Source organism: Somniosus microcephalus, unplaced genomic scaffold (assembly GCF_052327205.1).
Source record: "Somniosus microcephalus isolate GS21.2 unplaced genomic scaffold, FLI_Smic_1.0 unresolved_chr1, whole genome shotgun sequence".
NCBI classification, from domain to species: Eukaryota; Metazoa; Chordata; class Chondrichthyes; order Squaliformes; family Somniosidae; genus Somniosus; species Somniosus microcephalus.
Window position 1 is genome coordinate 8,710,131 of NW_028225179.1, and position 72,089 is coordinate 8,782,219.

Genomic DNA, 72,089 nt, shown 5'->3' on the forward strand with positions numbered 1-72,089 from the left:
GGAGAAGCTTAATCGATTTCAAAAACATATTATTGTATTCCATATACAATATCCGCTGCCCTCCTATCCCACTTCGTTTTAAAAAATGCTCAAAACAACTCTTCCAAAAACTTGTATTTGACTTCTGAAGAAATCTCTTCACCCATTTGATTCTAAAGGATTTTTTCTTCAAATCAGTATCTGGGAAGTTGAGTCCCCCCTGATTTCTCCGTCCAATGATGGTATTGTAAGCCACCAAGGCTGGTTTCCCTTCCCATAAAAACCTCACACAAGCCTCTCGGATGGACTTTTCTGCCCACTCGGGAATATCCTCCACCGTTAGTAAGTACCATAGCTTAGACAGCAGGAGGGCAGACACCACTGTCGCTCTTCCTTGCACTTTCAACCATCTTCTTTCTCATCTTCGCAAAATCTTTTTAATTTTCATAACCTTCAGTTCCCAATTTAATCGATCCACTTCTTCCCTGTCTTTCTTGCACCCCATATGCACCCCCCGAACTTCCAAAACCTCCACCACCTTAAAGGGACATTCCCCCAACCATTCCCCCCTACCCCTCCCTGCAACCAGGCATTGGGACTTACTATAATTCACTCTGGCACCTGAAGCTCTACAATATTCCTCCACTACCTCCATAGCTTTCCTCACTGACTCCCCATTTCTCAATGTTAAGGTTGTGTCATCTGCATATTGGTGTATCACCGACACCAGCCCGGAACTGGGTACCACAATTCCAACTACACCTTGTTTCTTTCACATCATGTAACCTAATGGTTCTGCTACCAATGTGTACAACAATGGGGACAGTGGACAACCCTGTCTCACTGATCTCTGTATCGGAAAATACTTGGATAAAAAACCATTACATTTAACACAGCTAAATATGTTTGAATAAAAAATCCTTATCCACTGAATTAAATTTTCCTTGAAACCAAATGCTTCCAAAACCTTCAATAAAAACTCATGAGAGACCCTATCAAAGGCTTTCTCTTGATCTATCTTTAATACATAAGCCTCCCTCCCACTCTCTTCCATGAGCTCTATCGCATCTCGGATTGAGACCACAGAGTCTGCGATGTCCCGGCCAATGGCTCCATAGGACTGAGAGGGCCAAACTATCTCCGGTAACACCTCCTTCAAACGATTTGCCATAACCCTCGCCAAGATCTTATAATCCACATTTAATAGTGTGATGGGCCTCCAATTCTTCAGATCCCGTCTATCCCCTTTATTTTTATAAGCTAAGCTTATGATACCTCTCCTCATAGATGGGGCCAGGCTTCCCTCAATTCTAATTCCTTAAAAACTTCTAAGAGCAATGGACTTAAAATCTCGAAAAATTCCTTATAAAATTCTGCACTTAGTCCATCGGACCCTGGGCTTTTCCCCCCCTTCATTCCACTTATTGCTATTTTTATTTCCGCTAATCCTACTTCTTTATCACATATGCTTCTCTCATCCTCCTTTAAACCCTTTTCAATAAAAGCAGTAACCTTCTCCATCTCCAAATTGGAAATGTCTTCTTTCGTATATAGCTCTTGATAAAAGCTGCTAGCCGCGTCCAAAATCTCCTCACTTTCATGAATGATCTTCTTCCCAACCTTCAACTCCTCAATTAACGATAATCTCTGTCGCAGCTTCTCTTGCTTTAGAAAATATCTAGTGCATCTTTCGCCCTCCAATGCATCTCTAGCCTTTGCACGGAGAATGGCCCCCTTGCATTTTTCAGCTTGCAATAATTCCCACTCTTCCTTTAGCACCCGAAACTTAGTCTCAGCTCCCTTATCCCCTCCGTCAACTGCTTTACAGACATCCGTAAACCTTTTATTTATATTCTCTTCTCGATGCCGGTTAGCTGCCGCCCTCTTTTTCCCATAACATACCGAAAAAACTTTTACCTCATATTTGAAATTGTCCCACCAAACTCTTCTTTCTTTCAAGAACAAAGGTTCCTTCTAAGCATTCTTTATTATATTTATAATCCCTTCTTTATAAGCACTTTCCTTCAGGTATTGATTGTTTAAAATCCACACCCCTGAACCGATCTTAACTCTGCTGTTCCTAATTCTAAGAACCAAAGCCATGTGATCACTAAAAAATACTTTTTATAATAAATCTCCATCACCTCCGAACTTAACCCTTCCCGCATTAATACAAAATCTATTCAGCTCTGTTTTAAAACATCACCCACCCAACCTGCTCTGGAGAACTCCCTTTTTATGGGGTTCCGGTCCCTCCATAAGTCTCTCAAATTTAAATTTGCCATCATTTTTATAATCATCCCTCTGGAGTTATCCTCTTTAAAGGTCATCTGGGCTGAAATGTCCATCCAAGATAAAAATACATTAAAATCCCCCACTATACAAGGATTTTCCACCTCTGCCACTTCAGTGAATAACCCCCGAAAAAACTCGCGATGCTTGCAATGGTCGTTCGATGCATAGATATTAAAAAGATTGCAATTAAATCCCTCCAGTTTTACCCTTAGCCGTAAAAATCTCCCCTCAGTGTCCTTGTCCACCAAGGCAACGTTCTCTTCTATGGACGGACTCACCAAAACAGCCACCCCTCTATGGTTATTGTTTGCACAACTTGCAAACACCTCTCCCTTCCAAACCTTCTGAACTCTTTCTAGAATATCCTCATCCCAAAAGGTTTCTTGCAGACACAACAAGTCTGTGCCTTTAAAACCCTGCAACAACTGCTGCAATTTCTTCTCACCCCTCAGTCCGTTCACATTGATCGAGACCAATGCAATCATGGCTCCAAAGAAGGGAAATATGCCCAATAATCTCCCCATCATTTAATCTCTGGCTCCTCCCTCCTCTCATGCTCCTTCTCAACTTTTCGGGCAGCTGTTGCTTTTTCCTACAGCCTCCGGCTCTTTTTCCCCTCCTGTTTGACCCCTCCCTGCTGTTTTAGCCTCTTCCTTGCCTTAACTTTGGACCCAGGAGCTGCCCTTTCTCCCTCCTTCTGCCCCTCACTAACCTTTCCCTTTCCACATGATGCCACCCCACCCCCGACTTCCATGTCTCTGTCCCCCTCTAATTCCTCACACTCAAGCTCTTCTGCAACCCCCTGTGCCTGCTCCCCGTCAGATACACAATCCTGCTCCCCGTCAGATACTTCATCTCCCACAGAGAGTCTTCCTGCTATCGCAGTTTCTCCCACTGTGCCACCCCCTTCGACTACGTCTCTACCGCTGACCCTTGCACCTTGTTCCCTCACTCCATGGGACAATGGCGCACCTAAATTGTTCCCTTCTGACGTCTCTATCTCGCCGATCCCATTTTGCTGTCCCTTTAAGGCTCCTGCCTCTTGCACCCTCTCCCCGCCCTGCCCCCCCAGCTCACCAAAATATCCGACTCCCCGCCTCTCCCTGGAGCACTCATTTCCACCACACACCCCGCTCCTGCCTCCTCTCCCCCCGCAGACACCAGACTCCCCAGGGGGAGCCGAACTGCACTAAGGCTCGAGTCTGCACTCCACCCTTGCTGCCCGCTGCTGTCTTTGTTCCCCTCCATAGCACTCGCCGTGTTTTCCGCCATCTCCATCTCGATCTCCACTCTGCCAACCTCTGCCTCTTCCTGTGCTCCTTTTTCCTTCATTTTACCGGCTGTGTCCTCCGACTGCACCGCACCTCCGGCCGTTCCACACTCCTCTCCTGCTCCTTCTCCCATCTCCTCATCACTCATTTCGCTCCCTTCTGCCACACACTCACAGCGGGCGGGGCCTTTACGACACACCCCACAGCTCTCCGCCTTGCAGCGCCGTGCGATATGTCCCGACTCACCGCAATAGTAACAATACAAATCAGGACAGTTTCTTACGAGATGGTCATGTCCCAGACAATAGTAACACACCTTTACTTGGTTATCGTGCAGCACACGAAAGTACTGTACTCCTTCCAGTGTCTCGAACTTCATACTGTAAGGCAAAGACTTCACCCCCTCTGGGAACCGCACCTTTACATACCGGGTTCCGTCTGCTACCTGTGTTCCCGGATAGTACCTCCTCTTTATTTCGGAACAGATTTTAATGTCCTACAACTCCAACTTTTTGCTCAACACTTCGTCCTCGATGTACACAGGCAAGTTCAAAAATGAAACCACCACCTCCTCTGAATATAGCAGAGTCACCTCCAAAAATTCCTCCCCAACTTTCAGACTGAGCAGCAGTTTTTCCACCTCCTCACAGCCACTGACCGTCACCTCAAATCCCACATTTGGTTTTGGTTGGCAGGCAAATCAGCTTCCATCACCACAGTCCTCATGAACTGCCTGGATTATATCCCAGGCTCGAATCTTCTTATCTTCACATTGCACCACCACCGTATTTTCTTTACCAAACCTCCTGAGGTCCCGGCCCAAATCTTTGGACCATTTTTTTCCCCTTCCCACCACAGTTTCTTCCCGAATAAAATTCCTCTCGGGAATATTGTCCTCTGAGGGGCTCGGCACTCCGGACCCCTCAGCAGCCATCTGGCTGTTTTTTGTGGGCCAAAAAGGCCCTAAAACCTGAAAACAACACCCCAAAACCCTCCACCAACTTTTTACAAAACTTCCTCCAACACCCAGCTGCAATTAGGCAACCAGCCACACCTGGCTCACTCCTAGCCCCTCCCACCTAGAGAGTGCTACCAACTGAGCCACAGCTGACACAAGGGAGAGAGTACAAAAAAAAGATTAGTGGGTAATGTAAAAGGGAACTGAAAAATCTTTTATAAACATATGAAAAGTAAAAGGATAGTTAAAGGAATGGTGGGGCCGATTAGGGACCAAATAGGAGCTCATCATACGGAGGCAGAGGGCGTGGCTGAGGTACTGAATGAGTACTTAGCATCTGTCTTCACAAAAGAGGATGAAGTTAATGTCGCAGTAGAGATGGGGGGAGTAGAGAAATTGGATAAAAATGGATAGAAAGGAGGTGCTAAATAGGTTGTCATCACTCAAAGTTAACAAGTCACCCAGTCCAGGTGGATGCATCCTAGATTGCAGAGGGAAGCTAGGGTGGAGATAGCAGAAGCTCCAACCACAATCTTTCAATCTCCCTCAGATATATGGGAGTGGTGCCAGATGACTGGAGAATTGCAAATGTTACACCCTGTTTAAAAAAAGGGAAGAGGGATAAACCTGGTAACTACAGGCCAATCAGTCTAATGTCAGTGGTGTAGGTGGGCATCCTTTACCTGGTTTACGGTAATTTACCTGGTCAGGCAGCCTTTGCCACTGCACTGTGACCAATTCCAATCAGCGGTTTTGAATCGCTAACCCCCCCCCCCCCTCCAGTTCTGACTTGAGGAACTTATAATTAATGATATATTAAAAACAGACAAATGGTCTGGATGCAAGAAAGTCAAATTTTATTAAAACTAAAGAAACTACACCACATGATCAAAGTAATCATGGTAAAATTGCTTAACAGGGGAAGGCAGACGGCAAAAACGAGGGATAAATGGCTACAATGTTAACCGTACAATCTTAGCAACATTTCCCTTAAATTACCACCCCTTTACTTCTCACTAGATTGTCTTGCTAGTGGGTCAATACCTTGCTCACCTGCAGTCCAAAGAGTAAGAGACAAAAAAGGGGGCAGAGGACTTCCTGGGCTTAATCTTTATACCCTGGGAGTCCCTGCTGTTTTCGCGCCGAAAAGGTCCGTGCGCAATTTCGTGCCGAAAAGTCCGAATACACAAGAGAAGGGCTTTTAACTTCCTCCATTCATACATGGAGACATCACGTAGTAGAGTCAATTTCAGTGAATGGATGTGTGTAAACAACCCATTGTGCTTGCTGTCCAATGATTGGCTGATTCAAACGGGCTACTCCCCAGTGTGAACAAGCAGCTTGCAGGTTACCAGACCCGCCCAATACCACAGGGTGACTGACAGCTCGGGCTCCATTCAAACTTACTACAGGGCAGTGCTGAGCTCTTCATATGCTAACAGCCTGTCTGTCCTTTTCTGCTGCCTTTTAAAATTCTGTTTCCATGAGGTCTGTTCAGCCATTTTTATGCCCTGGGCAATTTAAACAGTCCAAAACTCAAGAGTACATCTTTTAATAAAATGTACAATCTTAAAGTGTGCGATTTTCACAAAGTTCTTTGATTCCAGTGTCCAAGTGCTGCCTAGCTTACGAGCTTTTTAACGCAGCCTTTTGCGGTTCTGGGTATGTTTTAAAACATTGTCCAACCCAGAGACAATTTAAAACACACAAGTCTTCATCCACGATGTAGATTAATATTTCCCAATCTTTGGGGGCTGAGGGGATTTTGCGGCCCCTACATTTCCCCCCTTGGATACTTCCAACTTGCTTGTAGTATCCTCTTGAAGAAGTGAGCAAAATTTTCTGACCCCCCACAAACAATCATCCCCTGTATTTACCTATAGCTACCTATCACTGATTCCCCGACCCATCTATTCCCCTCAAATCCGAGAAAAACCATGGTACGGTAGGCATCTACAGATACATCAATTACAAAATGTTACAATAAGGGGTCTCATACCCTGCGCCACTTGTTACATTATAACATATTACAAAATGTTGCAATCTTGGTTATACAATGTAATCAAAATGATCCCAAGCACGGAGAGGGTCCTACGCCTCTGCACCGCTTGGAACTCTAAAACAAAATACAAAAATCTTCATTTAACATTTGAAACAAAATGCTGAAATAAACCCCATCACGTGCGAATGACGGGTCGCGAAATTCGAGTGGGTATTGCTCCTTCCACCCGGGCAGTAAATGTTCCTTCCACCCCCCTTTAATGGTCTTAAAACTTTTAAAACATACAGAATGGATTTTACAGAAGTCTGATCCGCCAGCCCCGAGCCGTTCCCTTGTCCCTTTGTGGAGGCGGGGTACCCCTCATGTTTCACAGACCAAGACCGGGGAGTATGGGATTGTGACTCCCAGTCCCTCCCCCTCCCGTCTTCCCTCGACTGGCTGCAGAAAATGACGGGTGCCTGTGTGGCGGCTCTCACTGGCCCCACACTCAAACTTGGATCCCAGATCCGGCCACCCACTCATCCTTCCCAGCCACACTTACACTCTAACTTTACCCGTGGGCCCCGGGTGAGTTCCTCCCTTCCCCAAACGCACCCACGCGACTCTTGGGTCTCCCCCTCCCCTTTACAATCTTTCCCGGGCCACCACCACCCAATCCCGGGGAACGCATCCCTATCCAACAAGGCGCCCTCACTTCCCCACCATGACTCCTCAATAGCGAGGTCTCCCGCAAGTGAAATTCGGTCAAGATAGTGCTGGGTTGGGGCCGTGCCCCACCCAGCTGGGGCCATCTCTTCCACGTAGGATGAATAGGCAGGTTCCTCCGGACCCTGTCCGGTTTCTCCCGAAGGTCGATGCGGGGTCTCCTCCTGGATTCGTCCAGTGGCGAGGTGATCCCCAACATTCTGTATAACCATATCTTCATTCGATACCCAGCTCGGGCTGGGCGAACAGGGCTGCTCCTTTGTCCACTCTCCTGCAAAAGAACTTAAAAGCCATGCAGCCAGGTCTCTCACTGACCTGCTGTCTTAGGTGGAGACATGGTCGGGTCCCTCGACCTCGGACCAAAATACAAGCATTTGGCACACTTATAAACTTAAACCTTGAACTTAAACTCAAAACTACTAGTTACATTCTAAACTTAAAATTTAAACACCTTAAAAGCAAGCTATAAACATTGGTAACTTAGCACAAAGCTATAATACAAATGCCGCCCATCTCCGGACGGCCAGGTTAATCTCTGGTGTCACTGTCGCAGATTACTGCTGCTTGCAGCAAAGCTGGAATGCCTCCTGCTTCTGGTCACTGGCAGCTTATGGCTGCTAGTTGGGGACCTCTGTGATCTGTTTCCTCCCGGGCTCAGGAGATTGCTCTTTGTGGCGGGTACTCTGGTGACCATCTTATCTTGGGCTTGTGGACCTGCTGAGACCTTCTGAGGGGCGTCTCTCTGGGGGAAACTTTGGCTGACGGACCCTGAGCCTGGGTCACAGCCCTAGCTGGCTGGGAACCTTCTCCCCCTGATGCAAACAGCCCGCACTGTTTAATATACCTGGCAGCCTGCCAGTAATCCGGGTTTGTCTCCTTTTCCCTACCCACTCCTGTACTGGGGGCAGGTATCCCCTCACCACCCGCTGCTGGTGGCTGAAAATCTTCCTCTCCAGGTCCAAAACCTGGTACCAGCTCCTTCCATATGTCCCCTGCAAGAGGAATTGCTATCCCTTCCTCCCAGAGTCCCACTCCATAGGAGGAACCAGTCTAGAAGCGGGCTGGGAAACTTGTCCCTTTAAACAGGCGACTGCGCCTGTGCGAGAAAACTGAAGAGGAGCCGCTGTGGTCACGGGTTGGGAAACTGCACCTGCGCGAACAGGCCGTTCAAAAGACTGGGGAATTCCTGTCTCCAGACCGGCGACTACGCGTGAGCAGGCAGTCTCTTCAAAAGGCGGCTCCTCCCTGGAGCCCCCCCAAGCGATTTTCTGTGAATGAACTCGCAGCAGCCTGCAGATTTCTACTCTCAGGCTGCGGTTTCTCTGTTTCTGAGCTAAATAACTGGTTCAAATTTAAACTTTGGCCAAAACTTAGGTCCCACTGGGGCGGGGAAGTGTCCGAATTGGTGGGCCAGACAACTTTTCCCTTGAAACAAGCCACAGCGCCTGTCTTTACAGCCTGTGAACTTGAACTTGTATGGTCAGATTTATACAATTTACATTGGTTGGCGTGGAACCACTTTGTGCACCAGGGTAGTTTTACTGCATAGACCATGGGCTGGCCCTATCAACTATACTATAGGGTCCCATGTAGAGTGGCTCTAAACTTCCCACCTGGGCATAGTTTCTTACCATCACTAGGTATCCTATCTCCCACTGGTGGCTCTTGCTAGGCTTGAGCAGCAGTCGGTTATTCCGATGCTGCTTCCCCATGCTGTCTGCTGCCTGCCCATAAATTACCCCACCTGCTCCTGACCGGTGAATCCCGATAGTTTGTATGGAACCCCGTTAGACAGAGGTGAGGTGGTGGGATTATCCGTATGGATCACGGTGCATGATGCCCCGTATCCAATAGATAAGTCCCTGTAACCTTCTCTACCTCCATCTGTACGAGCAGTCTCTTCCATTCATCGTACCGGAGATTACACAGACGGACAGGCTGCGCGGGCTCCAGTCATTGTGGGGAGGCAGAGGTGGGCGAGGGGGCTGCAGCACCACTGATTGCTGCTACCTTTCCCTGTTTGGCCCTGAGGAAAGATTTTATCGTCTCCATGACAGACTCGACTGTATCGGGAGGAGTTTCTGTCTCTGCCTTCTGAGTTGGGCCTCGGGGGTCCTGGCTTTATCATCTCTCCCAGGCTTTTCACAATCCCTGCGCCAGTGGCCATCCTCCCCGCACCTGTAACAAGTGACCTTGTTCTGGGAGGGACGGCTCCCCTCCTGGCGCTACTCTTTCTTGTTTTGAGCCCCAGGTTTAACCTCGTGGACCGTACGCTTTTGCTGGGGGGTCCCACTATTCCTACCGTTCCTATATGCTACCGTGAGCTGCCGGATTACAGTCTCTTCGGTTGCTAGGGGGTCTCGGTGGTCAAACCAAGTATCAGCCTTTGCTTTTATCTGGGGCAGGCAATTGGACCAGGCAACGAAGCCATTGGGTCCGCTGCCACTGGTTCAGGTGTGCCCTATCTTGTCCCCCTGTACACGCGCTGTTGTAGACTGGCCACAGCCTGTCTGCAAATGCCTGTGGGGTCTCCCCTTCCTTCTGCAGTTTTCCCTATGCGATCGAACGGACTGCCATCGTTCGCACCCATGGCTTCCAGTGTTTCCTCCTTTAGGTCCTCAAAACCCTTCTGCCCTCTCCTAGCCTCATCTGAAAGGGTCTGATAGAGCTTACTATCTACAGAGAAAAGCAACATTTTGGCTTTCCCTTCGTCATCACAGCCGTTAACACAGGCTGCCTGTTCTAGCTCTTGGAAGTGCACTGAGGGGTCTCCCTTTTCAGAGAGCAGGGGAATATGTTTCACCAGGCCTCTGAGCTGTTGGGTATCATAGGGTACCAGATAGGTATGCTGAAGAGCCCCATGGTCATTATCGTTCACGGTCGGACCGTACCTCCGTTGTCGGAGGGGGTACACTGGTCCTGGTCCCCGCCTGCCTAGTGGGACTTGCTGGCGTTCTCCTACCACCCCATTGTCCACCCCTTCTTGCTGCCAGAGCTCCGCAAAACTCAGAGCTGTGGGCTGCAGTCTTGGGATCTCTAATTCCCTAGCCAGCTCTGTTCTGGGTGCTGCCTGTGGAGCGGTTTGATTTGGGCTGCTGGTACTGTCCGACGGACTTCCCTTCAGACTTATGAGACATACCATCCCTTTAGTCCTTAATAACTCCATACCCAAACTCTCTATCTGTCTGTTACATGGGGTATGATCTGCTCCACTAAATCTTTGGTCGCAGGCCAGCTTATAAGCTGCCTTTACCTCCCTAACCTTTTCCTCCTGCTCTGTTACTTCTGAGGTGAGGCGGGCATTCTCTTCCTGCAGTTTCATCTCGTTACTCTTTGCTTCTGTAATTTGGCACTTTAGGAACTCTATCTTGTGCCTCGTGTGGCTTTTGCCCTCGCTAGCTTCTTGGGTGAGATGTGCGTTTTCCTCCTGTAGCCTCATCTCACTGTCCCTAGCCTCTGTGACTTCCTGCACAAGGCGCTCTATCTCTGCCTGGCATTTTGTGACCTCTAGTGTGAGGCGTGCATTTTCTTCCCACACCCTCATCCCACTATCTCTGGCCTCCTTCACCTCTCTTATGAGGCGTTCTACCTCCGCCTGGCATTTTTCAAACTCTGACTCCCGATTCTTGGCCTCTGTAACCTCCTCACGCACCCTCATCTCACCCTTCTTAACCCAGCCACCTATACTATAATAGGTCAGCTTACATGCTGCCACTAACTTCTGCAGGGCTACCCACAGACTGAAAGCAAGAAAAGCAAGAGCTGTTGCTTTCTCCAGATCCAGACCACTTATCCTATCAAAAACTGCCTCCAGTCATGCTGCGGTCGCCAATTTGTAGGTGGGCATCCTTTACCTGGTTTACGGTAATTTACCTGGTCAAGCAGCCTTTGCCACTGCACTGTGACCAATTTCAATTAGCGGTTTCGAATCGCTAAAAACCCCCCCTCCGGTTCTGACTGGAGGACTTATTAATTAATGATATATTAAAAACGGACAAATGGTCTGGATGCAAGAAAGTCAAATTTTATTAAAACTAAAGAAACTACACCACACGATCAAAGTAATCACGGTAAAATTGCGTAACGGGGAAGGCAGACGGCAAAAACAAGGGATAAATGGCTACAATGTTAACCGTACAATCTTAGCAACATTTCCCTTAAATTACCACCCCTTTACTTCTCACTAGATTGTCTTGCTAGTGGGTCAAAACCTTGCTCACCTGCAGTCCAAAGAGTAAGAGACAAAAAAGGGGGCAGAGGACTTCCTGGGCTTAATCTTTATACCCTGGGAGTCCCTGCTGTTTTCGCGCCGAAAAGGTCCGTGCGCAATTTCGTGCCGAAAAGTCCGAATACACAAGAGAAGGGCTTTTAACTTCCTCCATTCATACATGGAGACATCACGTAGTAGAGTCAATTTCAGTGAATGGATGTGTGTAAACAACCCATTGTGCTTGCTGTCCGATGATTGGCTGATTCAAACGGGCTACTCCCCAGTGTAAACAAGCAGCTTGCAGGTTACCGGACCCACCCAATACCACAGGGTGACTGACAGCTCAGGCTCCATTCAAACTTACTACAGGGCAGCGCTGAGCTTTTCATATGCTAACAGCCTGTCTGTCCTTTTCTGCTGCCTTTTAAAATTCTGTTTCCATGAGGTCTGTTCAGCCATTTTTATGCCCTGGGCAATTTAAACAGTCCAAAACTCAAGAGTACATCTTTTAATAAAATGTATGTACATTTAATAAAGTGTGCGATTTTCACAAAGTTCTTTGATTCCAGTGTCCAAGTGCTGCCTAGCTTACGAGCTTTTTAACACAGCCTTTTGCGGTTCTGGGTATGTTTAAAAACATTGTCCAACCCAGAGACAATTTAAATCACACAAGTCTTCGTCCACGATGTGGATTAATATTTCCTGATCTTCGGGGGCTGAGGGGATTTTGCGACCCCTACAGTGGTGGGTGAACGACTAGAGACCATCGTCAAGGACAAAATTAATTCTCACTTGGAGAAGCATGGCTTAATAAGGGGCAGCCAGTATGGATTTGTTAAAGGTAAATCGTGTCTGATTAACCTGATTGAGTTCTCTGATGAAGTAACAGAGGGCTGATGAAGGCAGTGCAGCAGATGTTGTATATATGGACTTTCAAAAGGCATTTGATAAAATACCACGCAAGAGACTTACTCTGAAAATAGAAGCACAGGGAATTAAAGGGCTGATGGTAATTTGTGTATATAATTGGCTAAGGGAGAGGAGGCAGTGAGCAGTGCTGAGGGATGTTTTTCTGACTGGAGGGAAGTATCCAGTGGGCTCCCCCAGGGGTCGGAATTAGGACCATTGCTTTTCTTGTTATATATAAATGACCTGGACTTGGGTATAGGTGTACAATTTCAAAGTTTACGGATGATACAAAACTTGGCAACGTAGTAAATAGTGAGCATAGTAGTAGCAGACTTCAGGAGGACAGAGACAGACTGTGAAATGAGCAGACACAAGGCAGATGAAATTAAATGAGGATAAGTGTGAAGTGATGCACTTTGGGAGAAACAACAGGGAGAGGCCGTATAATCTAAATGGGACTATTTTGAGGGGGTGCAAGAGCAGAGGGACCTGCGGGTCCATATTCACAAGTCTTTGAAAGTGCCACAGCAAGTTGGTGAGGCGGTTCAGAAAGCGTATGGGATACTTGGCTTTTTAAATAGGCCATTGAGTACAAATGTAAGAAGTCACACAACACCAGGTTATAGTCCAACAGTTTTATTTGAAATCACAAGCTTTCGGAGCGCTGCTCCTTCGTCAGGTGAAGTGGAGAGATGCATAAAGACACAGCTTATATAGTCAGAGAATAATGCCAGATGATTACAGGTAATCTTTCTAACTGCCATTTATCACACCTCAGCAGGGAGATAATCACAGCGATCAAAGGTGTGAATGGTGTCCAAACAGGTTGGTCAGGAAAACATTACATCAAAGAACAATGAGGTGGGGTCACAAGGGGTCAAATGTTGCAGATGCTGGGGTCTGTATGAAAAACAAAAAACATTTTTTTTTGCTGGAAATCACAGCAGGTCCGGCTGCATCTGTGTCGAGAGAACAAGCCAATGACGACTCGACTCTGGGTGACCCTACGTCAGGTGGGGTTACATGTTGCGTGACAAGAACCCAAGATCGCGGTTGAGGCCGTCCTCATGAGTGCGGAACTTGGCTATCAGTTTCTGCTCGACGATTTTGCGTTGTCGTGTGTCTCGAAGGCCGCCTTGGAGAATGCTTACCCGAAGATCGGAGGCTGAATGTCCTTGACTGCTGAAGTGTTCCCCGACTGGGAGGGAACACTCCTGCCTGGCGATTGTTGTGCAGTGTCCGTTCATCTGTTGTCGCAGTGTCTGCATGGTCTCGCCGATGTACCATCCTCATATGTTGCAGGAAAGGATGCCCCGGACATGGTATATCGGCGAGACCATGCAGACACTGCGACAACGGATGAACGGACACCGCGCAACAATCGCCAGGCAGGAGCGTTCCCTCCCAGTTGGGGAACACTTCAGCAGTCAAGGGCATTCAGCCTCCGATCTTCGGGTAAGCATTCTCCAAGGCGGCCTTCGAGACACACGACAACGCAAAATCGTCGAGCAGAAACTGATAGCCAAGTTCCGCACTCATGAGGTCGGCCTCAACTGCGATCTTGGGTTCATGTCACGCTACATGTAACCCCACCTGACGTAGGGTCACCCAGAGTCGAGTCGTCGTTGGCTTGTTCTCTCTACACAGATGCAGCCGGACCTGCTGTGATTTCTAGCAAAAAAAAATGTTTTTTTGTTTTTCATACAGACCCCAGCATCTGCAACATTTGACCCCTTGTGACCCCACCTCATTGTTCTTTGATGTAATGTTTTCCTGACTAACCTGTTTGGACACCATTCACACCTTTGATCGCTGTGATTATCTCTCTGCCGAGGTGTGATAAATGGCAGTTAGAAAGATTACCTGTAATCATCTGGCATTATTCTCTGACTATATAAGCTGTGTCTTTATGCATCTCTCCACTTCACCTGACGAAGGAGCAGCGCTCTGAAAGCTTGTGATTTCAAATAAAACTGTTGGACTATAACCTGGTGTTGTGTGACTTCTTACATTTGCCCACCCCAGTCCAACTCCGGCATCTCCACACCATTGAATACAAAAACAAGGAAGTTACACTAAACCTTTACAAATCACTAGTTAGGAACATAAGACAGGAGGAGCCCATTCAGCTCCTCAAGCCTGTTCCGCCATTCAACTAGATCATGGCTGATCTGTGACCTAACTCCATACACCCGCCTTTGGCCCATATCCCTTAATACCTTTGGTTAACAAAAACCTATCAATCTCAGATTTAAAATTAACAATTGATCTCGCATCAATTGCTGTTTGCGGAAGAGAGTTCCAAACTTCTACCACCCTTTGTGTGTAGAAGTGTTTCCTAATTTCACTCCTGAAAGGTCTGACTCTAATTTTTAGACTATGCCCCCAGTCCTAGAATCCCCAACCAGCGGAAATAGTTTCTCTCTATCTACCCTAATCTGTTCCCCTTAATATCCTGAAAACTTCGATCAGATGACCCCTTAACTTTCTAAATTCCCAGGAATACAACCCTAATTTGTGTAATCCCTCCTCGTAACTTAACCCTTGAAGTCCAGGTATCATTCTGGTAAACCTACGCTGCACTCCCTCCAAGGCCAATATATCCTTCCTAAGGTGTGATGCCCAGAACTGCTCACAGTGCTCCAGGTGTGGTCTAACCAGGGTTTTGTACAGCTGCAGGGTTTTGGCCTCAGCTGGAGTCTTGTGTACAGTTCTGGGCACCACACTTTAGGAAGGATGTCAAGGCCTTGGAGAGGGTGCAGAGGAGGTTGACCAGGATGGTACCAGGGATGAGGGACTTCAGTTATGTGGAGAGATTGGAGAAGCTGGGATTGTTCCCCTTAGAGCAGAGAAGGTTAAGAGGAGACCTAATAGAGGTGTTCAAAATGATGAGGGGTTTTAATCGAGCAAGTAGAGAGAAACTGTTCACTCTGGCAAGTGGGTCGGTAACCAAAGGTCACAGATTTAAAATAGTTACTAAAAGAACTAGAAGTGAAATGAGGAGAATTGTTTTCATACAGAGGGTTGTTCAGATCTGGAACGCACCATCTGAAAGGATGCTGGAATCAGGTTCCACAGGAACTTTCAAACAGTAATTGGACGAGTCCTTGAAAAGGAGTAGTTTGCAGAGTTCTGGGGATAAAGCTGGGGTTTGGGACCAAATTGGACAGCTCTTCCAAAGACACGATGGGTACAGACACAATGGGCCGAATCACCTCCTTCTGTGCTGTTAGATTCTATGATCAGTGTGAAGTTGCTGGTGTGTCAGCAGGTTGGATGACTGAGTGAATCCCTTCCCACACACGGAGCAGGTGAACGGTCTCTCCCCAGTGTGAACTCGCTGATGTACCAGCAGGTTGGGTAACTGAGTGAATCCCTTCCCACACACGGAGGTGAACGGCCTCTCCCCAGTGTGTAGGTGTTGGTGTCTCTTGAGCTCCCCGGAGCTTTTAAAACTCTTCCCACACTCAGAACATTGCAACAGCCTCTCCCCAGTGTGAACTCGCTGGTGTCCCTTCAGCTCCCCGGAGCTTTTAAAGCTCTTCCCACAGTCAGAACATTTAAAGGGTCTCTCCCCAGTGTGAACTCGCTGATGTGTCAGTAGGTGGGATGACTGAGTGAATCCCTTCCCACACACAGAGCAGGTGAACGGCCTCTACCCAGTGTGTAGGAGCCAGTGTCCCTTCAGCTCCTGGGGGCTTTTAAAGCTCTTCCCACAGTCAGAACATTGAAATGGTCTCTCATCAGTGTGAACAAGCTGGTGTCCCTTCAGATACTGAGCGCTTTTAAAGCTCTTCCCACAGTCAGAACATTGAAATGGTCTCTCATCAGTGTGGACAAGTTGGTGTTGCTTTAGTTCCCCGGGGCTTTTAAAGCTCTTCCCACAGTCAGGACATTGAAATGCTCTCTCATCAGTGTGAACAAGCTGGTGTCCCTTCAGATACTGAGTGCTTTTAAAGCTCTTCCCACAGTCAGAACATTGAAATGGTCTCTCATCAGTGTGGACAAGTTGGTGTTGCTTTAGTTCCCCAGGGCTTTTAAAGCTCTTCCCACAGTCAGGACATTGAAATGGTCTCTCATCAGTGTGAACAAGCTGGTGTCCCTTCAGATAATGAGCGCTTTTAAAGCTCTTCCCACAGTCAGAACATTGAAATGGTCTCTCATCAGTGTGGACAAGTTGGTGTTGCTTTAGTTCCCCGAGGCTTTTAAAGCTCTTCCCACAGTCAGGACACTGAAATGGTCTCTCCCCAGTGTGAACTACCCGGTGTGTTTGCAGGTGGGATGACTGGGTGAATCCCTTCCCACACACAGAGCAGGTGAACGGTCTCTCCCCAGTGTGAACAAGCTGGTGTGTCAGCAGGCTGGATGACTGAGTGAATCCCTTCCCACACACGGAGCAGGTGAACGGCCTCTCCCCAGTGTGAACTCGCTGATGTACCGGCAGGTTGGATGAATGAGCGAATCCCTTCCCACACACAGAGCAGCTGTACGGCCTCTCCACAGTGTGTAGGTGTTGGTGTCTCTTGAGCTCCCCGGAGCTTTTAAAACTCTTCCCACATTCAGAACATTGAAAGAGTCTCTCCCCAGTGTGAACTCGCTGGTGTCCCTTCACATCCTCGGAGCTTTTAAAGCTCTTTCCACAGTCAGAACATTTAAAGGGTCTCTCCCCAGTGTGAACTCGCTGATGTGTCAGCAGTTTGGATGACTGAGTGAATCCCTTCCCACACACAGAGCAGGTGAACGGCCTCTCCCCAGTGTGTAGGGGCCAGTGTCCCTTCAGATACTGAGCGCTTTTAAAGCTCTTCCCACAGTCTGGACATTGAAATGGTCTCTCATCAGTGTGGACAAGTTGGTGTTGCTTTAGTTCCCCGGGGCTTTTAAAGCTCTTCCCACAGTCAGGACACTGAAATGGTCTCTCCCCAGTGTGAACTCCCTGGTGTGTTTGCAGGTGGGATGAACAAACAAATCCCTTTCCACACACGGAGCAGGTGAACAGACTGTCCCTGGTGTGACTGCACCATTGAACTTTCAATGCAGACGGGGAACTGAAGCCCTTCCCGCCGTCCCCACCTTTACCCGGTTTCTCCCCGGTGTGATGGTGCATGTGTCTCACCAGGTCAGGCGATCGGCTGAATCCGCGTCCACACACTGAACACGTGTGCGGTTTGTCTGCGTTGCGATCCCTGCTCTCTCCTTCCATGTGCAAAGGCCGATGATATTCAGGTCCTGATGAATCCAGCGACTCTGTCAGATCTTGACGTGATGTTTGGTCTGAGCTTCCCGCCTGTAACTGCTCCACTTCTATAACCCTGTAAATTGAGATCAGAAAAGGATCAGAGGCAAACTGTTGTTTAATTTTCCCCTTTCCGAACCTAGGGGCAGTGAAGCTGATTTTCAGGCCCCAGCTGCTGCACAGGTTGGTTGAAAGGATCAGCAGTAATGGCGGCTGTAATACCCACAAGCCCCCGCGCTCCAGAAAGCGCTCTGTTGACTCCGAGTCCCGCGCATGTGCTCATGGCCCCCGCGCTCTCCCTCCTGCTCCACAATCGCCCGTCCTGATCGGTCCGCAACACGCATGCTCAGCACACAAAATCCCGTGGTTGGAACATCGGGCGTGCATGCGGAGCTGCAACATCTGGTACGCGTGAGCGGCTCAGGTGGGGGCGAGTCGGTGTTTCGCCTCAGCCGCCAGGGAGGTGCGCATGCGCAGGACGACCCAACATTCTTCCCGTCAGCAATCACTCCCTTGTTTCTTTAATAAAAACAGAAAATGCTGGAAATACTCAGCAGGTCAGGCAGCATCTGTGGAGAGAGAAACAGAGTTAACGTTTCAGGTCGATGACCATTCGTCAGAACTGCTTGTTCTTTAGTGTCAGCCAGTGGCTCAGTGGGTAGCACTCTCGCCTCTGAGTCAGAAAGTTGTGTGGTTCAAGTCCCACTCCAGAGACTTGAGCACAAAAATCCAGGCTGACACTCCAGTGCAGTGCTGAGGGAGTGCGGCACTGTCGGAGGTGCCGTCTTTCGGATGAGATGTTAAATTGAGGCCCTGTTTGCTCTCTCAGGTGGATGTAAAAGATCCCATGGCAATATTTCAGGAAAAAAAGACTTGCATTTATATAGTGCCACCAGATATTCTAAAGTGCTTTACAGCCAATGAAGTACTACAATGAAGTAGTCACTGTTGTAATGTGGGAAAGAGCAGGGGAATTATCCCCAGTGTCCTAGCCAATGTTTATCCCTCAATCAACATTAAAAAATGATAGATTATCTGGTCATTATCACATTGTTGTTTGTGGGAGCTTGCTGTGCGCTAATTGACTGCCGCATTTCCTACATTACAACAGTGACTACACTGCAAAAGTACTTCATTGGCTGTAAAGCACTTTGGAACGTCCGGTGGTGGTGAAAGGCGCTATATAAATGCAAGTCTTTCTTTCTTCACTGGTCTCACCAGCGACCTCTTCTGGCGGTTGGTTGATTGACAGCCGAGAGTCCGCGCATGCGCACAGGGAGCGGCGGTTTGGGTCGAGTCTGGCACAGCGACCCCTCCCGGTCACCAAGGGCAACAACCGCGCATGCCCAGAGGACACCAACCCCCTCCCCCACTCGGAGCTGCGCCTGCGCACTCGGATCCTGCCGGACGGAGTCGGCGCGGGGCCATTCCGGGGAAAGGCCTTGGTGTCGGTTCCAGAGTCGCGATCGGTGACGCGAAGTGAGTTTTCTCCGCTCCGATTGGGTGGAGAATTGCGCGGGGTGGATCGGGAGAGAAATAGAAAAAACCTCAGAGTCCGCGAGGACCCGGACCGAGCGGCGGCAGTTGGACGGTGCACGTGGCCTCCTCGGGGACACGTCACCCGGGCCCGCGGCCTGATTGACGGGAGCTTCCGACCAATAGGGAGCGAGCAGGGCGGGGCTGGAGGAGCGAGCCGGCGGCGTGTCCTCCAACCAATCGGGGAGCCCGAGGGGCGGGACTAGCGGCACCCAGTGGGCGGGGCTGGAGGAGCGAGCGGGCGGCGGGTCCTCCAACCAATCGGGGAGCCCGAGGGGCGGGACTATCGGCACCCAGTGGGCGGGGCTGGAGGAGCAAGCCGGCGGCGGGGCCTCCAACCAATCGGGGAGCCCGAGGGGCGGGACTAGCGGCACCCAGTGGGCGGGGCTGGAGGAGCAAGCCGGCGGCGGGGCCTCCAACCAATCGGGGAGCCCGAGTGGTGGGACTAGTGCCGGCTGATTGTCTGATCCGCAGGGCAGCGAGTTTCTCCAGTCCCTTGTTCAGGGCCCGGGGCCAGGGGAGGCTGTGGGCCTTTATTCCCCACATTGGACACAAGGCTCTTTGTCTCAGGCATAGGTGACGTCGCACTGAAACTTTCCGCCCTCCTTTACAAAGATGGCTGCCGTTAACCTGGGCGTGTAAGGGGAAGAAAGCCCCGCAACTGCAAACACGGGATCTTCAGCTTATTATTCGGGGCTTGCCTCCTGCACGAGTTGTTTATGAAGCCTCCCCACCCACCTACCGGTCCATTACTCCCTCCGTCGCGATTCTTACCCGCTACACCATCGCCCTCCCGGCTTCAGCTCCTCTCCACTCCAGTAACGCACTGCGCATGCTCACTATTCCGGCCCCTCCCGCGCCTGCGTGCTGGGCTCTTGTAGACTGGGTGCGGCATGTGGTCCACCACGGGGAGTGCTGGGTAAAAGACCAGATTAGTGAATGGAACATGATTTACTGTGATCAGATTGAGGACTGAACCATGTTCATTCTAGTAGTCATGGTTTGTTTCTGCTGATCTTAATAACTCCTGTATCTGCGCTGGAGATTAATATTCTGTTTAAATAGTGAATAAATAAAGCTCGAGGAACAGCACCTCATCTTTCAATTAGGCTCTTTACAGCCTTCTGGACTCAACATTGAGTTCAACAATTTCAGACTTTAACCCTTACTCCCATTTTTCATGCTGTATGATTTTGCCATCCCCATTTGCAACATTTTCCAAGACTCGGTTTCACAGCCACATCTCTTTCCTCAGCAACTGTCTCCGGTTTCAACTTATTCCACGTGGATTCCAACTGAACTTCCACCCTTCGTGTTTCAGATCCACCCAGGATAACTTTCCTGCCTCTTACCTTAGTAATATCTGTTACATCTCCAGCTTTTTCCAGTTCTGATGAAGGGTCCCAGACCTGAAACGTTAACTCTGTTTCTGTCTCCACGGATGCTGCCTGGCCTGCTGAGTATTTCCAGCATTTTCTGTTGTTATTTCAGGGAATAAATAAGTTTTGTTTCAAACACACAGTGTGTCAAATATTTGATTTCTCCATGATAAGAGAAGACGAATTGATGTTCTGTTCCAGACTCTCTAATTTTTGGGCCTTTTCTTACTCGAGATTATTTCCGTTCTCATCTCGTTCGCCTTCTACCACATCAAACCCCAAGCTTGCTCCGTTTGAGTACACGACTTGTGGGTGTCATAGAATGAACTGTAGTCATAGAGTCATAGAGTTATACAGCACGGAAAGAGGCCCTTCGGCCCATCGCGTCCGTGCCGGCCATCAAGCCCCGTCTATTCTAATCCCATTTTCCAGCGTTTGGTCCGTAGCCTTGTATGCTCTGGCATTTCAAGTGCTCATCCAAATGCTTCTTGAATGTTGCGAGGGTTTCTGCCTCCACCACCCTTTCAAACAGTGAGTTCCAGATTCCAACCGCCCTCTGGGTGAAAAAGTTCTTCCTCAAATCCCCTCTAAACCTCCTGCCCCTTACCTTGAATCTATGCCCCCTTGTTATTGACCCCTCTACTAAGGGAAAAAGCTCCATTCTATCTACCCTATCTATGCCCCTCATAATTTTGTACACCTCAATCAGGTCCCCCCTCAGCCTTCTCTGCTCCAAGGAAAACAAACCCAGCCTGTCCAGTCTCTCTTCATAGCTGACGCTCTCCAGCCCAGGTAACATCCTGGTGAATCTCCTCTGCACCCTCTCCAAAGCAATCACATCCTTCCTATAGTGTGGCGACCAGAACTGCACACAGGATTCCAGCAGTGGCCTAACCAGCGTTTTATACAGCTCCATCATAACCTCCCTGCTCTTATATTCTATGCCTCGGCTAATGAAGGCAAGTATCCCATATGCCTTTTTAACCACCTTATCCACCTGTTCTGCTGCCTTCAGGGATCTATGTACATGCACACCAAGGTCCCTCTGACCCTCCGCCTTACCTAGGGTCTTAACATTCATTGTGTATTCTCTTGCCTTGTTAGTCCCTCCAAAGTGCATCACCTCACACTTTTCAGGGTTAAATTCCATTTGCCACTGTTCCGCCAATCTGACCAACCCATCTATATCGTCCTGCAGACTGAGGCTACCCTCTTCGCTATTTACCACCCCACCAATTTTCGTGTCATCTGCGAACTTACTGATCATACCTTTTACATTCACATCCAAATCATTAATGTAGACCACAAACAGCAAGGGACCCAGCACCGATCCCTGCGGTACCCCACTGGACAGAGGCTTCCAGTCACAAAAACAACCTTCCACCATCACCCTCTGCCTTCTGCCACTAAGCCAGTTTTGTATCCAATGTACCAAGGCACCCTGGATTCCATGGGCTCTTACCTTCCTGACCAGTCTCCTATGTGGGACTTTATCGAAAGCCTTACTGAAATCCACGTATACCACATCCACTGCCCTCATCCACACACCTAGTCACCCCCTCAAAAAATTCAATCAAATTAGTCAGACATGATCTTCCCTTGACAAAGCCATGCTGACTATCCCTGATTAATCCTTGCCTCTCCAAGTGGAGACTAATTTTGTCCCTCAGAATTTTTTCCAATAATTTCCCTACCACTGATGTTAGGCTCACTGGCCTGTAGTTCCCTGGTTTATTCCTACTACCCTTCTTGAATAATGGTACTACATTAGCTGTTCTCCAGTCCTCCGGCACATCCCCTGTGGCCAGAGAGGTTCTGAAAATTTGTGTTAGAGCCCCTGCAATCTCCTCTTTTGCCTCACACAGCAGCCTGGGATACATCTCGTCCGGGCCTGGGGATTTATCCACTTTTAAACCTGCTAAAACCGCCAATACCTCCTCCTTCTCGATGCTAATATGTTCGAGTATATCACAGTCCCCCTGCCCTATTTCTATGTTTACATCGTCCTTCTCCATAGTGAAAACAGATGCAAAAAATTCATTTAGAACCCCACCTACATCTTCCGGCTCCACACACAGATTGCCACTTTGGTCCCTAATGGGCCCTACTCTTTCCCTAGTTATCCTCTTACCCTTAATATACTTATAAAACACCTGAGGATTTTCCTTGATTTTGCTCGCCAGTGTTATTTCATGGCCCCTCCTCGCTCTCCTAATTTCTTTTTTAAGTATCCCCCTGCACTTTTTATACTCCTCTAGGGCTTCCTCTGTCTTTAGCCTTTTGTATCTGCCAAAAGCCCTCCTTTTTTTCCTAATCCATTCTCGTATATCCCTTGACATCCAAGGTTCCCTGGGGTTTTTGGACCCACCCTTGACCTTTACGGGAACATGTTGCCATTGCACGATCTCAATTTCCCTTCTGAAAGACTCCCATTGCTCCGATGCAGATTTTCCTACAAGTAGCTGATCCCAGTCCACTTTGGTCAGATCCTGCCTTATCCTATTAAAATCGGCCTGCCCCCAATTTAGAACCTTTATTTCCGGTCCATCTCTGTCCTTTTCCATGACTACCTTAAATCTCACCGAATTATGGTCACTGTCACCAAAGTGCTCTCCTACTAACACTTCTTCCACTTGGCCGGCCACATTCCCTAGAATTAGGTCCAGTACCGCCCCCTCTCTTGTAGAACTTTCTACATGCTGGCTCAAAAAGCTCTCCTGGATGCACTTTAAGAATTCTGCACCCTCTAAGCCTTTCACACTCTGACTATCCCAGTATCTGAGTCAATGGGAGTCTCTCTGACCTTTCTCCCCAGTCCATCTCCAGGACCAGTGTGTATCTGAGTCAATGGGACTCTCTCTGACCTTTCTCCCCAGTCCATCTCCAGGACCAGTGTGTATCTGAGTCAATGGGACTCTCTCTGACCTTTCTCCCCAGTCCATCTCCAGGACCAGTGTATATCACAGCGTCGGCGGGAATCTCGAGCGGCAGAGCGGGGCTATAAAAGGCCCCAGAGTCCAGGTAAGGCCTCACAGCGTCGGCGGTAAACTCGAGCGGCAGAGCAGGGCTATAAAAGGCCCCAGAGACCAGGTAAGGCCTCGGAACTCGGAGGGAAGGAGGTAAAAAGTAATCCAAGTGTGACATCACCAGAAAGCTTATAGTTTCTAAGGTGTGATATTCACCATCTAGAATCGGGGCAGAGTGTATTTAAGAATAATATTAATAAATTTAATTAATTACATAGAATGGGAGATCAGGTGATGTGTTGCTGCTGCAATATGTGGGAGCTGGTGGACACCATTGATGCTCACGGTGATCACATTTGCAGTAAGTGTTGGCTGCTCGAGGAATTCCGGCTCCGTGTTGAAGAGCTGGAGTCCGAGCTGCAAACACTGAGACACATCAGGGAGGGGGAGAGTTACCTGGACTCTGTATCACGAGGTATTCACACCAATTAGATTAATTAATTCAGATGCAGTCCGTGGCCAGTGTCAGGATGGTGTGACTAGAAGTGAGGCAGGTACGGGGATCCAGGAGGTAGTGTTGGAGGAGCCTCAGCCCTTGCAGTTGTCCAACAGGTTCGAGGCTCTTACTTCCTGTGATGGGAAGAGGGACTGCGGGGAGGATGAGCAACCTGGCCACAGCACCGTGGAGCGGGGGGGCCATTCAAGTGGGGGGAGTTAAAAGAAATGTTGTAGTGGTAGGGGATAGTATCGTTAGGGGGATAGATAGAGTTCTTTGCAGCCGAGAGCGAGAGTCCCGAAGGCTGTGTTGCCTGCCCGGTGCCAGGGTTAAGGACATCTCCTCTGGGCTAGAGAGAAACTTGGAGTGGGAGGGGGAGGATCCAGTTGTCGTGGTCCATGTTGGTACCAACGACATAGATAGGACAAGGAAGGAGGTTCTGCTGAGGGAGTTTGAGCAGCTAGGGGCCAAATTAAAAAGCAGAACCACAAGGGTAATAATCTCTGGATTATTACCTGAGCCACGAGCGAATTTGGCTAGGACAAATAAAATTAGAGAGTTAAATGCGTGGCTCAAAGACTGGTGTGGGAGAAATGGGTTTTGCTTCCTGGGACACTGGCACCAGTACTGGGGCAGGAGGGAGCTGTTCCGTTGGGACGGGCTTCACTTGGCCAGTGCTGGGACTAGAGTCCTGGCGGATCATATAACTAGGGCTGTAGAGAGGGCTTTAAACTAACTAGTGGGGGGGAGGTTCCTAGAGAGCAAATAATAAAAAGGACAACAGAGAAGGTCATAGACTTAGGTAGCAGTGGGGAAATTAAAAACCAGAGCGTGTCAGGAAGGGGCAGAAGGTATGGAGTAAAAGGTAAAGTAATAAAAAGGGCAAAAGCAGTAACTAAGTGTCACGAAACATGTTTGAAAGTTCTCTATCTGAATGCACGTAGCATTCGTAACAAAATAGACGAGTTAATGGCACAAATAACTACATATGGGTATGATCTTGTGGCCATTACAGAAACATGGCTGCAGGGTGACAATGCCTGGGAATTAAACATACCAGGTTATTTAACGATCAGGAAGGACAGGCAGGAAGAAAGGGGAGGTGGGGTGGCTATGTTAATAAAGGAAGGAATCTCTGTAATACAGAGAAATGATATTGGGTCAAAAGATCAGGATAATGAAACAGTTTGGGTGGAGGTAAGGAATAATAAGGGGAAAAAAACACTAGTGGGCGTAGTCTATAGGCCTCCGAACAGTGGCAACTCTGTTGGACGGAGTATCAATCAGGATATAGTTGAAGCTTGTAATAAGGGAACATCTATAATTATGGGGGATTTTAACTATCATATTAATTGGACAAATCAAATTGGGCAGGGCTGCCTTGAGGATGAGTTCATTGAGTGTATTAGGGATGGGTTTCTTGAGCAGTATGTAACTGAACCAACCAGGGGGCAAGCAACCTTAGATCTGGTCCTGTGTAACGAGACAGGATTAATTAAAAATGTCCTAGTAAAGGATCCCCTTGGAATGAGTGACCATAACATGGTTGAATTCCATATTCAATTCGAGGGTGAGAAGGTTGGATCTCAAACAAGCGTGCTAAGCTTGAATAAAGGAGACTATGAAGGTATGAGAGCGGAATTGAGTAGAGTGGATTGGGAAAATAGATTAAAGGGTAAGACGATACATGATCAGTGGTGTGCATTTAAGGAGTTATTTTACAACTTCCAAAAAATATATATTCCACTGAGAAGAAAAGGGTGTAAAAGAAAAGACAGCCATCCGTGGCTAAGTAAAGAAATTAAGGATAGTATTCGACTAAAAACAAGGGCATATAAGGTAGCCAAATCTAGTGGGAGGATAGAGGATTGGGAAAACTTTAAAAGACAGCAAAAAATAACAAAAAGATTGATTAAGAAAGGGAAGATAGATTATGAAAGTAAATTAGCAAAAAACATAAAGAGAGATAGTAAGAGTTTTTATAGTTATATAAAAAGAAAAAGGGTGGCTAAAGTAAATGTTGGTCCCTTAGAGGATGAGACCGGGAAATTAATGGTGGAAAATATGGAGATGGCAAAAACACTGAATGAATATTTTATATCAGTCTTTACAGTAGAAGACACTAAGAATATCCCAACACTGGACAAACAGGGGGCTAAAGGGGGGGGGAGGAGCTAAACACGATCAAAATCACTAAGGAAGTGGTACTCGGTAAAATAATGGGACTCAAGGCGGATAAATCACCTGGACCTGATGGCTTACATCCTAGGGTCTTGAGGGAAGTGGCGGTAGGGATTGTGGATGCATTGGTAATAATTTTCCAAAACTCCCTGGACTCGGCAAAGGTATTGGCAGACTGGAAAACTGCTAATGTAACACCCTTATTTAAAAAGGGCAGTAGACAGAAGGCTGGAAACTATAGACCAGTTAGCCTAACATCTGTGGTAGGTAAAATTTTGGAGTCCATTATTAAGGAGACAGTAACAGGACATTTGGATAATCATAATTTAATAGGACAAAGTCAGCATAGTTTTATGAAGGGGAAGTCATGTTTGACAAATTTGCTGGAGTTCTTTGAGGAAGTAACATATAGGGTGGATAAAGGGGAACCAGTGGACGTAGTGTATTTAGACTTCCAAAAGGCATTTGACAAGGTGCCACACAAAAGATTATTGCTTAAGATAAAAAATCACGGGATTGGGGGTAATATTCTGGCATGGATAGAGGATTGGCTATCTAACAGAAGGCAGAGAGTTGGGATAAATGGTTCATTCTCAGACTGGCAATCAGTAACTAGTGGTGTTCCGCAGGGGTCAGTGCTGGGTCCCCAACTCTTTACAATCTATATTAACGATTTGGAGGAGGGGACCGAGTGTAACATATCAAAGTTTGCAGATGATACTAAGATGGGAGGGAAAGTAGTGAGTGAGGAGGACATAAAAAACCTGCAAGGGGACATAGACAGGCTAAGTAAGTGGGCAGAGATTTGGCAGTTGGAATACAATACTGGAAAGTGTGACGTTATGCACTTTGGCAGGAAAAATCGTAGAGCAAGTTATTATCTTAATGGCAAGAAACTGGAAAGTACTGAAGTACAAAGGGATCTGGGGGTCTTGGTGCACGAAACTCAAAAGGTTAGTATGCAGGTGCAGCAAGTGATCAAGAAGGCCAATGGAATGTTGGCTTTCATTGCTAGGGGGATAGAATATAAAAATAGGGAGGTATTGCTTCAGTTGTACAAGGTATTGGTGAGACCGCACCTGGAATACTGCGTACAGTTTTGGTGTCCATACTTACGAAAGGACATACTTGCTCTCGAGTCAGTACAAAGAAGGTTCACTCGGATAATCCTGGGGATGAGGGGATGGACATATGAGGAGAGGTTGAGTAGATTGGGACTCTACTCATTGGAGTTCAGAAGAATGAGAGGCGATCTTATTGAAACATACAAGATTGTGAAGGTGTTGGATCGGGTGGATGCGGGGAAGATGTTCCCAATGATGGGTGAAACTAGAACTAGGGGTCATAGTCTTAGAATAAGGGGCTGCTCTTTCAAAACTGAGATGAGGAACTACTTCACTCAGAGGGTGGTAGGTCCATGGAATATGCTGCCCCAAAAAGCTGTAGAAGCTACATCATTGCATACATTTAAAACAGAAATAGACAGTTTCCTAGAAGTAAAGGGAATTAAGGGTTACGGGGAGCGGGCAGGAATTTGGACATGAGTCTAGGTTCGGAATGGTCATGGCCCTGTGGGTAGCGGAGCGGGCCCAGGGACCGTGTAGCCTGATCCTGCTCCTATTTTGTGTGTCTAATTCTGTTAGATTCAGGAGATGGTTCTGTGATAGTGGATTGGCGGTTAGGATCAGATCAACCATGATCTTATTGAATGGTGGAGCAGGCTCGAGGGGCCGATTGGCCTACTCCTGCTCCTATTTCTTATGTTCTTATGTAGAGCGTCGGCGGGAAACTCGAGCGGCAGAGCGGGGCTATAAAAGGCCCCAGAGACCAGGTAAGTACAACCAGTCTCCGAACTTGGAACTCGGAGGGAAGGAGAGAGGTAAAAATTAATCCAAGTGTGACGTCACCAGAAAGCGGGTAAGTGATTGGTTGGTAAGTATTTCTCTCTTTTTTTTAAGCTTAAACTCTGGTTTATAGTTTCTAAGGTGCGATATTCATCATCTAGAATCAGAGCAGAGGGTATTTAAAAATAATATTAATAAATGTAATTAATTACATAGAATGGGAGAGCAGGTGATGTGTTGCTGCTGCAATATGTGGGAGCTGGTGGACACCATTGATGCTCACGGTGATCACATTTGCAGTAAGTGTTGGCTGCTCGAGGAATTCCGGCTCCGTGTTGAAGAGCTGGAGTCCGAGCTTCAAACACTGAGACACATCAGGGAGGGGGAGAGTTACCTGGACTCTGTGTATCAGGAGGTAGTCACACCAATTAGGTTAATTAATTCAGATGTAGTCCGTGGCCAGGGTCAGGATGGTGTGACTAGAAGTGAGGCAGGTACGGGGATCCAGGAGGTAGTGTTGGAGGAGCCACAGCCCTTGCACTTGTCCAACAGGTTTGAGGCTCTTACTCCCGGGGAGGATGAGCAACCTGGCCACAGCACCGTGGAGCGGGGGGCCATTCAAGTGGGGGGAGTTGAAAGAAATGTTGTAGAGGTAGGGGATAGTATCGTTAGGGGGATAGATAGAGTTCTTTGCAGCCGAGAGCGAGAGTCCCGAAGGCTGTGTTGCCTGCCCGGTGCCAGGGTTAAGGACATCTCCTCTGGGCTAGAGAGAAACTTGGAGTGGGAGGGGGAGGATCCAGTTGTCGTGGTCCATGTTGGTACCAACGACAGATAGGACAAGGAAGGAGGTTCTGCTGAGGGAGTTTGAGCAGCTAGGGGCCAAATTAAAAAGCAGAACCACAAGGGTAATAATCTCTGGCCTGAGCCACGTGCAAATTTGGCTAGGGTAAATCAGAGAGTTAAATGCGTGGCTCAAAGACTGGTGTGGGAGAAATGGGTTTTGCTCCCTGGGACACTGGCATCAGTACTGGGACAGGAGAGAGCTGTTCCATTGGGACGGACTTCACTTGGCCAGTGCTGGGACTAGAATCCTGGCGAATCGAATAACTAGGGCTGTAGAGAGGGCTTTAAACTAATTAGTGGGGGGGAGGTTTTAAGAGAGTGAAAAATAAAAATGACAGCGGAGAAGGCAATAGAGCAAGGTAGCAGTGGGGGAATTAAAAACCAGAGCGTGTCAGGAAGGGACAGAATGTATAATGAAAAAGGTAAAGTAGTAAAAGGGGTAAAAGCAGGAATAAATTGTCAGAAAACATATTTGAAAGTTCTTTATCTGAATGCATGCAGCATTCGTAACAAAATTGATGAGTTGACGGTGCAAATAACTACACATGGGTATGATCTGGTGGCCATTACGGAAACATGGCTGCAAGATAATCATGACTGGGAACTAAACATACAAGGGTATTTGACAATTAGGAAGGACAGACAGGAAGGAAAGGGAGGTGGGGTTGCTATGTTAATCAAGGATGGAATCACTGCAATAGTCAGAAATGATATTGGGTCAAAGGATCAGGATAGTGAAACAGTTTGGGTGGAGATAAGGAATAATAAGGGGAAACAGTCACTAGTGGGCGTAGTCTATAGGCCTCCTAACAGTTGCAACTCTGTTGGTCGGAGTATAAATCAGGAAATAGTTGGGGCTTGTAATAAGGGAACAGCTATAATCATGGGGGATTTTAACTTTCATATTGACTGGCCTAATCAAATTGGGCATGGCAGCATTGAGGAAGAGTTCATAGAGTGTATTAGGGACGGGTTCCTTGAGCAGTATGTAACTGAACCAACCAGGGGCAGGCAATCTTAGATCTGGTCCTGTGTAATGAGACAGGATTAATAAAAAATGTCCTAGTAAAGGATCCCCTTGGACTGAGTGACCATAATGTGGTTGAATTCCAAATTCAGTTTGAGGGTGAGAGAGTTGGAACTCAAACCAGCGTGCTAAGCTTAAATAAAGGAGACTATGAAGGTATGAGAGTAGAATTGACTAAAGTGGACTGGGAAAACAGATTAAAGTGTAAGACGGTACAAGAGCAGTGGTCTACATTCAAGGAGACATTTCACATCTTTCAAGATAAATATATTCCACTGAGGAAAAAGGGGAGTAAAAGAAAAGACAGCCATCTGTGGCTTAGTAAAGTAATAAAGGATGGTATCCGACTGAAAACAAGGGCATATAAAGTAGCCAAATCTAGTGGGAGGATAGAAGATTGGGAAGCATTTAAAAGCCAGCAAACAATAACTAAAAGATTAATTAAGAAAGGGAAGATAGATTATGAAAGTAAGCTAGCAAAAAATATAAAAACAGATAGCAAGAGTTTCTACAGCTATATAAAAAGAAAAAGGGTGGTTAAAGTGAACGTTGGTCCCTTAGAGGATGGGACCGGGAAACTAGTGGTGGGGAACATGGAGATGGCAAAGACGCTAAACAAATATTTTGTATCAGTCTTTACAGTAGAGGACACTAAAAATATCCCAACACTGGACAAACAGGGGGCAATGGGGGGGCAGGAGCTAAACACGATTAAAATCACTAAGGAGGTGGTACTTGTAGTGTATGTAACCTGTACCACCTTAAGAGACTACCTTAAGGTGATGAACTACTTTCTGATGGCTCCTGTATATTGTAGTACCGGTGGTGACCACACCGGTATATAAACTCTGTGGAGCAGTTTGTAATTCAGTTCAGCCCTGACCTTCAGTTACTAAAGACCTGTTTAAGTATTCTGTTGTCTGTGTCCAGTTATTCAACATAAGTACATTTGGGAAACACAGACTCAACAGTGGCGATGAGTCTGATCTTACCTAGCGGCAGTTTTGCATCCAAGGCAGCTTCGTCCTCAGAACGGGCGTCGAAAAGGGGCATCCGCCCTCATCATCCTGCTGAGCACCGCATCGCACGGGAGGCATCGAGAACCCGGGTTGGAATTGCTGACCACGAAGTCCACCATCAGCAACAGGCAGTGATCATCCCTTCTACCACAGTGGTGGGTAAGCCGATCTAGCGACACGGAGAGAAAGTCGGCCGCGTTGTCAGTGGGAGAAGGGGAGGGAAACCGAAGAAAAGGGCGGAGAACATGACCGCAGCCGGTGTAAGGGGCCGGACTGCAATCGGGACAGAGACGCGCAGCAACAAGGGAAGCGTTAATGTCCACGAGGACCGCGGGGAACAAGAGCAGCAGCGTCGGGGGAATTAAGGACCGCTGGGAGGCGAGAACGGCAACAGCGCGGTAATCGCCATTTTAGTCGGCGGGGGAAGAAGACAAGCGCGGGAAAAGCCGCCAAGCGCGGGAAGCCGCCATTTTGAAAAATAAAACAAAATTAAGGAAACTCACAAGGATGCCAAAAACGGGTAACATCACTGCTTTTGATAGCGATGTAGAAGATTGGGCCACTTATGTGGAACGCATTGAAGTTTATTGTACAGCAAATGAGGTACCGGCGGATAAGAAAGCACTAACCCTATTAAACTCGATGGGTGCGAAGACGTACGGGTTATTGAGGCACCTTGTAACACCAGATAAACCGGTAGGAAAGAGTTTCGCGGATATTGTTACTATCCTGCAAGAGCATTTAAACCCCACGCCGCTGCTGATAGCGGAACGATTTAAATTTTACAAAAGAATTCAGCTTAAAGAAGAAAGCAACGCTGAATTCTTAATCGAACTGCGCAAGCTATCAAAGTACTGTCAGTTCGGTACAGGACTAGCAGATGCTCTGAGAGATAAGTTTGTGTGTGGGCTACTAAAGGAAGGAACCCAGAAGCGACTGCTAGAGGAAAAGGATCTTACGCTGGACAAAGCTGTCAGCATTGCAGCATCGCACGAGGCAGCAGCACGAGGCACTGCAGAAATGCAGCAAAGGCCATCGGAATTCAGCACCAATGAAATGACATTGGGTGCAGTAAAGTGCTATCGTTGCGGAAGGACAACGCACGATCAGAACCAGTGCTGGTTCAAAGATAAAGAATGCAGGAAATGTGGCAGACTTGGTCACATAGCGAAAGTATGCCGGTCAGGAAAGAAGACCAGCAACAAAAAGTCACCGCAGGAGAAGTACAAAAAAGTACACAAGGTGACAGAGAACAGTTCGGATGAACAGAAGACGGATTCAGACTCCAGCAGTAAGGAACTGGGTTGTCTAAAAAAACATAATGTGGGTAACACAGCAGACCACCAAACTATCTGGGTCACACTTCAGATAGCAGGAGTCCAAGTGAAGATGGAATTGGACACTGGATCGGCATTGACGGTCACGAATAAGCAAGATTACAAAAGGTTATTCTCACACATTCCCCTAAGGGATACGGAGATTGTATTGAAAACATACACGGGGCAAAGAGTATACCCCATCGGAAAGATAAAGGTAAAGGTGGTCCACAAGGGTAAAGAAAGCCAAGGAATGGACTTGTATGTGTTACCTGAGGGAGGTCCACCACTACTGGGACGGGAATGGATCCGAAGAATAAATATGGACTGGCATTCCTTACAAGCACTAACTGTAGATTCCTGTAAAAAGGACGACGTCAAACCTAAACGACTGTCCAGAATATTGGACGATGCTAAGGAGGTGTTCCAACAGGGACTGGGAACACTGAAAGGAATTACGGCAAGCATCAAGGTTGAAGAACATGCAAACCCGAAATTTTTCAAAGCCAGACCGGTTATGCAATACGACCTGCTGTGGAAGCAGAGCTGGAAGGGCTAGAACGTTCAGGAGTACTGTCAAAGGTGGACTGGAGCGAATGGGCCACGCCCATTGTTCCCGTCATGAAGCGTTCGTTGAGCAACAAGCCGGGGGAACCGGGGAAGGTTCGCATCTGTGGCGATTTCAAGATCACTGTTAATCCGGTTCTTCACACGGTGCAATATCCGCTTCCGTGGATTGAGGATATCTTCGCTTCGCTGTCTGGCGGGAAACACTTCACCAAGATAGACCTGGCGCAGGCGTACTTACAGATGGAAGTTGATGAAGCGTCACGCCAGTATCTCACGATCAACACACATAAGGGCTTATATCGGTATAAACTGGTTTTTGGAGTGGCATCGGCTCCAGCGATTTGGCAAAAGGCCATGGAGCAGGTATTACAGGGAATTCCAGGCACACAATGCTACCTGGACGACATTCTGATTACAGGAGATGATGATAAGGAACACCTCGCGAATTTGGAGCAGGTGCTCACCAGATTGAAAGAATATGGACTGAGTTAATCGCCAGAAATGTGAGTTCTTTCAGAAGCGAATCTCGTACTGCGGTCACGTCATTGACCAGGAGGGGCTTCATAAGTCACCTGACAAGATCGAAGCTGTTGTGAAAGCTCCCGCTCCGGAAAATGTATCCCAGTTGAGGTCGTTCCTTGGGTTGATTAACTATTACCACAAGTTTCTTCCAAATTTGTCCACAGTGCTACACCCGCTGAACGCTCTTTTGCAAAAGGGAGTGCCATGGAAGTGGAGCGAGGACTATAAGCGGGCTTTTCAAAAAAGCAAGGCACTGATCACCTCTAAGGAAGTGTTGGCTCACTTTAACCCAACGCTGCCTATTCGTTTAGCTTGTGATGTTTCTCCATATGGTATCGGGGCAGTGCTCTCACATAAGTTGCCAAATGGCTTGGAAAGGCCAGTTGCGTTCGCATCCAGATCATTGACCTCCGCTGAGCGCAACTATGCTCAGATAGATAGGGAGGCTCTCAGCCTCATGTGGGGAGTCAAGAAATTTAATCATTACCTGCAAGGCCAAAGGTTTACGCTGCTGACAGATCACCAGCCGTTGGTTTCCATTTTTAACCCTAAGAAGGGTATTCCGGTTATGACAGCGCAGAGGCTTCAGAGATGGTCCCTTTTCCTAGGGGCACATCAATATGATATCGAATTCAAAGGTACAAAGCAACATGGTAATGCTGATGGGCTGTCGCGCCTGCCACTACCTACAGCGGAAGAGGCACCGGCAGTTGACCCTGTTGAGATATTTCACTCGACCATCATCGAATGTTTACCAGTCACCAATGCGAGTATTGAGAGACCAGGAATGACCCGACACTGTCTCGGGTCTACGACTTGACAGTGAAGGGATGGCCAGCACATGGCGAACCACTGTTACCGGCATTCTCAGCCAGACGAGAACAGCTGTCCGTCTGTCAAGGAACATTGATGTATGGAACAAGGGTGATTATTCCTCCTAAATTAAGGGAGAGAGTTCTGAAGGAACTGCATGAAGGTCATCTGGGGGGAGTCAAGATGAAAAGCCTTGCTAGGGCTTATGTGTGGTGGCCAGGTATCGACAAACAAATAGAGGATCTGACTAAAAGCTGCTCAGGGTGCCAAAAAGTTCAAAATGCACCTCCAATTGCACCGCTGCATCCATGGGAATGGCCTTCAACCCCATGGCAACGTGTGCATATCGACTTTGCAGGTCCATTCATGGATTCCATGTTTTTGATAGCGGTAGACGCACATTCTAAATGGCCAGAAGTGATTAAGATGTCGACCACTACCTCGGAAAAGACGATCGCAGTTCTAAGAGCCATATTTGCAAGGAATGGGTTGCCAGAACAAATATGTTCAGACAACGGACCACAGTTCGTGTCAGAAGAATTCCAGAAATTCATGAAAAAGAATGGGGTGAAACACTATACATCTGCCCCATATCATCCGGCTACAAATGGTTTGGCTGAGAGATTTGTACAAACGTTCAAAAAGGCGATAAAGGCCATGAGCGAAGACCATATTCCACTACAACACAAGGTGGACAATTTCCTGATGGCATATCGAAACGCCACACATGCAGTGACAAATCAAAGCCCTGCCATGATGTTCTATAACAGGAGGTTGCGGTCCCGGTTGGATTTGTTAAAACCCAATGTGCGTAGGGAAGTCGAAAACAAACAATTCCAGCATGTAAATAACAAGACCACTCGGAGTTTCGAAATAGGACAACCAGTGTTAGCCCGGGACTATAGGAATGATAAATGGCAATCCGGAACAATTCGTGCCAGACAAGGACCCTTGATGTACACAGTAGACGTTGGTGAAAACATAATACGACGTCATGCTGACCAACTTGTGGAATCGAGAACAAGGGTCGACCCCATGTCTACGGCAGAGACACCAGTTGAAGAAGTTATTGAGCCTGTAGCATCTACCTCAGACTCGGACGTACATGATGAGGTTCAATCCATAAGAGATCAAATGGATGAGTCACCCCAGCAACGAGAACCAGAGACCCCTGAAAGGCGTTATCCAACCCGGATCAGGAGCCCTCCTCAGAGACTGAATCTTTGAACAGTTTTGTATGAAAGTTGTATATATGTTATCCATGTTATGTTTAAATTGGGGTGTACACTGTTAAGCTAAAAGGGGAGGAATTGTAGTGTATGTAACCTGTACCACCTTAAGAGACTACCTTAAGGTGATGAACTACTTTCTGATGGCTCCTGTATATTGTAGTACCGGTGGTGACCACACCGGTATATAAACTCTGTGGAGCAGTTTGTAATTCAGTTCAGCCCTGACCTTCAGTTACTAAAGACCTGTTTAAGTATTCTGTTGTCTGTGTCCAGTTATTCAACATAAGTACATTTGGGAAACACAGACTCAACAGTACTCAGTAAAATAATGGGACTTAAGGCAGATAAATCCCCCGGACCTGATGGCCTATATCCTAGGGTCTTGAGAGAAGTGGCGGTAGGGATTGTGGATGCATTGGTGATCATTTTCCAGAACTCCCTGGATTCAGGAAAGGTCCCGGCAGATTGGAAAACTGCTAATGTAACACCCTTATTTAAGAAGGGAAGTAGACAAAAAGCTGGAAACTATAGACCAGTTAGCCTAACATCTGTGGTTGGCAAAATGTTGGAGTCCATTATTAAGGAAACAGTAACAGAGCATTTGGATAAACATAATTTAATAGGACAGAGTCAGCATGGTTTTACGAAGGGGAAGTCATGTTTGACAAATTTGCTCAAATTCTTTGAGGATGTAACATACAGGGTGGATAAAGGGGAACCAGTGGATGTTGTGTATTTGGACTTCCAAAAGGCATTTGACAAGGTTCCACACAAAAGATTACTGATCAAGATAAAAAATCACAGGATTGGGGGTAATATACTGGCATGGGTGGAAGATTGGCTATCTAACAGAAAACAAAGAGTTGGGATAAATGGTTCGTTCTCAGGCTGGCAATCAATAACTAGTGGTGTTCTGCAGGGGTCAGTGCTGGGACCCCAACTCTTTACAATCTATATTAACGATTTGGAGGAAGGGACCGAGTGCAACATATCCAAGTTTGCCGACAATACAAAGATGGGAGGGAAAGCAGTGAGTGAGGAGGACATAAAAAACCTGCAAAAGGACATAGGCAGGCTAAGTGAGTGGGCAGAGATTTGGCAGATGGAATATAATGTTGGAAAGTGTGAGGTTATGCACTTTGGCAGAAAAAATCAAAGAGCAAGTTATTATCTAAATGGAGAGAAATTGCAAAGTGCTACAGTACAAAGGGATCTGGGGGTCCTGGTGCATGAAACACAAAAAGTTAGTATGCAGGTGCAGCAGGTGATCCGGAAGGCCAATGGAATCTTGGCTTTTATTGCAAGGGGGATGGAGTATAAAAACAGGGAAGTCTTGCTGCAGTTATGCAGGGTATTGGTGAGGCCACACCTGGAATACTGCGTGCAGTTTTGGTTTCCATATTTAAGAAAAGATATACTTGCTCTTGAGGCGGTTCAGAGAAGGTTCACTCGGTTGATTCCGGAGATGAGGGAGTTGACTTATGAGGAAAGGTTGAGTAGATTGGGACTGTACTCATTGGAGTTCAGAAGAATGAGAGGCGATCTTATCGAAACATATAAGATTGTGAGGGGGCTTAATCGGGTGGATGCAGTGAGGATGTTTCCACTGATGGGTGAGACTAGAACTAGGGGGCATAATCTTAGAATAAGGGGCTGCCCTTTCAAAACTGAGATGAGGAGAAACTTCTTCACTGAGAGGGTAGTAAATCTATGGAATTTGCTACCTCAGAGAGCTGTGGAAGCTGCGACATTAAATAAATTTAAAACGGAGATAGACATTTTCCTAGCAGATAAGGGAATTAGAGGTTACGGGGAGAGGGCAGGGAAGTGGATGCGAGTCTAGGTTCGGGTCAGCCATGATCCTACTGAATGGCGGAGCAGGCCCAAGGGGCCGTATGGCCTACTCCTGCTTCTTATGTTCTTAATAGGACTCTCTCTGACCTTTCTCCCCAGTCCATCTCCAGGACCAGTGTGTATCTGAGTCAATGTCACTCTCTCTGACCTTTCTCCCCAGTCCATCGCCAGGACCAGTGCGTATCTGAGTCAATGAGACTCTCTCTGACCTTTCTCCCCAGTCCATCTCCAGGACCAGTGTGTATCTGAGTCAACGGGACTTTCTCTTACCTTGCTCCCCAGTCGATCTCTGGAAGCTCTTTGAATCAGAAGGGTTCTCTCCGGTTGGTGCTCACAATCCTGTGCTGGTTAACCGACTGTTGTTCCTCAGTCGACAATCCCTGTTTACTTTGAGCTGAGCACCTTCGTCAATCACACCATCATTCACCGGGAGATCTAATTGTGGCAAAGCAGAAAATAAGAACAACATTGAAAGCGTGAAATAATGTAATGTAGACTTTTAATCTGCTTACTAATAATCCAATGTGAAGGCGGAGTATTTGTTTGATTTTGTACCTTTGCTCAGATCCCCAGTTGCGGGGCTGTGTGTTTAGTTTGGAGATTTTCCTCAGATCCCCAGTTGCGGGGCTGTGTGTTTAGTTTGGAGATTTTCCACACAGTAAATTTCCGGCCTCCTGAGACTCCCCCATTCTCACTGCTCTGGGCGGAAATGCGCCATTTTCTGTGCGGAGTTACTGCCCGAGCGGTGACCCTGTGAGCCGCCCTCGCTGTGATCTAAACTCGGGGCTGAGCAGCCGCTGTCGGGCCGAGTTCCCTCAGTCACAGAGCGGGCCCTATAACCCGGGCAACCAGCCTGTGTCTGACCCTCACTCACCGACCAACCCGCGCCGCCCGGCCCAGCACACAGCAGGGGAGAGGGCCTGCGCCGGGGGTTAGGGGAGCGGCACTGCGCCTGCGCCGAAGGGCAGGGGAGCGGCACTGCGCCTGCGCCGAAGGGCAGGGGTGCGGCACTGCACCTGCGCGGGAGGGCAGGGGAGCGGCACTGCGCCTGCGCCGGGGGGCAGGGGAGCGGCACTGCGCCTGCGCGGGAGAGGGAAAAAGGGAGCGGCACTGCACCTGCGCCGGAGGGCAGGGGAGCGGCACTGCACCTGCGCGGGAGGGCAGGGGAGCGGCACTGCACCTGCGCGGGAGGGAGCAAGGGAGCGGCACTGCGCCTGCGCGGGAGAGAGTAAGGGAGCGGCACTACGCCTGCGCCGGAGGGCGGGGGAGCGGCACTGCGCCTGCGCCGGAGGGCAGGGGAGCGGCACTGCGCCTGCGCGGGAGAGAGAGGAAAGGGAGCGGCACTGCGTCTGCGCGGTAGAAGTATGTCGCACGAACGCATCACTGTCGCTCACAGTGGTGGGAGGACTACATCGGAACATATACAGGCCCAGGTTAACGGCAGCCATCTTTGTAAAGGAGGGAGGAAAGTTTCAGTGCGACGTCATCCTATGCCTGAGACAAAGAGCCTTGTGTCCAATGCGGGGAATAAAAGCCCACAGCCTCCCCGGGCCCTGAACAAGGGACTGGAGAAACTCGGTGCCCTGCGGATCAGACAATCAGCCGGTGCTAGTCCCGCCCCTCGGGCTCCCCGATTGGTTGGAGGACCCGCCGCCGGCTCGCTCCTCCAGCCCCGCCCACTGGGTGCCGCTAGTCCCGCCCCTCGTGCTCCCCGATTGATTGGAGGACCCGCCGCCGGCTCGCAGCTCCAGCCCCGCCCCGCTCGCTCCCTATTGGTCGGATGCTCCCGTCAATCAGGCCGCGGGCCCGGGTGACGTGTCCCCGAGGAGATCACGTGTACCGTCCAATTGCCGCCTCTCGGTCCGGGTCCTCGCGGACTCTGAGGTTTTTCTATTTCTCTCTATTCTCTCCCGATCCACCCCGCGCGATTCTCCACCCAATCGGAGCGAAGAAAACACACTTTACGTCACCGATCGCGACTCTGGAACCGACACCAATGCCTTTCCCGGAATGCCCCGTGCCGACTCTGTCCGGCAGGATCCGAGTGCGCAGGCGTAGCTCCGAGTGGGGGAGGGGGTTGGTCGCCTCTGGGCATGCGCGGTTATTACCCTTGCTGACCGGCAGGGGTCGCTGTGCCGGACTCGGCACAAACCGCCGCTCCGTGTGCGCATGCGCGGGCTCATGGCTGTCAAGCAGCCAGTAGAGGTCGCTGGTGAGACCAGTGAAGAAAGAAAGACTTGCATTTATATAGCGTCTTTCACCACCACCGGATGTCCCAAAGCGCTTTACAGCCAATGAAGTACTTTTTGAAGTGCAGTTACTGTTATAATGTAAACAAAGAAACAGAAGATCGGAGCAGGAGTAGGCCATTCGGCCCCTCAAGCCTGCTCCGCCATTCAATGAGATTATGGCTCATCATCCAAATTCAGTACCCTGTCCCTGCCTTCACCCCATATCCCTTGATCCCTTTAGCCTTAAGAAATATATCCAACTCCTTGAATATATTTAATGAACTGGCCTCCACAGCTTTCTGTGGTAGAGAATTCCACAGGTTCACCACTCTCTGGGTGAAGAAAATCCTCCTCATCTCTGTCCTAAATGTCCTACCCCTTATCCTTAGACTGTGACCCCTGGTTCTGGCGTAGGAACCGCGGAAGTCAGTAAGCGCACCGCAAGCTCCCACAAACAGCAATGTGATAATGACCAGATAATCTATCTTTTTGTTGTGTTAATTGAGGGATAAACATTGGCTAGGACACCAGGGGATAACTCCCCTGCTCTTTCCCACATTACAACAGTGACTACACTCCAATAGTACAATAGTACCTCATTGGCTGTAAAGCACTTCAAGACATCTGCTGGTCGTGAAAGGCACCATATAAATGCAAGCCTGTCTTTCTTGAAATAGTGCCATGGGATCTTTTATAGCCACCTGAGAGAGCAGACAGGGCGTCAGTTTAACATCTCATCCAAAAAAACACCTCCGACAGTGCCACACTCCCTCAGCACTGCACTGGAGTGTCAGCCTGGATTTTTGTGCTCAAGTCTCTGGAGTGGGACTTGAACCCACAACTTTCTGACTCAGAGGAGAGAGTGCTACCCACTGACTGACACTAAAGAACAAGCAGTTCTGACGAAAGGTCATCGACCTGAAACATTAACTCTGTTTCTGTCTCCACAGATGCTGCCTGACCTGCTGAGTATTTCCAGTAGTTTCTGTTTTTATTAAAGAAACGAGGGAGTGATTGCTGACAGGAAGAATGTTGGGTCATCCTGCGCATGTGCACCTCCCTGGCGGCTGAGGCAAAACACCGACTCGCCCCCACCTGAGCCGCGCACCAGTACCAGATGTTGCGGCTCCGCATGCGCGGCCGGGGTTCCAACCGTGGGGTTTTGTGTGATGAGCATACGCGTTGCGGACTGATCGGGACGGGCAATTGTAGAGCAGGAGGGAGAGCGCGGGGGCATGAGCACATGCGCGGGACTCAGCGTCTACAGAGTGCTTTCTGGAGCGCGGGGGCTTGTGGGTATTACAGCCGCCATTACTGCTGATCCTTTCAACCAACCTGTGTAGCTGCTGGAGCCTGCAAATCAGCTTCACTGCCCCTAGGTTCGGAAAGGGGAAAATTAAACAACAGTTTGCCTCTGATCCTTTTCTAATTTCAATTTACAGGGTTATAGAAGTGGAGCAGTTACAGGCGGGAAGCTCAGACCAAACATCACGTCAAGATCTGACAGAGTCACTCGATTCATCAGGACCTGAATATCATCGGCCTTTGCACATGGAAGGAGAAAGCAGCGATGGCAGCGATGACAAACCGCACACGTGTTCGGTGTGTGGACGCGGATTCAGCCAATTGCCTGACCTGGTGAGACACGTGCACCGTCACACCGGGGAGAAACCGGGTGAAGGTGGGGATGGCGGGAAGGGATTCAGTTCCCCGTCTGCATTGGAAGTTCAATGGCACAGTCACACCAGGGACAGTCTGTTCACCTGCTCCGTGTGTGGAAAGGGATTTGTTTGTTCATCTCACCTGCAAACACACCAGCGAGTTCACACTGGGGAGAGACCATTTCAGTGTTCTGACTGTGGGAAGAGCTTTAAAAGCCCCAGGGATCTGAAGAAACACCAGCTTGTTCACACTGGGGAGAGGCCGTTCACCTGCTCCGATTGTGGGAAGGGATTCACTCAGACAGCCAACCTGCAGAGACACCAGCTTGTTCACACTGACTGGAGATCCTTTAAATGTTCTGACTGTGGGAAGAGCTTTAAAAGCCCCCAGGAACTGAAGGGACACTGGCTCCTACACACTGGGGAGAGACCGTTCACCTGCTCCGTGTGTGGGAAGGGATTCGCTCGGTCCTCCACCCTCCTTTCACACCAGCGTGTTCACACTGATGAGAGGCCGTTTAACTGCCCTGACTGTGGGAAGCGTTTTAAAAGCCCCGGGGATCTGAAGGGACACCAGCTTGTTCACACTGCGGAGAGGCTGTTCACTTGCTCCGTGTGTGGGAAGGGATTCTTGTAGTCCTCCACCCTGCTGAGACAACAGCTTGTTCACACTGATGAGAGGCCATTTAACTGTTCTGACTGTGGGAAGAGCTTTAAAAGCCCTGGGGAGCTGAAGGGACACCAGCGAGTTCACACGAATGAGAGACCCTTTAAATGTTCTGAGTGTGGGAAGAGTTTTAAAATCCCTGGGGAGCTCAAGCAACACTAGCGAGTTCACACTGCAGAGAGGCTGTTCACCTGCTCCATGTGTGGGAAGGGATTCACTGTGTCATCCGCCCTCCTGTCACACCAGCTTGTTCACGCTGACGAGAGACCCTTTAAATGTTCTGACTGTGGGAAGAGCTTTAAAAGCCCCCAGGAGCTGAAGAGACACCAGCTTGTTCACACTGGGGAGAGACCATTTAACTGTTCTGATTGTGGGAAGAGCTTTAAAAGCTCCTGGGAGCTGAAGAGACACCGGCTCCTCCACACTGGTGAGAGGCCGTTCACCTGCTCCGTGTGTGGGAAGGGGTTCACTCAGTCATCCACCCTCCTGTCACACCAGCTTGTTCACACTGACAAGAGACCCTTTAAATGTTCTGACTGTGGGAAGAGTTTTAAAAGCTCGAAGAGCCTTAAGAGTCACCAGCGTCTTCACACTGATCATAGAATCTAACAGCACAGAAGGAGGCGATTCGGCCCATCGTGTCTGTGCCCATCGTGTCTTTGAAAGAGCTGCCCAATTTAGTCCCAAACCCCAGCTTTATCCCCAGAACTCTGCAAACTAGTCCTCTTCAAGGGCATGTCCAATTACCGTTGGAAAGTTTCTGTGGAACCTGATTCCAGCATCCTTTCAGATGGTGTGTTCCAGATCTTAACAACCCTCTGTGTGAAAACAATTCTCATTTCCCTCTAGTTCTTTTAGCAACTATTTTAAATCTGTGACCTTTGGTTACCGACCCACTTGCCAGAGTGAACAGTTTCTCTCTACTTGCTCGATCAAAACCGCTCATCATTTTGAACACCTCTATTAGGTTTCCTCTTAACCTTCTCTGCTCTAAGGGGAACAATCCCAGCTTCTCCAATCTCTCCACATAACTGAACTCCCTCATCCCTGGTATCATCCTGGTCAACCTCCTCTGCACCCTCTCCAAGGCCTTGACATCCTTCCTAAAGTGTGGTGCCCAGAACTGTCCACAAGACTCCAGCTGAGGCCAAAACCCTGCAGCTGTACAAAACCCTGGTTAGACCACACCTGGAGCACTGTGAGCAGTTCTGGGCACCACACCTTAGGAAGGATATATTGGCCTTGGAGGGAGTGCAGCGTAGGTTTACCAGAATGATACCTGGACTTCAAGGGTTAAGTTATGAGGAGAGATTACACAAATTAGGGTTGTATTCCCTGGAATTTAGAAAGTTAAGGGGTCATCTGATCGAAGTTTTCAGGATATTACGGGGAACAGATAGGGTAGATAAAGAGAAACTATTTCCGCTGGTTGGGGATTCTAGGACTGGGGGCATAGTCTAAAAATTAGAGCCAGACCTTTCAGGAGTGAAATTAGGAAACATTTCTACACACAAAGGGTGGTAGAAGTTTGGAACTCTCTTCCGCAAACAGCAATTGATGCGAGATCAATTGTTAATTTTAAATCTGAGATTGATAGGTTTTTGTTACCCAAAGGTATTAAGGGATATGGGCCAAAGGTGGGTGTTTGGAGTTAGATCGCAGATCAGCCATGATCTCGTTGAAAGGCGGAACAGGCTCGAGGGGCTGAATGGCCTCCTCCTGTCCTGATACTAAGATGGGTGGGAAAGCAAGTTGTGCAGAGGACTCAAAGAACCTGCAAAGGGATATAGACAGGCTAAGTGAGTGGGCAAACATTTGGCAGATGGAGTATAATGTGGGAAAGTGCGAGGTTATACACTTTGGCAGGAAAAATAAAAAAACAAATTATTTAAATGGAGAGAGATTACAAAATGCTACAGTTCAGAGGGACCTGGGGGTCCTTGTGCATGAAACACAAAAAGTTACCATGCAGGTACAGCAAGTAATCAAAAAGGCAAATGGGATGTTGGCCTTTATTTCAAGGGGGTTGGAGTATAAAAGCAGGGAAGTCCTGCTACAACTGTACAGGGTATTGGTGAGACCACACCTTGAGTACTGCGTACAGTTTTGATCTCCGTATTTAAGGAAGGATATACTTGCATTGGAGGCAGTTCAGAGACGATTCACTAGGTTAATTCCAGAGATGAGGGGGTTGATTTATGAAGAAAGGTTGAGCAGGCTGGGCCTATACTCATTGGAATTTAGAAGAATGAGAGGTGATCTTATTGAAACATATAAGATACTGAGGGAGCTCGACAAGGTAGATGCAGAGAGGATGTTTCCGCTCGTGGGGAAATCTAGAACTCGGGGGCATAGTTTTAGATGAAAGGGTCGTCCTTTTAGAACTGATGAGGAGGAATTTCTTCTCTCAGAGGGTCGTAAATCTGTGGAATTCTCTGCCGCAGAGAGCTGTGGAGGCTGGGTCATTAAATACATTTAAGGTGGAGATAGACAGATTTTTGCAAGATATGGGAGTGAAGGGTTATGGGGAGCGGGCAGGGAAGTGGCTTTGAGCCCAAGATCAGCCATGACCTTATTGAATGGCGGAACAGGCTCAAGGGGCTGAATGGCCTCCTCCTGTCCTATGTTCCTAACTCGTGATTTGTAAAGGTTTAGTGTAACTTCCTTGTTTTTGTATTCAATGGCCCTATTTACAAAGCCAAGTATCCCACACGCTTTCTGAACCGCCTCACCAACTTGCCGTGGCACTTTCAAAGACTTGTGAATAGGGACCCCCAGGTCCCTCTGCTCTTGCACCCCCTCAAAATAGTCCCATTTAGATTATACGGCCTCTCCCTGTTGTTTCTCCCGAAGTGCATCACTTCACACTTATCCTCATTTAATTTCATCTGCCTCGTGTCTGCTCATTTCACAGTCTGTCTCTGTCCTTCTGAAGTCTGCTATTACTATGCTAACTATTTACTACGTTGCCAAGTTTTGTATCATCCGTAAACTTTGAAATTGTTCACCTATACCCAAGTCCAGGTCAGTTATATATAACAAGAAAAGCAATGGTCCTAATCCCGACCCCCTGGGGGAACCCACTGCATACTTCCCTCCAGTCAGAAAAACATCCCTCAGCACTGCTCACTGCCTCCTCTCCCTTAGCCAATTAGCAGGAGTGGGCCATTCGGCCCCTCGAGCCTGCTCCACCATTCAATAAGATCATGGCTGATCATCGATCTCCATATCCCTTGATTCCCCCAGAGTCCAAAAATCTATCGATCTCAGCCTTGAATATACTCAAAGACTCGGCATTCACAGCCCTCTGGGGCAGAGAATTACAGAGATTCACAACCCTCTGAGTGAAGAAATTCCTCCTCATCTCAGTCTTAAATGGCCGACCCCTTATCCTGAGACTGTGACCCCTAGTTCTGGACTCTCCAGCCAGGGGAAACAACCTCTCAGCATCTACCCTGTCAATCCCCTTCAGAATCTTGTATGTTTCAATGAGATCACCTCTCATTCTTCTAAACTCCAGAGAGTATCGGCCCATTCTACACAATCTCTCATCATAGGACAGCTCTCTCATCCCAGGAATCAATCTAGTGAACCTTTGTTGCACCGCCTCCAAGGCAAGTATATCCTTCCTTAGATAAGGAGACCAGAACTGTGCCCAATACTCCAGGTGTGGTCTCACCAAGGCCCTGTACAATTGGAGCAAGACTTCCGTACTCTTATACTCCAACCCCCTTGCAATAAAGGCCAACATGCCATTTGCCTTCCTTATTGCTTGCTGTACCTGCACGCTAGCTTTCTGTGTTTCTTGCACGAGGACACCCAAATCTCTCTGAACACCAACATTTGAAAGTTTCTCACCATTTAAAAAAGATTCTGTTTTTCTATTCTTCCTACCAAAGTGAATAACCTCACATTTCCCTACATTATACTCCATCTGCCACCTTACTGCCCACTCACTTAGTCTATCTATAGCCCTTTACAGACTCTGTGTTCTCCTCACAGCTTACTGTCCCACCTAGCTTTGTATCATCAGCAAACTTGGATACATGACACTCGGTCCCTTCATCTGGGTCATTAATATAGATTGTAAATAGCTGAGGCCCCAACACTGATCCTTGCGGCACCCCACTAGTTACAGCCTGCCAACCTGAAAAAGATCCGTTTATCCCTACTCTCTGTTTTCTGCCCATTAACCAATCCTCTATCCATGTTACTATATTACCCCCAACCCCGTCAGCCCTAATCTTGTGTAATAATATTTTATGTGGCACCTTATCGAATGCCTTTTGGAAATCCAAATATACTACATCCACTGGTTCCCCTTTATCTACCCTGCTAGTTACATCCTCAAATAACTCCAATAAATTTGTCAAACACCATTTCCCTTTCATAAAACCATGGTGACTCAGCCTACCCATGTTATGATTTTCTAAGTGCCCTGATACAACTTCCGTAACAATGGATTCCAGCATTTTCCCAACGACTGATGTCAGGCTAACTGGCCTGTCGTTCCCTGTTTTTTCTCTCCCTCCTTTCTTGAATAGCGGTGTTATATTTGCGACCTTCAAATCCACTGGGACCGATGTAGAATCTCGGGAATTTTGGAAGATCAAAACCAATGCATCCACTGTCTCTTCAGCCACCTCTTTTACAACCCTAGGATGTAGGCCGTCGGGTCCAGGGGATTTGTCGGCTTTTAGTCCCATTAGTTTCTCTAGTACTTTACATTAAGTTCCTCACCCTCATTAAACCCTCGGTTCCCCACCATCTTTGGTATGCTTTTGTGTCTTCTACTGTGAAGACATACAAAATATTTGTTTTAACGTTTCTGCCATTTCTTTATTCCCCATAATAATTTCTCCTGTCTCTACCTCGAAGGGGCCAACGTTGTCAGCTGTGGCTCAGTGGGCAGCTCACTCGCCTCTGGGTCAAAGGGTGGTGGGTTCAAGTCCCACTCCAGGGACTTGAGCACATAAAGCTAGGCTGACACTCCAGTGCAGTGCTGAGGGAGTGATGCACTGTCGGAGGGGCCGTCTTTCTGATGAGACGTTAAACCGAGGCCTCGTCTGCTCTCTCAGGTGGATGTAAAAGATCCCATGGCGCTATTTCGAAGAAGAGTAGGGGAGTTCTCCCCGGTGTCCTGGCCAATATTTATCCCTCAACCAACACAACTAAAACAGATTATCTGGTCATTATCACATTGCTGTTTGTGGCAGCTTGCTGTGCGCTGCTGCATTTCCCACATTACAACAGTGACACCACTTCAAAAAGCACTTTATTGACTGTAAAGCGCTTTGAGATGTCTGGTGGTCGTGAATGGCGCTATATAAATGCAAGTCTTTCTTTAATTATGCTACTCGCTTCCCTTTTGATGCTTCTGATTTAATTATTAAACATTTAATAAATTATTGCAGTGACAAAGGCTGTCTCTGAAACTGCAGGGAATTTGTCTTTAAATAAGCTTTTTAAAAATTTATTATATATATATATTTTTTTATAGTGAAGCTGCTGTCGCTCTGCCCCTTTGCCAGGCCCGCTGCCTGTGACCCCTCTCCCAGATTCCAGCCCCAGCTCTGGGCTGCCTGCGGCCCCTCTCCCAGATCCCAGCCCCAGCTCTGTGCTGCCTGCGGCCCCTCTCCCAGATCCCAGCCCCAGCTCTGTGCTGCCTGCGGCCCCTCTCCCAGATTCCAGCCCCAGCTCTGTGCTGCCTGCTGCCTGCGGCCCCTCTCCCAGATTCCAGCCCCAGCTCTGTGCTGCCTGCGGGCCCTCTCCCAGATTCCAGCCCCAGCTCTGTGCTGCCTGCTGCCTGCGGCCCCTCTCCCAGATTCCAGCCCCAGCTCTGTGCTGCCTGCGGGCCCTCTCCCAGATTCCAGCACCAGCTCTGTGCTGACTGAGCTGCTCTCACCTGGGGACAGCGCGTCACAATCGGCCCCAGCGCACCTGAGCTGGAGAGGAGGCCCCGCCCCCTTGCCGCGCCACCATTGGTGGGCGGACCCGGACAGCCTCTTCCTATTGGTCAAAGCTACCGTCAATCACAGGCCGGGCCGGCCTCCATCTTCCTCTGATGACGTCACAATCGGGCCCCAACCTCAGCGCCGGGGAGGAGGGTCCCGCCCCCTAGCCGCGTCGCCATTGGTTGGAGGACCAGGCCCAGTTCAGGCCTCCCAGCTGAGCCCTCTTCCTATTGGTCAGCGCTCCCGTCAGTCAGAATCACATTGCTCCGGCTCACTCCGGCCCCCGCGCGGATCAATCCGCTCCGTTCGGCGTCCGCGGAAGTCCCGCCCGCCCGACTTTCAGGTTTGGTTTTCTCGTATTTTACTTTATAATCTCGCTCTCCGCTCCCCCCTCACCTCGATTTAAATCGATTCCCAAACACTTTACCCCGGCCGCTGATTCCGCCTCTTCCCCGGGCCCGGCCTTCCGTGTGCGCCCCGGAGGCCCCGCGCAGGCGCACTGGCAGCCTGGTGTTGTGGTGAGGGGGCCGAATGAGCATGCGCGCACCCGCCTCTCCACATTTAAAGAGACACCCACCCCTTCCACATTTAAAGGGACCCCCCTCCTCCCCATCAAATTTAAAGGGACACCCACCCCATCACATTTCAAGGGACACCCACCCCCTCCACATTTAAAGGGACACCACCCCCTCCACATTTAAAGGGACACCCACCCCCTCCACATTTAAAGGGATACCCACCCCTCCACATTTAAAGGGAAACCCACCTCCTCCACATTTAAAGGGACTCCCTCCCCCTCTCATGTGTTCTTCAGATTAAACAAAGAAGAAACATAGAAGATAGGAAGAGGAGTCGGCCATTCGGCCCCTCAAGCCTGCTCCGCCATTCAATGAGATCATGGCTGATCATCCAAATTCAGTACTCTGTCCCTGCTGTCTCCCCATATCCCTTGATCCCTTTAGCCTTAAGAAATATATTTAACTCCTTCTTGAATATATTTAATGAATTGGCCTACTGCCTACGGCCTCTGTCCTAAATGGCTTACCCCTTATACTTAGAGATGCAGAGGAATTTCTTCACCCAGAGAGTGGTGAACCTGTGGAATTCTCTACCACACAAGGCAGTTGAGGCCAATTCATTAAATGTATTCAAGAAGGAGTTAGATATATTTCTTAAGGCTAAAGGGATCAAGCGATATGGGGAGAAGACAGGGACAGGGTACTGAATTTGGATGATCAGCCATGATCTCATTGAATGGCGGAGCAGGCTCAAGGGGCCGAATGGCCTACTCCTGCTCCTATCTTCAATGTTTCTATGCGACCCCTGGTTCTGGAATCCATGACCATCGGGAACATGCTTCCTGCATCTAGTCTGTGTAGTCCTGTTAGAATTTTATACGTTTCAATGAGATCCCCTCTCATTCTTCTAAACTCCAGCGAGTATAAGCCCAGTCGACCCAATCTCTCCTCATACGTCATTCCTGCCATCCCAGGTATCAGCCTGGTGAATCTTCGCTGCACTCCTTCCATGGCAAGAACATCCTTCCTCAGATAAGGCGACCAAAACTGCACACAATACTCAAGGTGTGGTCTCACCAAGGCCCTGTACAACTGCAGCAAGCCATCCTTGTTCCTGTACTCAAACCCTCTCGCTACGAAGGCCAACATACCATTTGCCTTCTTAACCGCCTGCTGCACCTGTATGCTTACTTTCAGCGACTGGTGCACAAGGTCGCCCAGGTCTCGTTGCACTTCCCCTTCTCCCAATCTATTGCCATTCAGATAATAATCTGCCTTCCTGTTTTTGACACCAAAGTGGATAACCTCGCATTAATCTACGTTATATTGCATCTGCCATGCTTCTGCCCAATCACCCAACCTGGAGTTTCTCGGTATCCTCCTCACAGCACACACGCCCACCGAGCTTTGTGTCGTCTGCAAACTTGGAGATATTACATCTAGTTCCCTCATCCAGATCATTAATATATATTGTGAAGAGCTGGGGTCCAAGGACCGATCCCTGCGGTACCCCACTAGTCACTGCCTGCCACTCGGAAAAAGAGCCGTTTATTCCAACTCTTTGCTTTCTGTCTGCTAACCAGTTCTCTATCCAAGTCAATACCTTGCCCCCAATCCCATGTGCCTTAATTTTACACACTAATCTCTTATGCGGGACCTTATCGAAAGCCTTCTGAAAGTCCAAATACACCACATCCACTGGTTCTCCCTTATCTAATTTACCAGTTACATCCTCAAAAAATTCCAGTAGATTAGTCAAGCACGATTTACCTTTTGTTAATCCACGTTGACTTTGTCCGATCCGGTCACTTTTTTCCAAGTGTTGTGCTATTACATCCTTTATAATGGACTCTAGCATTTTCCCCACTACCGATGTCAGGCTTACCGGTCTGTAATTCCCCGTTTTCTCTCTACCATCCTTTTTGAACAGTGGGGTAACATTAGGTACTCGCCAATCCATGGGTACTGTTCCAGAGTCTATCGAATTTTGGAAGATGACCCGCAATGCATCTACCAGTTCTAGGGCCACTTCCTTAAGTACCCTAGGATGTCGATTATCAGGCCCTGGGGATTTATCAGCCCTCAATCCCATCAATTTCCCTAACACCATTTCCCTACAAATACTGATTTCTATCAGTTCCTCCCTGTCATTAGACCCTATGTTCCCCGACATCTCTGGGAGGTTATTTGTGTCCTCCTTTGTGAAGACAAAACCAAAGTATGTATTTAATTGGGCTGCCATTTCTTTGTGCCCCATTATAAATTCCCCTGATTCTGACTGCAAGGGACCTACGCTTGACTTCAGCAATCTTTTTCTCTTCACATATCTATAAAAGCTTTTCCAGTCAGTTTTTATGTTCCCTGAAAGCTTACTCTCATACTCTATTTTCCCCCTCTTAATTAATCCCTTTTTCCTCCTTTGTTGAATCCTAAACTGCTCCCAATCCTCAGGTTTACTGCTTTTTCTGGCCAATTTATATTTCCTCTCCTTGGATCTTATGCTATCCCTAATTTCCCTTGTTAGCCACGTTTGAGTCACCTTTTTTGTTTTATTTTTATGCCAAACTGGGATGAAGAAATTCTGTAGTTCCTCCATGCGATCTTTGAATGTTTGTCATTGCCTATCCACCGTCAACCCTTTGAGTAACATTCCCCAATCAATCCTACCCAACTCGTGCCTCATACCATCGTAGTTTCCTTTATTTAAATTCAGGACCCTAGTCTCTGAGTCAACTACTTCACTCTCCATTTTAATGAAGAATTCTATCATATTATGATCGCTCCGACCCAAGGGGCCTCGCACTACAAGATTGCTAATTAATCCTTTCTCATTACATAATACCCAGTCTAAGACGGCCTGTTCTCTAGTTGGTTCCCCGACATATTGGTCCAGGAAACCATCCCGTATACACTCCAGGAATTCCTCCTCCAAATTTTGCTAATTTGGTTAGCCCAATCTATATGTAGATTAAAGTCACCCATGATGACTGCTGTGCCCTTATTGCACACGTCTCTAATTTCCCGTTTAATGCCATCCCCAACCTCCGCATTACTGTTTGGAGGTCTGTATACCACTCCCACTAACGTTTTCTGCCCCTTGGTATTTCTCAGTTCTACCCATACAGATTCCACATCATCGGAGCTAATATTCTTCCTTTCAATTGTGTTAATCCCCTCTTTAACCAGCAATGCTACCCCACCTCCTTTTCCTTTTTGCCTACCCTTCCTGAATATTGAATACCCCTGAATGTTGAGTTCCCAGCCTTGGTTACCCTGCAGCCATGTTTCCGTAATCCCAATCATATCATATCCGTTTACCTCTATTTGCGCAGATAATTCATCCACCTTATTACAAATGCTCCTCGCATTAAGACACAAGGCCTTCAGGCTTGTTTTTTTTAACACTCTTACACCTTTTAGAATTATTATTTACAATGGCCATGTTTGATTTAAACCTTTGATTTCTCTGACTGCCACCTTTGTTTTTCTCCTTCCTTTCTTTTGCTTCTATCCTGGTTTCCCTTTCCTCTGTCTCCTTGCTCAGGTTCCCAACCCCCTGCCATTTTAGTTTAAACCCTCCCCCAGAGCACTAGCAAACACTCCCCCTAGGACAGCGGTCCCGGTCCTGCCCAGGTCTGTACTGGTGTCACCTTCCCCAGAACCGTTTCCAATGTTCCAGGAATTTGAATCCCTCCTCCTTACACGATTCCTCTAGCCACGTATTCATCTGAAATATCCTTCTATTTCTACTCTGACTAGCACGTGGCAGTGGTAGCAATCCTGAAATTACTACCTTTGAGGTCCTATTTTTTAATTTACCTCCTAACTCCCTATATTCAGCTTTTAGGACCTCCTGTTTTTTACCTATATCGTTGGTACCTATATGCACCATGACAACCGGCTGTTCACCCTCCCCTTCCAAAATGTTCTGCAGCCGTTCTGAGGCATCCTTGACCCTTGCACCAGGGAGGCAACATACCATCCTGGAGTCACGTTTGCAGCCGCAGAAATGCCCAACTATTCCCCTTACAATAGAATCCCCTATTACTATAGCTCTACCCCTCTTTTTCCTCCCGTCCTGTGCAGCAGAACCACCCCTGGTGCCAGGAAGTTGGCTGCAGCTGCCTTCCTCTGATAAGCCATCTCCCTCACCAATATCCAAAGCGGTATATCTGTTTGAGAGGGGGATGGCCACAGGGGACTCCTGCACTACCTGCCTGCGTCTACTACTCTGCCTGGTGGTCACCCATTCTCTTCCTGCCTGTGCAGCCTTTACCTGCGGTGTGACCAACTCCCTAAACATGTTATCCACGACCTCCTCAGCATCTCGAATGCTCCAGTATGTATCCACTCGCAGCTCCAGCACCGCAATGCGGTCTGTCAGTAGCTGCAGCTGGATACACTTCCCGCACACATGGTTGTCAGGGAAACAGGAAGTGTCCCAGATTTCCCACATAACGCAGGAGGAGCATACCACGGGGCCGAGCTCTCCTGCCATGACTTACCCTTTAATTAATTCAAATTAAATTAAATCAAATCAATCCCACCAATTACACAACAATTAAATGATATACTCAAGGGCCCTTGTTTACCAGCAGTCCTCGCTACACCACAGACACCCGATAAACTAAAAACCACAAGATTTTTTTTAATTTTTTTTTTAATTTATTGATGGGATGTGGGCGTCGCTGGCTGGCTAGGCCTGCATTTAGTGCCCATCCCTAATTGCCCTTGAGAAGATGGTGGTGAGCCGCCTTCTTGAACCGCTGCAGTCCATATGGTGTAGGTACACCCACAATGCTGTTAGGGAGGGAGTTCCAGGATTTTGGCCCAGCGACAGTGAAGGAACGGCGATACAGGTCCAAGTCAGGATGGTGTGTGGCTTGGAGGGGAACTTGTAGGTGGTGATGTTCCCATGCGTCTGCTGCCCTTGTCCTTCTAAGTGGTAGAGGTCGCGGGTTTGGAAGGTGCTGTTGAAGGAGCTTTGGCGAGTTGCTGCAGTGCATCTTGTAGATGGTACACACTGCAGCCACAGTGCGCCAGTGGTGGAGGGAGTGAATGTTGAAGTAGGTGGATGGAGTGCCAATCAAGCGGGCTGCTTTATCCTGAATGGTGTCAAGCTTCTTGAGTGTTGTTGGAGCTGCACTCATCCAGGCAAGTGGAGAGTATTCCATCACACTCCTGACTTGTGCCTTGTAGATGGTGGAAAGGCTTTGGGGAGTCAGGAGGTGAGACACTCGCCGCAGAATTCCCAGCCTCTGGCCTGCTCTTGTAGACACAGTATTTATATGGCTGGTCCAGTTCAGTTTCTGATCAATGGTAACCCCCAGGATGTTGATAGTGGGGGATTCAGTTTGGAAAAAAGGAGAAAGAGAGAAATACTCACCAACCAATCACTTACCTGCTTTCTGGTGACATTACAGTTCGATTACTTTTTACTTCTCTCTCACGCTCTCGGAGCTCGGAGATTGGTGGGGCCTACCTGCTCCGCCGCCTCGCTTTATATCACTGCCGCCTCGCTCCACACATGTCCGCCCCCGCTGTGGGGCCTACCTGCTCCGCCTCGCTCTTTATATCACTGCCGCCTCGCTCCACACAGGTCCGCTCCCGCTGTGGGGCCTACCTGCTCCGCCGCCTCGCTTTATATCACTGCCGCCTCGCTCCACACAGGTCCGCCCCCGCTGTGGGGCCGACCTGCTCCGCCGCCTCGCTTTATATCACTGCCGCCTCGCTCCACACAGGTCCGCCCCCGCTGTGGGGCCTACCTGCTCCGCCTCGCTTTATATCACTGCTGCCTCGCTCCACACAGGTCCGCCCCCGCTGTGGGGCCTACCTGCGCCGCCTCGCTCTTTATATCACCGCCGCCTCGCTCCACACAGGTCCGCCCCCGCTGTGGGGCCTACCTGCTCCGCCTCGCTTTATATCACTGCCGCCTCGCTCCACACAGGTCCGCCCCCGCTGTGAGGCCTACCTGCTCCGCCGCCTCGCTTTATATCACTGCCGCCTCGCTCCACACAGGTCCGCTCCCGCTGTGGGGCCTACCTGCTCCGCCGCCTCGCTTTATATCACTGCCGCCTCGCTCCACACAGGTCCGCCCCCGCTGTGGGGCCTACCTGCTCCGCTGCCTCGCTTTATATCACTGCCGCCTCGCTCCACACAGGTCCGCCCCCGCTGTGGGGCCTACCTGCTCCGCCTCGCTTTATATCACTGCCGCCTCGCTCCACACAGGTCCGCCCCCGCTGTGAGGCCTACCTGCTCCGCTGCCTCGCTTTATATCACTGCCGCCTCGCTCCACACAGGTCCGCCCCCGCTGTGGGGCCTACCTGCTCCGCCTCGCTCTTTATATCACTGCCGCCTCGCTCCACACAGGTCCGCTCCCGCTGTGGGGCCTACCTGCTCCGCCGCCTCGCTTTATATCACTGCCGCCTCGCTCCACACAGGTCCGCCCCCGCTGTGGGGCCGACCTGCTCCGCCGCCTCGCTTTATATCACTGCCGCCTCGCTCCACACAGGTCCGCCCCCGCTGTGGGGCCTACCTGCTCCGCCTCGCTTTATATCACTGCTGCCTCGCTCCACACAGGTCCGCCCCCGCTGTGGGGCCTACCTGCGCCGCCTCGCTCTTTATATCACCGCCGCCTCGCTCCACACAGGTCCGCCCCCGCTGTGGGGCCTACCTGCTCCGCCTCGCTTTATATCACTGCCGCCTCGCTCCACACAGGTCCGCCCCCGCTGTGAGGCCTACCTGCTCTGCCGCCTCGCTTTATATCACTGCCGCCTCGCTCCACACAGGTCCGCTCCCGCTGTGGGGCCTACCTGCTCCGCCGCCTCGCTTTATATCACTGCCGCCTCGCTCCACACAGGTCCGCCCCCGCTGTGGGGCCTACCTGCTCCGCTGCCTCGCTTTATATCACTGCCGCCTCGCTCCACACAGGTCCGCCCCCGCTGTGGGGCCTACCTGCTCCGCCTCGCTTTATATCACTGCCGCCTCGCTCCACACAGGTCCGCCCCCGCTGTGGGGCCTACCTGCTCCGCCGCCTCGCTTTATATCACTGCCGCCTCACTCCACACAGGTCCGCCCCCGCTGTGAGGCCTACCTGCTCCGCCGCCTCGCTTTATATCACTGCCGCCTCGCTCCACACAGGTCCGCTCCCGCTGTGGGGCCTACCTGCTCCGCCGCCTCGCTTTATATCACTGCCGCCTCGCTCCACACAGGTCCGCCCCCGCTGTGGGGCCTACCTGCTCCGCTGCCTCGCTTTATATCACTGCCGCCTCGCTCCACACAGGTCCACCCCCGCTGTGGGGCCTACCTGCTCCGCCTTGCTTTATATCACTGCCGCCTCGCTCCACACAGGTCCGCCCCCGCTGTGTTGCCTACCTGCTCCGCCGCCTCGCTTTATATCACTGCCACCTCGCTCCACACAGGTCCGCCTCCGCTGTGGGGCCTACCTGCGCTGCCTCGATCTTTATATCACCGCCGCCTCGCTCCACACAGGTCCGCCCCCGCTGTGGGGCCTATCTGCTCCGCCTCGCTTTATATCACTGCCACCTTGCTCCACACAGGTCCGCCGCCACTGTGGGGCCTACCTGCGCCGCCTCGCTCCACACAGGTCCGCCCCCGCTGTGCGGCCTACCTGCTCCGCCTCGCTTTATATCACTGCCGCCTCGCTCCACAGAGCTCTGCCCCCGCTGTGGGGCCTACCTGCTCCACCGCCTCGCTTTATATCACTGCCGCCTCGCTCCACACAGGTCCACCCCCACTGTGGGGCCTACCTGCTCTGTCGCCTCGCTTTATATCACTGCCGCCTCGCTCCACACAGGTCCGCTCCCGCTGTGGGGGCTACCTGCTCTGTCGCCTCGCTTTATATCACTGCCGCCTCGCTCCACACAGGTCCACCCCCACTGTGGGGCCTACCTGCTCTGTCGCCTCGCTTTATATCACTGCCGCCTCGCTCCACACAGGTCCGCTCCCGCTGTGGGGGCTACCTGCTCCGCCGCCTCACTTTATATCACTGCCGCCTCGCTCCACACATGTCCGCCCCCGCTGTGGGGCCTACCTGCTCCGCCTCGCCCTTTATATCACCGCCGCCTCGCTCCACACATGTCCGCCCCCGCTGTGGGGCGTACCTGCTCCGCCGCCTCGCTCCACACAGGTCCGCTCCCGCTGTGGGGCCTACCTGCTCCGCCGCCTCGCTTTATATCACCGCCGCCTCGCTCCTCACAGGTCCGCCCCCGCTGTGGGGCCTACCTGCTCCGCCGCCTCGCTTTATATCACTGCCGCCTCGCTCCACACAGGTCCGCCCCCGCTGTGGGGCCTACCTGCTCCGCCGCCTCGCTTTATATCACTGCCGCCTCGCTCCACACAGGTCCGCCCCCGCTGTGGGGCCTACCTGCTCCGCCTCGCTTTATATCACTGCTGCCTCGCTCCACACAGGTCCGCCCCCGCTGTGGGGCCTACCTGCTCCACCGCCTCGCTCTTTATATCACTGCCGCCTCGCTCCACACAGGTCCGCCCCCGCTGTGGGGCCTACCTGCTCCGCCGCCTCGCTTTATATCACTGCCACCTCGCTCCACACAGGTCCACCCCCGCTGTGGGGCCTACCTGCGCCGCCTCGCTCTTTATATCACCGCCGCCTCGCTCCACACAGGTCCGCCCCCGCTGTGGGGCCTACCTGCTCCGCCGCCTCGCTTTATATCACTGCCGCCTCGCTCCACACAGGTCCGCCCCCGCTGTGGGGCCTACCTGCTCCGCCTCGCTTTATATCACTGCCGCCTCACTCCACACAGGTCCGCCCCCGCTGTGGGGCCTACCTGCTCCGTCGCCTCGCTTTATATCACTGCCGCCTCGCTCCACACAGGTCCGCCCCCGCTGTGGGCATATCTGCTCTGCCGCCTCGCTTTATATCACTGCCGCCTCGCTCCACACAGGTCCGCCCCCGCTGTGGGGCCTACCTGCTCCGCCTCGCTTTATATCACTGCCGCCTCACTCCACACAGGTCCGCCCCCGCTGTGGGGCCTACCTGCTCCGCCGCCTCGCTTTATATCACTGCCGCCTCGCTCCACACAGGTCCGCCCCCGCTGTGGGGCATACCTGCTCTGCCGCCTCGCTTTATATCACTGCCGCCTCGCTCCACACAGGTCCGCCCCCGCTGTGGGGCATACCTGCTCTGCCGCCTCGCTTTATATCACTGCCGCCTCGCTCCACACAGGTCCGCCCCCGCTGTGGGGCCTACCTGCTCTGTCGCCTCGCTTTATATCACCGCCTCGCCCCTCACAGGTCCGCCGCTGCTGTGGGGCCTACCTGCTCCGCCTCGCTCTTTATATCACCGCCGCCTCGCTCCTCACAGGTCCGCCGTTGCTGTGGGGCCTACCTGCTCCGCCGCCACGCTCTTTATATCACCGCCGCCTTGCTCCTCACAGGTCCGCCGCCGCTGTGGGGCCTACCTGCTCCGCCTCGCTCTTTATGTCACCGCCTCGCTCCTCACAGGTCCGCTGCTGTGGGGCCTACCTGCTCCGCCGCCACGCTCTTTATATCACCGCCACCTCGCTCCTCACAGGTCCGCCACCGCTGTGGGGCCTTCCTGCGCCTCGGATAATAGATACATAGAAGATAGGAGCAGGAGTTGGCCATTCGGCCCCTCGAGTGCCTGAAGTAAAGAAATTTGCACGGTTACGGGGAAAGAGCAGGGAGTGGTACGAGCTGAAGTGGTCTTGCAGAGAGCCGGCACGGGCTCGACGGGCCGAATGGCCTCCTTCTGTGCTGTAACCATTCTCTGATTCTATAAAATATTAGAAAGTTTGTTCCACAGAAGCACGGGGTTTATCTGCTTTTATTGATGAATTTTAAAAGTCTCTATTAACACCTGAGCCAGTGTGTTGTGAGACAAAGAGCCTTGTGTCCAATGAGGGGAATAAAGGCCCACAGCCTCCCCTGGCCCCGGGCCCTGAACAAGGGACTGGAGAAACTCGCTGCCCTGCGGATCAGACAATCAGCCGGCGCTAGTCCCCCCCCTCGGGCTCCCCGATTGGTTGGAGGACCCGCCGCCGGCTCGCTCCTCCAGCCCCGCCCCGCTCGCTCCCTATTGGTCCGAAGCTCCCGTCAATCAGGCCCTGGGCCCGGGTCACGTGTCCCCGAGGAGATCACGTGCTCCGTCCAACTGACGCCGCTCGGTCCGGGGCCTCGCGGACTCTCAGGTTTTTCTATTTTTCTTGATTCTCCCCCCCCCCGCCCCACCCCGTGCGATTGTCCACCCAATCGGAGCGGAGAAAACTCACTTTGCGTCACCGATCGCGATCTGGAACCGACACCAAGGCCTTTCCCCGGAATGCCCCGCGCCGACTCCGTCCGGCAGGATCCGACCGCGCAGGCGCAGCTCCGAGTGGGGGAGGGGGGTTGGTCTCCTCTGGGCGTGCGCGGTTATTACCCTTGGTGACCGGGAGGGGTCGCTGTGCCGGACTCGGCCCAAACCGCCGTCCCATGTGCGCATGCGCAGACTATCGGCTGTCAATCATTAGGAGCAGGAGTGGCCATTCAGCCCTTCGAGCCTGCTCCACCATTCAATGAGATCATGGCTGATCTTCTGCCTGAACTCCATTCACTGGCCCTATCGCCATATCCCTTGATGCCCTTACTAGTCAGAAATCTATCGACTTCTGTTTTGAATATACCCAATGACTGAGCCTCCACAGCCCTCTGGGGGAGAGAATACCAAAGATTCACCACCCTCTGAGTGAAGAAATTTCTTCTCACCTCAGTCCTGAATGGCCGACCCCTTATCCTGAGGCTGTGGCCCCTGGTTCTAGACTCCCCAGCCAAGGGAAACATTCTCCCAGCATCCACCCTATCAAGCCCTGTAATAATTGTGTATGCTTCAATGAGATCCCCTCTAATTCTTCTGAATTCAAGAGAGTACAGGCCTTGTTTACTCAATCTCTTCTCATACGATAGTCCCGCCATCCCAGGAATCAGTCTCGTGAACCTTTGTTGCACTCCCTCTATGGCAAGTTTATCCTTCCTTAGGTAAGGAGACCAAAATTGTACACAGTACTCCAGGTGTGGTCTCACCAAGGCCCTATATAATTGGAGTAAGACTTTAGTCCTGTACTCAAATCCTCTTGTAATGTCAATCAACCATCAGCTAGAAGAGGTCGCTGGTGAGATCAGTGAAGAAACAAAGACTTGCATTTATATAGCACCTTTCACCACCACCGGACATCCCAAAGTGTTTTACAGTCAATGAAGTACTTTTGAAGTGTAGTCACTGTTGTAATGTAAGAAACACGGCAGTCAATTAGCGCACAGCAAGCTCCCACAAACAGCAATGTTATAATGACCAGATAATCTATCTTTATGTTGATTGAGGGATAAACATTGGTTAGGAGACTGGGGATAATTCCCCTGCTCTTTCCCACATTACAACAGTGACTACTTCATTGTAGTACTTCATTGGCTGTAAAGCACTTCAAGACATCTGGTGGTCATGAAAGCACTATACAAATGCAAGTCTTTCTTTCTTGAAATAGTGCCATGGGATCTTTTACATCCACCTGAGAGAGCAGACGGGACCTCAGTTTAATGTCTCATCCGAAAGACGGCACCTCCGACAGTGCAGCACTCCCACAGCACTGACTGGAGTGTCAGCCTGGATTTTGGTGCTCAAGTCTCTGGAGTGGGACTAGAACCCAGAATCTTCTGACTCAGAGGTGAGAGCGCTACCCACTTTTTTTTAATAAATATACTTTATTGAACATTAAGAACATTTACAACATCTTGATCATTTCACTGTATGATACAAATCAATTCCGCTGCTCTGCACAGCCATTCCGCCACCACATTTTAACATCAAAACCTGAAGTTTAATTTGTCTCCTGTAACATATATTAATCGATTGTACTTTAAAAATTGGTTGTAAAATACTGTCCTTAAATTCCTTTCTGAATAAAACATCCACAGAGCCTTATAATGATCTTTTAGCTTATATTTAAAATACTCTTTTAGATTGAGTCTCCTCCCCTTAAAAAACAGAGCATTCCTTCTTTGCACAATCACGAATCTAGTCAAACTGAACATTAAATTAATTGCCGCTCCGCTAGACTCGGGCAGACTCTCCTGCCATCCCCATCTCAAAATTGAGTCCCACGGGATTCCCATTCTCGCTCTTCGGTCCCCACCCAGCAAAAAAGCTTCACACAACTGTCGAACATAGTACTTAAAGTCATTTAACTGCGGACATAACACCAGTAAATGGGACAGAGTCTCATCCCGTGTCCCACACACTGGGCAAGTTGCCGCCTCCACTCGCCCAATCTTGCACAAGACCGTCATGGTAAAAATCCAGTTATGAGCCAATTTGAAATCCAGCTCAATCCACTCTGGACATTTAAAATTTGCCCACACTCCCTTCCAAATCCTGTTGAAGTCCAGCTGTGGGTTTATACTCTGCCAAAACTCCTGACCAGCAGGTGTCTTGAATCTCCATTCTCTGAATACCACATACAAATCTCGGGTATTACAGTTGTCAAATTGGACCAACTCTCCCCCTTTCTCCAGTACAAAGCTTGGAAAAGCGGGACGCATTTTACTTCCTTTGGAGATTTCCGCATTTATTTCTTCCTCCAATCCTGTGGCATTGCCCTCACAATCTTCTCATACATAATTCCTATTGCTTTTCCTTCTACCTCCTGATCCTCCTCCCACACCATGTCCCTCACAATCGCTTCCGGCAACCAACCTGGAATCACCTCGTATAATACATCTTTCACAGATATAATCCCAGCTTTTATAAAAGCTTGATTAAATAAAACCTCTCCTTCGATGTTGACCCACCTGTTCAAAAATAAGGGCTGTTCTAAAAATTCCTCAGCCCCCTTGGGCATAAACTGCACACTTTTTAAAAATTGGGCCCAAGTCTCTACAACCCCCTTATAAAACCTAGGGAGAAGTTTAATCGATTTTAAAAACATATTATTGTATTCCATATACTATATCCCCATCCCTCCTATCCCACTTCGTTTAAAAAAATGCTCAAAACAACTCTTCCAAAAACTTGTATTTGACTTCTGAAGAAATCTCTTCACCCATTTGATTCTAAAGGATTTTTTCTTCATATCAATATCTGGGAAATTGAGTCCTCCCTGATTTCTCCGTCCAATGATGGTATTGTAATCCACCAAGGCTGGTTTCCCTTCCCATGAAAACCTCACACAAGCCTCTCGGATGGACTTTTCCGCCCACTCAGGAATATCCTCCACCGTCAATAAGTACCATAGCTTAGATAGCAGGAGAGCAGACACCACTGTCGCTCTTCCTTGCACTTTCAACCACCTTCTTTCCCATCTTCCCAAAATCGTTTTAATTTTCATAACCTTCGGTTCCCAATTTAATCGATCCACTTCATCCCTGTCTTTCTTGCACCCCATATGCACCCCCAGACTTCCAAAACCTCCACCACCTTAAAGGGAAATTCCCCCAACCATTCCCCCCACCCCTCCCTACAACCAGGCATTGGGACTTACTATAATTCACTCTGGCTCCTGAAGCTCTACAATATTCCTCCACTACATCCATAGCTTTCCTCACTGACTCCCCATTTCTCAATGTTAAGGCTGTGTCATCTGCATATTGGTGTATCACCGACACCAGCCCGGAACTGGGTACCACAATCCCAACTACACCTTGTTTCTTTCACATCATGTAACCTAATGGTTCTGCTACCAATGTGTACAACAATGGGGACAGGGGACAACCCTGTCTCACTGATCTCTATATCGGAAAATACTTGGATAAAAAACCATTACATTTAACACAGCTAGATATGTTTGAATAAAAAATCCTTATCCACTGAATGAAATTTTCCTTGAAACCAAATGCTTCCAAAACCTTCAATAAAAACTCATGAGAGACCCTATCAAAGGCTTTCTCTTGATCTATCTTTAATACATAAGCCTCCCTCCCACTCTCTTCCATGAGCTCTATCGCATCTCGGATTGAGACCACAGAGTCTGCGATGTCCTGGCCTATGACCCCATAGGACTGAGAGGGCCAAACTATCTGCGGTAACACCTCCTTCAAACGATTTGCCATAACCCTCACCAAGATCTTATAATCCACATTTAATAGTGTGATGGGCCTCCAATTCTTCAGATCCCGTCTATCCCCATTATTTTTATATAAGCTAAGCTTATGATCCCTCTCCTCATAGATGGGGCCAGGCTTCCCTCAATTTTAATTTCCTTAAAAACTTCTAAGAGTTAAAATCTCACAAATTTTTTTATAAAATTCTGCACTTAGTCCATCGGACCCTGGGCTTTTCCCCCCCTTCATTCCACTTATTGCTACTTTTATTTCCGCTAATCCTACTTCTTTGTCACACATGCTTCTCTCATCCTCCTTTAAACCCTCTTCAATAAAAGCAGTGACCTTCTCCATCGCCAAATTGGAAATGTCTTCTTTAGTATATAACTCTTGATAAAAGCTGCTAGCCGCCTCTAAAATCTCCCCACTTTCATGAATGATCTTCAACTCTTCAATTAACGATAATCTCTGTCGCAGCTTTTCTTGCTCTAGAAAATATCCAGTGCATCTTTCGCCCTCCAATGCATCCCTAGCCTTTGCACGGAGAATGGCCCCCTTGTATTTATAAGAACATAAGATAAGAAGTAGGAGCAGGAGTAGGCCATACGGCCCCTCGGGCCTGCTCCGCCATTCAATAGGATCATGGCTGATCCGAACCTAGACTCACGTCCACTTCCCTGCCCGCTCCCCGTAACCCCTAATTCCCTTATCTGCTAGGAAACTGTCTATCTCCATTTTAAATTTATTTAATGTTGCAGCTTCCACAGCTCTCTGGGGTAGCAAATTCCATAGATTCACCACCCTCTGAGTGAAGAAGTTTCTCCTCATCTCAGTTTTGAAAGGGCAGCCCCTTATTCTAAGGTTATGCCCCCTAGTTCTAGTCTCACCCATCAGTGGAAACATCTTCCCCGCATCCACCCGATCAATCCCTCTCACAATCTTATATGTTTCGATAAGATCGCCTCTCATTCTTCTGAACTCCAATGAGTAGAGTCCCAATCTACTCAATCTTTCCTCATACGTCAACCCCCTCATCTCCGGAATCAACCGAGTGAACCTTGTCTGAACCGCCTCGAGAGCAAGTACAGGAAACTTTGTGCTATCCGGCACCCACGGGACCGAGCTGCTGCCGTTGCCTCAAAACTTCCGGATAGACCAGCGTCAATGTTATCAGATACGGAGCTTTTCATCTCCGTATCTGACAACAAAGACTGTTGCTTAGCAACAGCTTGTCAACACTCGGCCCGTGCCTTGGAAGCATCTCTGAAGCTGTTGCTAAGTTACAGAGACACTTTCCAGAGCCTGGCTGTTTAAAAAAGATGCTACGGGATGCTAGGGGAAGAAAAAAAACCTAACAAAAACGGCTGCTGATTTCTGCCGTTAGCTTGAAGTTGCCGGACATACAACCTCCGGATAGCACAAAGTTTCCTGTGTATCTTTTCTTAAATATGGAAACCAAAACTGCACGCAGTATTCCAGGTGTAGCCTCACCAGTACCCTGTATAACTGCAGCAAGACTTCCCTGTTTTTATACTCCATCCCCCTTGCAATAAAAGCCAAGATTCCATTGGCCTTCCTGATCACCTGCTGCACCTGCATACTAACTTTTTGTGTTTCATGCACCAGGACCCCCAGATCCCTTTGTACTGTAGCACTTTGCAGTTTCTCTCCATTTAGATAATAACTTGCTCTTTGATTTTTTCTGCCAAAGTGCATAACCTCACACTTTCCAATATTATATTCCATCTGCCAAATCTCTGCCCACTCACTTAGCCTGTCTATGTCCTTTTGCAGGTTTTTTATGTCCTCCTCACTCACTGCTTTCCCTCCCATCTTTGTATCGTTGGCAAACTTGGATATGTTGCACTCGGTCCCTTCCTCCAAATCATTAATATAGATTGTAAAGAGTTGGGGTCCCAGTACTGACCCCTGCGGAACACCACTAGTTACTGATTGCCAGCCCGAGAACGAACCATTTATCCCAACTCTTTGTTTTCTGTTAGATAGCCAATCTTCCACCCATGCCAGTATATTACCCCCAATCCCGTGATTTCTTATCTTGATCAGTAATCTTTTGTGTGGCACCTTGTCAAATGCCTTTTGGAAGTCCATATACACCACATCCACTGGTTCCCCTTTATCCACCCTGTATGTTACGTCCTCAAAGAATTCGAGCAATTTTGTCAAACATGACTTCCCCTTCATAAAACCATGCTGACTCTGTCCTATTTAAATGGCCCAGAAATTCGGGTCCCAACGCGTGAGTACGCACGGAGTACTCACGCGTGGACCCGATGGAAGTGCCGGTTTCTTGCATGCACTACGCATGCGCGGGAAACCGGCATTTCCGATCCTCTGAATGAAGGGGTTCAGAGGTCGAATGCGTGCGCGCGGGAGTCTGCGCGTGTGCGTTGAACTTCCTTTTTTTTTTACAGGTTTTTCCGTGCGTGGAGGCCTCTACATTTTACACATTTAAAAACCAGGCGTAAGGACTTCATTTTAAAAGGTAAGTGGTCAATTAATTAAAATTAGAACATTTTTTCCACAGGTTTATTATTTTTAAATACTTTAAAGTAAGGTAAGTGTATTTTTAGCCCTGTTTTTTTATAAAATTATTTTTTCCAAAATTTAAATTATTGTTTAAAATAGTTATTTAATGTTATTTATAGTTTATTTAAAAAGTGTGATTTAAAAAAAAAAAATTATTTTAAGGTTAAGTACTGTTTTGGGGGCCGGAGTATTCATAAGTTTGACAGTTCTTTCTGTCAATCTCATGAATGGGCTTATTCTGCCCTTGCAGTGCGTTCCTATGCAGAGCTAGACAGGTAGCTAACAACTTGATATCTTCCCATAAAAATCACAAGGCTTGACTTTTCTTGTAAACTTTACTGAAAGATTCTTATTGTGAAACTGGAATACAACACAGAAATGGAAGCACACATTTGTACACAAGCACATAACTGATATACATACACAAATTTAGGTATGTCTGAGCAACACAGTACATTTGACATGTAACTTACCAAAACACGTGGAAACACAGCTTACTGTGAATATACATCTAGCAAACTGGAAGGCATTCTCTTACATTCACTTTATATTAGCCGTGTACATAGTGCATCAAAATACAGCTACAAGTTAACCAGCTAGACACAGAGAGCGAGGTTTGCTTACAGAGAAAGGTTACAAACTAAACATTTTCTGCAAAATATAGTGTACACTAATCATCTATAACATTCTCAAGCACTTACAGACAAATAGTGTCCAAGGCCGGAGCGTAACAAGAAAATAACTTCCCAGACCATGTGTCGAGCTGCAGGTCTGTGATATACAGTTTACTTTACTGCGCTTTACTGCACTTGCTAGGTACCAAATATCCACTAGGTGGCGGCACACAATGGAAATCGACCCAAATCACTCAAACCCCTGAATTAACTGGAAAACTAACATAAATTCCTAAAGGAAGGCAGCACAGGCTTTTCCCTCCTCCGATTGGTTGGCCATGGCTCACGTGATCCCAGCGGACGCATCGCACTAACTACGCCGCTGGATCACGCAAGCACAGCGCACCAGGAGCTGGACCGGGCCACAGAGAGGAAATCCACACAGGCCCAGGCCTCAACTGCCGGCGCGCTAGGTAATTGTAGGTCGGGAGCTTGCACTCGCGGGAAGCCCCCGACACGAATTTCTGGGCCATTATGTTTATCCAAATGCTCTGTTACTGTTTCCTTAATAATGGACTCCAACATTTTACCAACCACAGATGTTAGGCTAACTGGTCAATAGTTTCCAGCTTTTTGTCTACTTCCCTTCTTAAATAAGGGTGTTACATTAGCAGTTTTCCAATCTGCCGGGACCTTTCCTGAGTCCAGGGAGTTTTGGAAAATAATCTCCAATGCATCCACAATCCCTACCGCTACTTCTCTCAAGACCCTAGGATGTAGGCCATCAGGTCCGGGGGATTTATCCGCCTTAAGTCCCTTTATTTTACCGAGTACCACCTCCTTAGTGATTTTAATCGTGTTTAGCTCCTCCCACCCCCCCCCCCCCCATTGCCCCCTGTTTGTCCAGTGTTGGGATATTTTTAGTGTCCTCTACTGTAAAGACTGATACAAAATATTTGTTCAGCGTCTTTGCCATCTCCATGTTCCCCACCACTAGTTTCCCGGTCTCATCCTCTAAGGGACCAACGTTCACTTTAGCCACCCTTTTTCTTTTTATATAGCTGTAGAAACTCTTGCTATCTGTTTTTATATTTTTTGCTAGTTTACTTTCATAATCTATCTTCCCCTTCTTATTTCATCTTTTAGTTATTCTTTGTTGGCTTTTAAATGCTTCCCAATCTTCTATCCTCCAACTAGATTTGGCTACTTTATATGCCCTTGTTTTCAGTCGGATACTATCCTTTATTACTTTACTAAGCCACGGATGGCTGTCTTTTCTTTTACTCCCATTTTTCCTCAGTGGAATATATTTTTCTTGAAAAGTTATTTCAGCTTGCAATAATTCCCACTCTTCCTTTAGCACCCGGAACTTAGTCTCTGCTCCCTTATCCCCTCCGTCAACTGCTTTACAGACATCCGTAAACCTTTTATTTATATTCTCTTCTCGATGCTGGTTAGCTGCCGCCCTCTTTTTCCCATAATGTACCGAAAAAACTTTTACCTCATAATTGAAATTATCCCACCAAACTCTTCTTTCTTTCAAGAACAAAGGTTCCTTCCAAGCATCCTTTATTATATTTATAATCCCTTCTTTATAAGCAATTTCTTTCAGGTATTGATTGTTTAAAATCCACACCCCTGAACCGATCTTAAGTCTGTTGTTCCTAATTCTAAGAACCAAAGCCGAGTGATCACTAAAAAATACTTTTTTATAATAAATCTCCATCACCACGGAACTTAACCCTTCCCGCATTAACACAAAATCTATTCGGCTCTGTTTTAAAACATCAACCCACCCAACCTGCTCTGGAGAACTCCCTTTTTATGGGGTTCCGGTCCCTCCATAAGTCTCTCAAATTTAAATTTGCCATCATTTTTACAATCATCCCTCTGGAGTTATCCTCTTTAAAGGTCATCTGGGCTGAAATGTCCATCCAAGATAAAAATACATTAAAATCCCCCACTATACAAGGATTTTCCACCTCTGCCGCTTCAGTGAATAACCCCCGAAAAAACTCGCGATGCTTACAATGGTCATTCGGTGCATAGATATTAAAGAGATCGCAATTAAATCCCTCCATTTTTACCCTTAGCCGTAAAAATCTCCCCTCAGCGTCCTTATCCATCAAGGCAACGTTCTCTTTTATGGACGGACTCACCGAAACAGCCACCCCTCTACGGTTGTTGTTTGCACAACTTGCAAATACCTCTCCTTTCCAAACCTTCTGAACTCTTTCTAGGATATCCTCATCCCAAAAGGTATCTTGCAGACACAAGTCCGTACCTTTAAAACCCTGCAACAACTGCTGCAATTTCTTCTCACCCCTCAGTCCGTTCACATTGATCGAGACCAATGTAATCATGGCTCCTAAGAAGGGAAGTATGCCTGATAATCTCCCCATCATTTAATCTCTGGCCCTTCCCTCCTCACATGCTCCTTCCCAACTTCTCGGGCAGCTGTTGCTTTTTCCTGCAGCCTCCGACTCTTTTTCCCCTCCTGTTTAAACTTTCCCTGCTGTTTCAGCCTCTTCCTTGCCTTAAGTTTGGACCCAGGAGCTGCCCTTCCTCCCTCCTTCTGCCCCTCACTAACCTTTCCCTTTCCACATGATGCCACCCCACCCCCGACTTCCATGTCTCTGTCCCTCTCTAATTCCTCACACTCAAGCTCTTCTGCAACCCCCTGTGCCTGCTCCCCGTCAGATACATAATCCTGCCCCCGTCAGATACTTCATCTCCCATAGAGAGTCTTCCTGCTATCGCAGTTTCTCCCACTGTGCCGCTCCCTTCGACCAGATCTCCACCTCTGACCCTTGCACCCTGTTCCCTCTCTCCATGGGACAATGGCACACCTAAATTGTTCCCTTCTGACGTCTCTATCTCGCCGATCCCATCCTGCTGTCCCTTTAAGGCTCCTGCCTTTTGCTCCCTCTCCCCATCCTGCCCCCTCCCGCTTACCAAGATATCCGACTCCCCGCCTCTCCCCGGAGCACTCACTTCCACCACACACCCCGCTCCCGCCTCCTCTCCCCCCGCTCCCGCCTCCTCTCCCCCCGCAGCAACCAGACTCCCCAGGGGAAGCCGAACCACGCTAAGGCTCGAGTCTGCACTCGACCCTCGCTGCCCGCTGCTGTCTTTGTTCCCCTCCACAACACTCGGCGTGTTTTCCGCCATCTCCATCCCGTCCTCCGCTCCGCCATCCTCTGCCTCTTCCTGTGGTCCTTTCTCCTTCATTTTACCGGCTGTGTCCTCCGACTGCACCGCTCCTCCGGCCATTCCACTCTCATCTCCTCCCATCTCCTCATCACTCATATCGCTCCCTTCTGCCACACACTCGCAGCGGGTGGGGCCTTTGTGACACACCCCACAGCTCTCCGCCTTGCAGCTCCGAGCGATATGTCCCGACTCACTGCAATTGTAACAATATAAATCTGGACAGTTTCTTACGAGATGGTCATGTCCCAGACAATAATAGCACACCTTTACTTGGTTATCGTGCAGCACACGAAAGTACTGCACTCCTTCCAGTGTCTCAAACTTCATACTGTACGGCAAAGACCTCACCCCCTCTGGGAACCGCACCTTTACATACCGGGTTCCATCTGCTACCCGTGTTCCCGGATAGTACCTCCTCTTTATTTCAGAACAGATTTTAATGTCCCACGACTCCAACTTTTTGCTCAGCACTTTGTCCTCGATGTAAACTGGCAAGTTCAAAAATGAAACCACCACCTCCTCTGAATATAGCAGTCACCTCCAAGAATTTCTCACCAACTTTCAGACTGAGTAACAGTCTTTCCACCTCCTCACGGCCACTGACCGTCACCTCAAATCCCACATTCGGCTTTGGTCGGCAGGCAAAGCAGCTTCCCTCGCCACAGTCCTCATGAACCGCCTGGATAATATCCCAAGCTTGAATCTTCTTATCCTCACACTGAACCACCACCGTGTTTTCGTTACCAAACCTCCTGGGGTCCCGGCCCAAATCTTTGGGCATTCTTTTTTCCTTTCCCACCACAGTTTCTTCCCTAATTAAATTCCTCTCGGGAACACTGTCCTCTGAGGGGCCCGGCACTCCGGACCCCTCAGCAGCCATCTGGCTGTTTTTTGTGGGCCAAAAAGGCCCTAAAACCTAAAAACAAAACCCCAAAACCCACCACCAACTTTTTACAAAACTCCCTCCAACTCCCAGCTGCAATCAGGCAACCAGTAACACCTGGCTCCCTCCTAGCCCCTCCCACCAAGAGAGTGCTGCCCACTGAGCCACTGGCTGACACTAAAGAACAAGCAGTTCTGACGAAAGGTCATCGACCTGAAACGTTAACTCTGTTTCTTTCTCCACAGATGCTGCCTGACCCGCTGAGTATTTCCAGCATTTTCTGTTTTTATTAAAGAAACGAGGGAGTGATTGCTGACAGGAAGAATGTTGGGTCGTCCTGCGCATGCGCACCTCCCTGGCGGCTGAGGCGAAACACCGACTCGCCCCCACCTGAGCCGAGCACCAGTACCAGATGTTGCGGCTCCGCATGCGTGCCCAATGTTCATAGAAATATAGAAACATAGAAGATAGGAGCAGGAGTAGGCCATTCGGCCCCTCGAGCCTGCCCTGCCATTCAATGAGATCATGGCTGATCATCCAAATTCAGTACCCTGTCCCTGCCTTCTCCCCATATCCCTTGATCCCTTTAGCCTTAAGAAATATATCTAACTTCTTCTTGAATATATTTAATGAATTGGCCTCAACTGCCTTCTGTGGTAAAGAATTCCACAGGTTCACCACTCTCTGGGTGAGGTAATTCCTCCTCATTTCTGTCCTAAAAGGCCTACCCCTTATCTTTAGACTGTGACCCCTGGTTCTGGACTCCCTGACCATCGGGAACATCCTCCCTGCATCTAGTCTGTCCAGTCCTGCCAGAATTTTATAAGTTTCAATGAGATCCCCTCTCATTCTTCTAAACTCCAGCGAGTGTAAGCCCAAGCGACCCAATCTCTCCTCATACGTCATTCCTGCCATCCCAGGTATCAGCCTGGTGAATCTTCGCTGCACTCCCTCCATGGCAAGAACATCCTTCCTCAGATAAGGCGACCAAAACTGCACACAATACTCAAGGTGTGGGCTCACCAAGGCCCTGTACAACTTCAGCAACACATCCTTGTTCCTGTACTCGAACCCTCTCACTACGAAGGCCAACATACCATTTGCCTTCTTAACCGCCTGCTGCACCTGCATGCTTACCTTCAGCGACTGGTGCACAAGGACACCCAGGTCTCGTTGCACTTCCCCTTCTCCCAATCTATTTCCGTTCAGATAATAATCTGCCTTCCTGTTTTTGCCACCAAAGTGGATAACCTCGCATTTATCCACATTATACTGCATCTGCCATGCATCTGTCCAATCACCCAACCTGTCCAAATCATACTGGAGTTTCTCGGCATCCTCCTCACAGCACACACGCCAACCCAGCTTTGTGTCGTCTGCAAACATCTAGTTCCCTCGTCTAGATCATTTATATATATATTGTGAATAGCTGGGGTCCTAGGACCGATCCCTGATGTACCCCACTAGTCACTGCCTGCCACTCGGAAAAAGACCCGTTTATTCCAACACTTTGCTTCCTGTCTGCCAACCAGTTCTCTATCTAAGTCAGTACCTTGCCCCCAGCCCCATGTGCCTTAACTTTACACGCTAATCTCTTCTGCGGGACCTTATCGAAAGCCTTCTGAAAGTCGAAATACACCACATCCACTGGTTCTCCCTTATCTATTTTACCAGTTACATCCTCAAAAAATTCCAGTAGATTAGTCAAGCACGATTTACCTTTTGTAAATCCATGTTGACTTTGTCCGATCCTGTCACTGTTTTCCAAGTGCTCTGCTATTACATCTTTGATAATGGACTCTAGCATTTTCCCCACTAGCGATGTCAAGCTTACCGGTCTATAATTCCCCGTTTTCTCTCTACCACCTTTTTTGAATAGTGGGGTAACATTAGCTACCCTCCAATCCATGGGAACTGTTCCAGAGTCTATCAAATTTTGGAAGATGACCAGCAATTTATCTACTATTTCTAGGGCCACTTCCTTAAGTACCCTAGGATGCAGATTATCAGGCCCTGGGGATTTATCGGCCTTCAATCCCATCAATTTCCCTAACACCATTTTCCTACAAATACTGATTTCTTTCAGTTCCTCCCTTTCATCAGACCCTATGTTCCCCGGCATCTCTGGGAGGTTATTTGTGTCCTCCTTTGTGAAGACAGAACCAAAGTATGTATTTAATTGGTCAACCATTTCTTTGTTCCCCATTATAAATTCCCCTGATTCTGACTGCAAGGGACCTACGCTTGACTTCACCAATCTTTTTCTCTTCACATATCTATAGAAGCTTTTACAGTCAGTTTTTATGTTCCCTGCTAGCTTACTCTCATACACTATTTTCCCCCTCTTAATTAATCCCTTTGTCCTCCTTTGCTGAATCCTAAACTGCTCCCAATCCTCAGGTTTACTGCTTTTTCTGGCCAATTTATATGTCCTCTCCTTGGATCTTATGCTATCCCTAATTTCCCTTGTTAGCCACGGTTGAGTCACCTTTTTTGTAATATTTTTATGCCAAACAGGGATGAACAAATTCTGTAGTTCATCCATGCGATCTTTAAATGTTTGCCATT

At 48.8% G+C, this 72,089-nt stretch overlaps 1 protein-coding gene across 3 annotated transcripts; it reads right to left on the reverse strand.

Annotated features, from left to right (window-relative positions):
* Window positions 1-5,337: 5,337 nt before the first annotated feature.
* LOC147093393 (uncharacterized) lies at window positions 5,338-38,281 on the reverse strand. 3 transcript variants are annotated; one of them, XM_085974300.1, is made up of 5 exons: window positions 37,716-38,281; window positions 37,431-37,595; window positions 20,451-20,574; window positions 17,443-17,638; window positions 5,338-12,393 (listed from the first exon to the last, which is right to left on the reverse strand). In XM_085974300.1, exon 5 carries the CDS (start codon window positions 10,866-10,868, stop codon window positions 9,672-9,674), a length of 1,197 nt encoding a protein of 398 aa, XP_085830426.1. In that variant the 5' UTR covers window positions 10,869-12,393; window positions 17,443-17,638; window positions 20,451-20,574; window positions 37,431-37,595; window positions 37,716-38,281; the 3' UTR covers window positions 5,338-9,671. The 3 variants fall into 3 exon arrangements, with proteins under 3 accessions (XP_085830426.1, XP_085830427.1, XP_085830429.1); XM_085974301.1 differs by lacking the exon at window positions 20,451-20,574; XM_085974303.1 differs by lacking the exons at window positions 20,451-20,574; window positions 37,431-37,595; window positions 37,716-38,281 and adding an exon at window positions 19,873-20,007.
* Between the last annotated feature and the right edge of the window lie 33,808 nt (window positions 38,282-72,089).

What these genes read in the sequence shown, in the direction of transcription:
- LOC147093393 (XM_085974301.1), bottom strand. Translation starts at nt 10,868, where the DNA reads ATGAGGGTGCGTGAGGAGGTTACAGAGGCCAAGAATCGGGAGTCAGAG.